At 43.6% G+C, this 59335-nt stretch overlaps 2 protein-coding genes and 3 long non-coding RNA genes across 5 annotated transcripts; all 5 read right to left on the bottom strand.

Moving 5' to 3' along the window:
* Positions 1 to 12311: 12311 nt before the first annotated feature.
* On the bottom strand, positions 12312 to 20902 carry LOC113013722 (uncharacterized). The gene has a single exon (XM_026154863.2). It carries the CDS (start codon positions 19460 to 19462, stop codon positions 13508 to 13510), a length of 5955 nt encoding a protein of 1984 aa, XP_026010648.2. The 5' UTR covers positions 19463 to 20902; the 3' UTR covers positions 12312 to 13507.
* A 9518-nt stretch (positions 20903 to 30420) lies between these two features.
* LOC113013949 (uncharacterized) lies at positions 30421 to 32673 on the bottom strand. The gene is made up of 3 exons (XM_080295372.1): positions 32197 to 32673; positions 31541 to 31630; positions 30421 to 30781 (listed from the first exon to the last, which is right to left on the bottom strand). Exons 1-3 carry the CDS (start codon positions 32321 to 32323, stop codon positions 30522 to 30524), a joined length of 477 nt encoding a protein of 158 aa, XP_080151498.1. The 5' UTR covers positions 32324 to 32673; the 3' UTR covers positions 30421 to 30521.
* Positions 32674 to 36060: 3387 nt separating this feature from the next.
* LOC145423081 (uncharacterized) lies at positions 36061 to 36482 on the bottom strand. Its single transcript, XR_013904194.1, has 2 exons — positions 36272 to 36482; positions 36061 to 36192 (listed from the first exon to the last, which is right to left on the bottom strand). It is a non-coding gene; the product is annotated as an uncharacterized LOC145423081 (long non-coding RNA).
* Positions 36483 to 40870: 4388 nt separating this feature from the next.
* On the bottom strand, positions 40871 to 41252 carry LOC145423275 (uncharacterized). The gene is made up of 2 exons (XR_013904359.1): positions 41084 to 41252; positions 40871 to 41004 (listed from the first exon to the last, which is right to left on the bottom strand). It is a non-coding gene; the product is annotated as an uncharacterized LOC145423275 (long non-coding RNA).
* A 10196-nt stretch (positions 41253 to 51448) lies between these two features.
* Positions 51449 to 53195, bottom strand: LOC145422950 (uncharacterized). The gene is made up of 2 exons (XR_013904105.1): positions 52317 to 53195; positions 51449 to 52231 (listed from the first exon to the last, which is right to left on the bottom strand). It is a non-coding gene; the product is annotated as an uncharacterized LOC145422950 (long non-coding RNA).
* Positions 53196 to 59335: the final 6140 nt, after the last annotated feature.

Raw genomic sequence — 59335 nt, 5'->3', positions numbered from 1 at the left:
ATTAGAAAAAAAAAAAAACCCAGGAAGCTGCACAACCTGAGATTCTAGCATCAACATTGCTGGAGGACAAACAGTAAAATAGTTCCATAAGCTGTTGTTGGAGACGAATCTCTTCTCAGTGCATGAAGCATGTTATTGCAGTCAAGTGGCTCGAACAAAACGAGTCTGGTACATTTAATTTTCAGTGTAAATTTTGGAAGTAAAGGAGTGAAACTGCCCAAGGAGTCTAGGCAACTTTCCAACCTTATACCAAAGGACCCAGAGCAATGAGATTATATCCTCTGGATAATTATAGCCACACATTAACCCAGTGGGCTAGTACATACATTACCAGTCAGAAATTTGGACTCACCTGCTTACTCAAGTAGCAGAACAATGCTGCAAGCATGTAACATGTAAACAAAAAATACTCCCATGACCTGGATGACTGAGAACCTCCACAGACATAAAAACAAAGATACATGCGAAATATAAAAATATATAAAATATAAATTCTTTATTCAGATTGAATATCTTTAAGTAGAACATGAGCAAAAAAAAAGAAGCAAGGAAAATAAAACATATATTATATTTAATATGTATTTTCTGTTGCCTACATTAGAGAAGGCGACTTGTCATAGCTCCACGGCTCAGTGGCTGAGAGTGCCCAACTAATACTAACTTATTTGATATGTAGTTGCACACCACGAACATGTTTTGAGAAACTCTTAAGGAACTTGAGCATTGATAGCTTCTAAAAATAAAGTGAGCATTCTTTGTGTTCATGTGGACTATCCTGTGTGATTACCATTATTTTCTTCTAACAAGGTAAATTAGCCTTTTTACTCCCATAGTTGCAAAATTCACATTAAAACAGCAGAAAAGTGGACATGGCAGAATAAACAGATACAGCATAACCTATAACAATGATAATACACAACGATGGAAAAAAATGTGTACTTGTGTAGCTTCTCTCTGTATCGTATTGTTTTGCCGATCTTCTCAAAGGTCATTTGGGTGTTTTTTCAGCATTTGTTTGTGTATTTTTCTCCTTATTACCTGTTTGATTTGGTTCAATAACATGGCAGCGACAATCCTGGGCTCTAATAGGTGAGATTATAGCACTAAAAATAACAGCCTTGGAAACAGATCAGGATCAGTCATGAAAACATATCGACCTCTCTTTGTGAGCATGTGCGTATGAGCTGGCAGGTCTTAGCATTCCTTTGAGGTCCTCTTCTAGCCGTGTGCTCTCACCAGTTCCCAGTGGTGGGGAGGAAAGACCTGCGAAAACTCTCCGTCCCATATCGTCCCCCGGTCCGGATGGGCCTGGGCCCCCTTTCCCTGGTGGGTCGCGGAGTATGGGGGTGCCTACTGGGGTCAGCGGGGGAGCTGGCCCCAGGGAGGGGTCACCTGCCCCTCCCTTCCTTCCCTCCCCATCTCCAGCTGCCTCCCACTTCCCGCTCCACCACAACCACCCACACATGCAGGGCCTTGGAGTAGGGGTGTGTCACCAGGGTGCAGAGGAGGCAGAACCTTTTTAAAAAAAACAAGCGCGTCCATGCTCACAGGTGTACACACGGGTGATCACACACACAAACTACACCTTTTTTGGCTCCTACCTCAAAGCACATTGTGTTCTGTCGATCTTACGTGCTGCACAATAATGTTTAATATTTTGTATTTACTGTCATATTCCCATATATCATTGTGATGTTGTTTCTTCTATTACTCTTGTTTTCTTCTGCTTGTGTTCTTTTTTCTTTCTCAACAGGTGATCCAGGTGATCGATATATGCATCTTTTTCCCCTCTGCTTATTCTGTTGGTTTTTGTTTTTTGCCCTTCTCCCTCGTCCCTCTTCTTAGCTGTTTTTTCTTTCCCTCTTTCTTTCTCCCCTTCTTTCCCCCAGTCAAGTCTGTCCCGTATTCAGCAAGTGAAAATAAAATAAACAATAAAAGGTGAATCAAATGGACCATTACGGCAAGGCTGGGATGGTCAATTTGGTAAAGTAAATCCGTTGGGCATCTTTCTTCGCCTTTAAACAACAATTCTGATGGCAAAAGAGCCAAACGGGACAGGCAAAAGAAAAAAAAAAAGATACACAACAAAGCACTATTTTTGGTAGAGCATGCTAGCGGGCCGTCGTTATTACAGTGTTGTTTGGAAAATACTGCACACTTATAATCAATCCTTTGATTTTTCTGAAAATCGACAGTGCCCCTTATAATCCCGTGTGCCTTATGTATGAATTCTGGTTGTGTTTACTGACCTCGAAATGATTTTATGTGGTACATGGCGCTCGAAAATCTGTCAAATGTTTTAGTACGACTTTGCTAAGCTACAAACCCGCACCGCTTGATGGATTGTCGGAGCATTACGGCTATCGTAGGCAGGAGCATCGCGGAGTGATACGTACTGTGCTTCAACATAATATTACCGTATTGTGTGTGCATAACCTCTTTGTAAGTTTTGTGGATATTATACATGGATATGTCGAGGATATGTCGGCCAATTTCCACTGGAAATGCCTGAGCTAGGACCAGCCGCTCCAGGGTCTTCATCAGGTGGGATGTCAGAGCCACCGGCCTGTAGCAGTTGAGGTCCTTGGGGCGTGAAGTCTTTGGCACTGGTACAACACAGGAGGTTTTCCAGAGCTGTGGGACTCTTCCCAGCCTGCTGTTGTTGGTGGTGGGGAGGAGTGAGCAGGATGAGTAGAGGAGGTGTGAAGTGTCTGAGGTGTCAGAGGTGAGACAGCAGTAGTGGGGGTGGGTGAGTCTGCAGCCGATGTTGAAGACTGCCTCATGGCTGAATCAAATCTGTTAAAGAAATGATTCAGTTCATTTGCCCACCTCACATCCCTCCCAGGCAGAGAGTTCTGACCTTTGTGGCCAGAGATGGTTCTGAGGCTTTGTGTTTGTCTTAGTTAGTTTTGCTTTTTACCTCCCGTGTCTGTGTGGGGCGTACTTTGTGTGACTGGCTTTCTTTGCTAGATTATTACAATAGTTGACTTATGCAAGACTAAACCACTCCAAAGGGAAAGATTCCAGTCATGCAACATAAAAGTAGATAATGGAAATGCAATTGAACTTTTAGATAAAAAAATATAGAAGGTTATGTAATGTTGTAACTGGACAATCCTTGAAACTGATTGAGATCTGTGTGTGGCCTTCTGTCTGCCTCTCTGATTCTGATGACTTGTCACAGAAAAATATGTTCATTCTAAAGTCTGAAGACTTTATCAGTTTCCATGGTAATGCCTAAGAAAGTGTTATTTCTGTCCTTGAAAACTCCGAACCATCTAAGCGAATTGCAAATGTGAAGTGAAAATAGAGCTTAATGGTGAACAGATGTGCTGATTAATCAGTGTATCTGTGCATGAACCAGTTTGTCTTACATCTTGGCGGACTGCGGGCTTTTTGGCCTTAGGCTTATGCTACATTAAATCTTAGTGATATAATATCATTATTATAGTATTTTGCTAAAATTGCTGGAGGTCCTCTAACTCACCTTTTTCCAAATTAAAGGCGGTTGAAAGGTTTCAGTCCAAAGTGGAGAAGACTTAATCGCAGGTCAAAAAAAGCTTTTAAAAGCACAACAAACAAAACTTTAAACACTGAGTTAATACAAGAAAGCAATTGGCAATAAACTAAACTAAGAGGTAGAGGACAAAAACAGTCATGAAAAAGCACAGACTAGAGGTATCATAGGTCTGGATTACAGTTTATTTAGCTCACATGGTATAAAAAAACAGTTAAATGATAAAACAACCCCTCTCGAAAAAATAAATAATCTAAGAACAGACAAGCCTTTATCAGTGCATGCATATCCCCAAAGGTTATTTCCAAAGCTCCAATTTACAACAGTCACCTCAAGGCACTTTATACTTAAAAGTATATTAAAGACAGACCGCTAAAATTCACACAATTTCTTAAGATATGGTGCTTCAAGCTGATAGAAAGGCAACAATAACTGAAATAACTGTATATTATAACTAAACTATGCAGAAGAGCGTCTCTGAATGGACAACATGTCGAACCAGCAGAAGGTCACACTGGAAGCCAGTCCTGACCATGTGTGGACTGGCTACCCCCCAACAATAGCTGTCTCCCAGGTGCCCTCCCTGGCAAGACTCATATGTTGGTAATAATTTTAATAAAAATGAGCACAAAAGAGAGAAAGACACCCTACAATAACTCGAAAAATTAACTTGTTACTTATTCCTGCATATACAGTTTTTGTCATTGGTATTGTGTCACTTTATATGTCCCCTTGATTAGCCATCATCACCCCTCCCCTACGCTGGACCCCTGTACTGTTCTGTTTTGGTGTACCAACCCAATATTTTTGGTGGCCCCCATATGATAAAATTCTGGAGGCGCCCCTGCTCCGAAAATTGAGGCTACAATTTACACAAACTAACCGAAATTGGAAAAAAAAAGGGAGACTGGAAAAACATTGTCTGGTTTGATGAGTCTCAGTTTCTGAGAATTTGGCTTAATTCAGTCAGAATTTGGTGTAAACGACATGAAAGCATGACTATAGGTGTTATCTAAAAGGAAAGCCTAATCATGAAAGTAGAGAAGAGTCTGGGGTGAAATTTGTTGGCATACTGGAGTCTTCGCGTGTAGAATTTGCATCTCTCTCGGCTTACTCCCACAGTCAAAGGACAATTGCTCACAGGGGGTCATCACATTATTTGTGGTTTTCTCTCTATTGTTTTAGCATGTCATACTGAGGTGACTGCTGTTGTCATTTGGCCCTATATAAATAAAACTGAATTGAACTAAATTATCAAGGTTTGCTTTGGTTTAGGGTGGGTCTTTAGGATATGAATGCAGGAGAGTGAAATTAGCTCTAAAAACTATGTTTGTGAGAATTTAAACAAGAATAAGTAGAACAGACCAGCTCTCAAATGCTTAGGTGCACATGTGTCTCAGGTTTCTGGGATGTGTGTGAGTGTTTTGAGATATAACAGCTGTGTAAATCACCTCTGAGCATAACACACTCTTTTTTTGTGAAGTGGGGGATGTTAAATAGTCAGTACATGATATTTTACCTTTGCGTGTGTCAATGTGCGCGCGTGTGTGTGTGTGTGTGCGCAGGCACATTTGAAATGGCATGTTGTTTGCTGTTTTTGTCACTCGGCTGTACTGAGAAGTGGATTTTCTCACATTTTTCATTCACCACCTTTGCAACTTCAATCGAAAAACAGGTGCACACACACATGAAGTGAAAACTTTGCAGATGAATTTAGTCTAATGTTTGCTTTGACAACAGAAATCATATTTGCACATGTCGCATTGTGATTAAGCAATGGAAAAATTAACTGTGAACTTTGGGAGTAGGAGATAAAACAGACTGATCAAAGGTTTAGAGAAAGAGAAAGTTGAGAGAAGCTAAAACTGGAATCCCTTTTATCTGGTGACATCTTTTTCACATACAGCAAGGAAAAGCCAAACCTATGTCTAATATGTAAGAAACTGAAGTAAGTAACTAGTAAACATATTCATAAAAATCCAGTCCCAATATGCATGCAGTAGTAATGCAGTAGTGGCAGATTCATTATCTAATAATAATAATAATTCCTGGTATTTCTTCTGCTTTGAGATTGTTTTTCTTTGATTGCTGGCTCTCATCAGTTTTACAGCTGTAGTTTTGTAGCTAGACAGCTAATTAAACTAACATTAGCTCCAAAAGCTGTTTTAAAATGCACTTTGCTTTCATTTTCCAGCTGGCTCTATAGAAGACGTAGCGTTAGAAGCATCACCCATATCCTCCTTTTTAAGCAATAAGTCGTCATTGTGAATGGCCCAAACATTGCGCCTACACCAGGGGTGTCGAATTCCAGGCCTTAAGGGCCTGGAAGAAGGGGCCCTGATGTGTGGAGTTTGCAGGTTCTCCTTTTGCCTGGATGGGCTATCTCCCTGAAAGGCGAACTTGGTCTCTGGCTTAGCGCTGAGATAGACTGGCCACCAGGGTGACGAGATTGTACCCCATCTTTCACGCTATGAAAGGAGAAATGGCTAAGAAAATGGATGGATGTATGCTGTGTGAAAAAATAAGCATACTCATAAGACAATGATTTTACTGTGATTTTGTCTATACTGTATATTGTACTATATGTTGTAAAAATGTTGCTGCAAGGATAATATAAACATTTCTTTTATACAACCTTCTCTATGCTAGATATAAAATCTAGGATCTAAAAAGGACATCCGATAGATTTCAAGTGTTCTTTTCGACCACACTGAGAAAAGACTAACATTTGAAGGGGTACTCCATGTAGAAATGTATGCTGGTGTTATGTTCCCCCCGAAGGGGTCTAGGCATATGAGTGAGGGGACCAGTAACAAATGAGTCCGGAATCAGAATGAAAAGGAAAACAGACAGAGTTGTTCTGTATTAATAGAACTTTATTACGAAATGGTACAGGTGGATTACAAACGACATTAACATTAACTTAAAGGGCCGGCAACGCCGTCTTACCAACAACGCCAAAGAAACAAAGAAAACGCTCGCAGCCACGAAAGGCAGGAAGACTACCAAACAAACACAATAAAAAAAGGAGGCACTTCCCACACTTCCTACCCTACTCCCCACCACGGGGAGACACTCTCAGGGCCCACAAGCCCGTCTGCTCACTGGTCAGAAAGAGGCTGTCTGTCCAACATCTAGCACCGAAACGCGTAGAGCCACCGAGGAAAAAAAGCCACCCTGCTCACAGCTCATCCCCAGTTTAAATAGCCTCAGAGGATGATTGCTGACTGGAGTCAGGTGGCAAACGAGGCTAATCAGCAGCAGCTGTGTCCTGGGGAGAGAGGAGAGTGAGAGAGACAGAGAGGGGTAGGAGTGGCAAGAGGGGTGGAGGCGGGGAGAGTGGGCAAACACCCCACCCACACACTCCCACAGCCTCACAGAACGTAACAGCTGGGTTATAAACTTTCTTACCCTTTGTTCTGAATGCACAGCCTCCATGTGGGTGCATCTGATGCCAGAGAAAGCAATGGGAGAGCAATGAAAGCAAGGCAGTGCTGCCCATAGAGTTTGTGACTATAATTCAAATGTCACTGGGTGTTGAATTGGTGATGGTGGTGATGCTATAACCAGATTTGTACAAAAACAAAACAAATAAATAATACATGACATACATACCCTGTCATGCATTTATGACAGGGTATAAAAAAATAATACTAGAGCTACATCGCAACATGGTCATTAAGCCAAATAATGCTTTCCCAAGGTAACATACCTTGTGTTACTTTATCATCTTATACAAAAATAACTTCATCTGTGTGCCAAAAACTACAATTCAAGTTTGCTCTACTTTCCCAGCTTCTCACTTTCTCGTGTCCTTTCCCATTCTTGTTTGCAGCTTTTTCAGCTGTACAGTGACACGTTTAGTCTTTTGTTTTGAAGTGCAATCAAACACAACGCGCTGCAATGCCCGTAGATGTGTGAAGTCTGTGTGATGACAAAAGGCAATGATGTCAAGATGTGAATCACCTTCAACTGACATATGCATAAAGAAAAATATGGACACACAGGCTAGACACAGATATCAAGAGAAAGAACACCTACTCTCACGAGGGGAGTAAATTGGGTTTTTCCCCCCCTCCAGTTTCTATTCAACAGCTGGGGAACATCAGAGACAGGGACATTATTTTTTTTATTGAACGGTGGATCAGTCAGGAATGCAGCTCTGGGCCGTTACAATTATCAATGTGCTGACAGCTGCAACTACTGTCCTTTTATCAGATTTCAGAATCTGTCCTCTCTTTGTTTGAAGCATTTTAAATCTTAAAACTTAATAATCTTAAAACTTGAAATCATTAGATTCCCTTCATTTGTTTCCCCCACCTCATCCTATCTCCATATTTAACATGGTTTTTGTCAGTTTGTGACCCCTACTCTTTTTGCCACCTTGAATGTTGATTTATCTTTGGAGGAAGAACTCCCTTTGAATAGGAAAAGACCTCTAGCTGAACTGGGCACAGGGAAGGACAAGCCTCTACTGCAATCAGTTGAGGGGTGAAAGAAAAGAGACAGAAGTGAAGCACAGCATTAAACAGGAGAAAACACAAAGTACAGAAGTAAGTAGGCAAGTTAATGACATGCAATAAGGGAATAAAGCCACACAGTGAAAAAAAGATTGAAGCGCTCAGTGGATCGTAGAAACTCCCGAGCAGCTTGTGCCTGTAACAGCATAATTAAGGGATTAATCCATGATCCAACCCTTACTACAACCCTAATCTTAAAAGTAGAAAGGATATCTGTCTCTTGAATCCAAACAGAGCAGGATCCACATGAGAGATCTGATAGCTGAATGCTCCCCCTCTCATTCTACTTTCAGAATCTCTAGTTCATCCATCCATCCATTTTCTTCCGCTTATCTAATTCAGGTTTGGGGGGTGAGGGGCTGGAGCCTATCCCAGCTGCCATGGGGCGAAATGCTGGTTACACCCTGGACAAATCTCCAATCTGTTGCAATGGCTAACACAAAAAGCCAGACAACCATTTGCATGCACTATGGGCAATTTAGAATGGGATTAGGCTGTAGCTCAGGAGGTAGAGCAGGGCATCTACTGATCAGAAGGTTGGTGCTATCACTTTCTATTAGTTCTGGTGGATTATGCAATGTGATACTCAGAAGCAGTGCTGCTGTGCACCATCTATGCAAAGAGTGTGGCACAGGTGCTGTTTCAGGTCATCTCCTGAGTCGGCATCCTGAAAGAGATACTGACTGATCAGAGTACATTGTTCATGTCTGGCATACTAAAGGAACTGTATGAGTTAATGGGCATTAAATCTTTTCGGACGTCTACCACCCTCAGACTCATGGGCTGGTGGAGCAGCTGAGTCAGACGTTAAAGTCCATGATTCTCATAGAGCACCATTTTGTGTTGACTGCCACAAGGTGAATGAGGTGTGACAGTTTGATGCTTATCGCTTGGCACTGCTCGCTTTTTTACGACACTGGGTTTAACCAAGGGCTACTCCCAGATTCCCTTGACTGCAGAGTCCAAGGAAAAAATTGCCTGCTCCACTCCATATGGTATGCACCAATTTGTCACACTTTGGTCTGGCTTGTTTGGAGCTCCGGCCACATTTCAACGCCTCATGGACCCAGTGCTGCGTCCTCATGCTGCATATGCTGCCGCCTAACTGGATGATGTTATCATCTACAGTGAGACCTGGGTGAAGCATGTGCAGCGGGTGGCCGTGGTCCTGGAGTCCCTGTGGAAGGCGAAGCTCACAGCCAACCCGAAGAAGTGTGCAGCTGGAGGCGGGCAAGTGCATACAAAGGTAGAGAAAATGGCCGCCATTGCATCCTGCCCATGTCACAAGGCCAAAAAGGAAGTGAGGCGGTTCCTGGGGCTGGCTGGCTACTACCAGTGATTTCGCGGACCTGACCAGACCCTTAACTGACTTGACCCAAAAGGATCTGGTCCAGTGGATGGAGGGGTGCCAGGTGTCGTTTGTGCAGGTGAAAAAAAAAACTTGCTCCCCACAGAGACTAACTTTTCCCACCCTGCAGACAAATGCCTCAAACAGAGGTCTGGGGCCCATTTTATCCAAGCAGGTAACAGGGACCACCTGATCCTTAGTAGTTAATATTACATCCAATTGCCTCGTGGCCTTATGACATCCTCTACACTATGCACTTGAACATATAACAGTGATGACCACCTCTTTCGTTGAATTTTGAGTGTTTTAATCAGCTTTGTTACATCTGTGGTGTTCCAGGTCAAAAGTGGTCACCATAGAAAGTTAAAACAGACTGGTCAATTGTGACCAGAACACTGAAGTAAGGGGGTGGGGGTGAACACAATAGGCGGGTTAAGAGTAATGAATAAGTACACAATAAGTTCTTATCTTAAAAGGTGCACTAGAATGTAAAGTGGATTGCAGAGGAGGTTAAAATTATTCATTAGTTTTTCCTGTGTCTGAGCTAGGATGAATACCAGGGGTGGTGGGAAGAAAAAGTCTCTCCTGTTTTCTTATTAAAATTGTGTAACACTGTCCTGGTAGTTATTTTGGCTGTTATTTTATAGTTATTTGGGCACAAGGTGTCCCAGGGTGTCACAGGTGTGAAAAATTGTGTGGTACATAAATTAAATGGTAAATGGACTGATTCTTATACTACACTTTTCTACTCTCCTGGAGCACTAAATGAGCTTTAACCCACTTAATAGAACCCCTGTTTAAATTTACAGGTAAAGGTAAATTAGGCTGGATTCAAAAGAAGGCTGGAGTGCTGACGGAACACACACTCTGATGACTTGAATCAGCAAGTGGAAGTGTTTGGCTCTAAAATTACAGTATCAGAGAAAGAAATGGCAGAATGAGTGAATGACGTCCTGACAGAAATTTGAGGATTAATATTTGTATAATATTTGTTCTTGCTGTTATCATTATTTCTTTGTGCCGATGAGATTCCGTAAAACAGAACGTAGAAATGATACAGATTCCAAAAAGCATTACTTTTTACTGCTATAGTTAACAAAATGAAAATGTGGTGGTCTGACACAGCAAAAAAAAAAAACACTGTAAAGAATGCTAATGGTGTGAAATGGTCTTAACCCTTTCCCAAAACAACGTATTATTCAATAAAAAAATCAGTCAGTACACAGGGATGCACCAAAAGTAACTGCTTTGTATCCAGGGTATTGCATTGTTGTCAGCTAACTGGCAGGAAAAAAAGGAACAGGTGCAACTGTAAGAAAAGATATAACACCTGGAACAGCAAAATATGAAAATGCACAGATACATAAATCTGCAATTTCCCTGTGTTGTTTGTGTGTGTGTGTGTGTGTGTGTGTGTGTGTGTGTGTGTGTGTGTGTGTGTGTGTGTGAGAGAGAGAGAGAGAGAGAGCGAGAGAGAGCGAGAGAGAGGGAGAGAGAGAGAGAGAGAGTGTGTGTGTGTGTGTCTGTGTATGTAACTTTGTCATGAAATTCACCACACTGAAGCCACAATGCCACCCAGGTCAGATTCACTTGTTCTTAATGCAGACATTCACACCGGCCACGTAATTTAGCTGGACAGCATTATTTTTTTGAACCATGCTTGATTTTTCAGATTTCTCAGATGAGAATAAACAGATGCGACCAATCAGATCACTGCATTTGCCAACACATGAGCTCATAGCTCAAAAGTTGCACTGGTATGGAATATACAATGATATGGAAATAGTAAATTAATACCTCGGATACACTGCTAGACACTGCACCGGGTCAATCAGCTCTCTGAAATTATTTCTCTATCTCCTCAAACAAGGTCCCAACTCTGCCAACAAGATTTCAAACTGCCCCACTGACATCCTGAAACATGTGCGAAAGTAGTTGAGATACAGCTTCAACTCCTGGATCAAACAAAGGAATTCTCCCTGCAGCTGCCTTCTTGTGAGAGTGGATAAACCCACAATCTCCTTTTCTTCCTGTTTAGAAACATCAGGACCACCTCAGAATTGCTTGATGTTGATTGAATCTGTCATGGTTTGGCATGGCAGACCGTGGGGATGTGGGGAAGGAGGACCCAGGCGCGGTGCTCTGTGTATCCGGTTGTTCAGTCTGATGTCACTAGCCGTGTCTGGACCTAAACTCCGCTGCAGGTCCATATATCAAACGATCACTATGGCATTACTGAGAGTTGAAAAACTGTCTAAAGTCTTTCATCTTTAATAAATCGATCAGCGTTCTGCTCTACCAGGTGTAACAATTGAGTTTAGCATCCAGGCATCCATGAAAACGGAATTTATGACATTTAACGGAGTTAGAAGTTAGCTGGGAGTTAGCTCGCTAGCTTCTATCTAAATACAATATAGCATGTCCTGACTGTGGGGTTTTGGAAACAAATTAAAACGTACAGCTCTGTTATCACTTCCAGCATAAATGAAGACAGAAAACTAAAAAGCAGTGACATTTGTAGGGTTACTGAAGTTGGGCTAGCTGGTATATAATGATGTGCTACGTGACCGCTAGCGACACAGCTATGTTAGCATAATATAAACAAGCTAACTTCTTTTCCACTCGATAAAAGTTAACGTGAGTGTTCTTGGTGGTCAGGAACAAATGTAATCGCATGGCAGGATGCTGTAAAAGGACCAAACTTCAGCCAGGAGAACAACTGAGATAATCCATCTGTAGCCCTCATTTACTCAATACCATTAAATAAATGGGCTTTGGGTTCTTTTTCTAGTGTACTCTCGTACGATGTTTTAAATTAACTTCTCTTTTGTTTCTGGGATCAATGAAGCTTATTCCTTAACAGTAGCACTACACGCGAAAATTAACACTAGTGTCTATAGTGCAGTAAATCATGTCATACACCATGTAAAGTAGAGCATTGCAACCCTCCTTTAATTTACCAAACAATGAAAACAAGAAAATAATAAAATGGCAGATTTCAGTATTCAGGCAAACCAAAAACACACACAGCAATTTACCCACTGTACACAGAATCTCCACACATACAGTGTAAACCACCAGTGATAAAACAATTATAGTCCCAAACTAAACCTAAAGCCGGCAGAGATAAACCCTACGTTGCAGGCCTGTATTGCTCCAGTATAAATCCAAAACGATCTCCCAACCGGAAGTTCTTCACTCAACGAGCAAAAAATAAATAAATAAACTCAGTACCTTGTGAAACGTGCAATTCCCACCAGCTTAATCCAGGTAACAAGTTGTCTTCAGCTCCGTCAGAAACACTCCGCTCTGAATGCAGTAGCACAAAGATGAGGAAGGTCCGTGATCTCCACGTGCTCCACAAGCTACCTGTTTTAGCTTCCCACGTTGCCAGAGGTACTCTGAGTGACGCGGGCACTCAGAGTGACTATCTGGGGTGTGTCCGTCGTTATCCAGTTCGGTAACGATCCTCTGCAGCTTGTTACGTTCCACAACTATAGCGAAACGGCAGCCTACAGTAGTCCTTATTAGCGAACGGCTGGGTTAGCCTCACTTTAACTTAATGCGTGCACAGCCGCAAGAAACAAAGCACACAGTCCAGCAGACTCACGCTGAAACTTTACGTGTTATGTCACTAGCTTACCGACACTGTGACTTATCTGTCCGAAAAGTCAAAACACACTTACTCTTAGTACATAAAAAACAAGCTAACTTCTCCGGATGCTCCGTGTAACTCACGCACCACCGCCCTCTCTTCTCGCGCTCTCGTCTCTTTTTCCCTTTTCCTTCTCCACCCTGTGTTACCTTCACCGACCTTATCCCCGTAGGAAATTACAGTTCTCACAAACAATTCACAAGAAAAGAAAGATAACTTATTTTAAACAATGCAAACATGTTTTTAATAATTTTACATGAACTTTTACCTTTTTAATAAACAAGAAAATTTAAATAAATGAACTCTTTGATATTTATATTCTCAGACTTCACTTATCTTTTACTATTTATGCATCTTTTAAACCCGGGTTACACCCTCCCCCCACTAAATGTCTGGTGTCCTCAACAGACTACCAAGGAACTACAAGAACTTGGGAAGTAGGATGACCTTTTTACATACTCTGGCTCTTAGTCTTTGCCTATAGTGATAACAACCCCTCTATGTATAATAGTGATAGGCTGATCTTTAGCTTTTCCTGGCTCATCATAGGTTAAACGAACTACTGGTTTAATCTGTCTCTTAGGCCTTAGTTTAGGAGTGTCACCCAACAAATTACGGTGTGTATTTGGTTTCTGAGTTTTGGCAGACCGGGCTGTTATGGGATCCAGATCAGGTTCTGGGGCAGAATCTTGATCATCTTCTTCATTTTGGTCAGACTCCTCCTGAATATCCACCATGTGGTCGGGCTCAGTCTCACTGTCCCGATTAACGTCTTCATCCTCCAGTGGCAGTTCCTCCTTTTCACTGCGCTGATCAGAATCCGTTTCATCACTGACGTCATCCTGGTCTCCTGCACAATCCTCTTGTGGCACTGCTTGAGATCTAAGAGCCTGTCTTAATGCTTCTCTCACTCTTTCTTGAGTGTAGTAGTATCTCTGAGGCTCATAGTATTCACTTTCTGAGGACGAATCAGAATCCTGTGACAGCTGAGGGTCAGACGCAACTGTGGCCTGCTTTGGTTTCTTGCCCTTTGGTTTTTGTCTGTCACAACAGTTATTGCCTTCTTCAGGGATTGGCAATTTCACATGTTGGCCAATAGGAAGGATATGGTCTCTGTGGATTGTTTTCAGACGACCACTCCCATTCTCTTTCTTTAGTTGGTAGACAGGAAGGTTGGGCATTTTTCCAACAACTTGGTAAGGTATTGGACTCCATCTTGTTTGCAACTTGTGCTTCCCTTTGAGACCCCAGTTCTTTAGTAGGACTCTGTCTCCTATCTCTAGAGACTGGAAACAAACTCTCTTGTCATAGCCCTTTTTGTTCTTCTGATGGACTTTGTCTGCCGTCTCGGATGCTAGCTTGTAGGCTTGACGGAGATCTTCTTTAAGCTTTGACACATAGCGTGAATGACTTTCCTCAGCTTTGTCAATTGTGGTCCCAAAGCACAAGTCCACTGGCAGTCTGGCTTCACGGCCAAACATTAGGAAGTATGGCGAAAAACCAGTTGCATCACATTTTGTACTGTTGTAAGCATGGACCAAATAAGGGACATGCTGGCTCCACTGACGTTTCTTTTCTGTGCTTAGAGTACCCAACATAGAAAGCAGCGTTCGATTGAACCGCTCTGGCTGAGGGTCTCCTTGCGGATGATACGGAGTAGTGCGCGACTTCCGTATCCCCATGTTCTTCAACAAGTCTTTGATCAGACGACTCTCAAAGTCTCGCCCCTGGTCTGAATGGATACGAGCCGGAAGACCATAGTGGACGAAAAACTTATCCACTAGGATTTTGGCCACTGTTTGAGACGTCTGATTCTTGGTCGGGAATGCCTGGGCGTAGCGCGTGAAGTGATCTGTGACCACTAAAACATTTCTCATGCCCTTGGAATCCGTCTCCATTGAGAGAAAGTCAATGCACACCAGATCCATAGGTCCACTGCTGGAGATCTGGTGAAGCGGTGCGGCTCTCTGGGCAGGAGTCTTGCGTGTTATGCATTCACCACAACTTTTGATATGGTCCTCAGTGTCTTGCAACATTCTGGGCCAGTAGAACCTTCGACGGAGTAAATCCAGAGTTCTCTCTATGCCGAGGTGTCCTGAGTCATTGTGTACTGATCTCAACACAACATCATGATACACCTTGGGCAGGACTAGCTGATGGACCTCCTCCCCTGAGTGACGTTTGGTGATGCGATAGAGCAGACCGTCACTCAGCAGGGTCAGCTTATCTTTCTCTCTTTTTAGGAGCGACAGCTCCGGTGTGTTGCCTGTCCATAAATTCTGTTGAACAGCTTTGACCGCTGGACCAATGACTGGATCCTCTTTCTGTGCCTTAGCGAGATCAGCTTTTGAGACGTGTTCCAGTGACTGTAACTCCATTGTAAGAGGAAATGCATAGATGTCAGGGATGCATTCCGGGGAAGCCCCGGTTTGGTCGACACATCTGGTGGGACACCCTGGGCTTTCTGAAACTTGTACTCTTTTGCAGATGGATTTAACAGCTGCCTCTGGTATAGTCTCCCATTCAGCATCAGTGTCAAAGTTTCTGGAGAGGATGTCTGCATCTATGTTATGCTTGCCTGGTCTGTAATGGACATCAAAGTCATACGTGGACAAAGCAGCTAACCATCTGTGTCCCACGGCATTGAGCTTTGCCGTAGACAGAACATAAGTCAAGGGGTTATTATCTGTTCGCACTGTAAAGCGCGCCCCATACAGATAGTCATGAAAGCGATCAACCACAGCCCACTTTAATGACAGGAACTCCAGCTGATGTATGGGGTACCTCTTCTCAGCCTGACTTAACTTCCTGCTGGCAAATGCAACTGGCCTTAGGTCCCCTTCTTGTAGCTGGTATAGGACAGCCCCCAATCCTTTGAAGCTTGCATCCACGTGGAGCTCATAGGGCTTGGTAGGATCAGCGAAGGCTAATACCGGTGCATGGGTTAGGCAGTGGATGATCTGCTGAAAGGCTTTGCTGCAGGCGTCATCCCACCGATCTCCAAAGGGTTCTGACTCTTTCAAGTAGGACTTGTTGATGTCTGGACTCTTTTTCTTGCTCTTTTGTGTCGGAGCATAACCTTTGGTCAGTTCAGTGAGAGGTCTCACAATGGCAGCATAGTTAGCAATGAATCGCCTATAGTATCCGCAGAAACCTAAGAACGATCTCAGAGTCTTTAGGTCGTGGGGCTGAGGCCAGGTGGTAACAGCCTCAATCTTCTGCTGATCAGGAGAGACACCTTGGGCAGACACAATATGCCCGAGGTACTTCACCTGTGGCTGACAAAACTGGCATTTGTCCAGGGAGATCTTTAGTCCTGCTTCTCCAAGACGATCTAGGACTTTAATGAGCCGCTCTTCGTGTTCCTCCAGCGACTTTCCGAAAACAATCAGGTCGTCCAAGTAAACCAGGACTTGGAGGAGGTTCATGTCTCCGACTGTTTTTTCCATTAGACGCTGGAAAGTCGCAGGTGCTCCTGTTATTCCCTGCGGCATTCTCTCAAATTGGAAAAAGCCTAGGGGACAGATGAACGCCGTCTTCTCTTTATCTTCCTCTGCCATTGGAATCTGGTAGTATCCACTACGCAGATCCAGCACTGTGAACCATTTGCTCCCAGACAAAGAATCCAGTGCTTCGTCAATGCAGGGGGTCGTGTACTGGTCTGGCACGGTCCGACTGTTAAGGAGCCTGTAGTCTATGCACATCCGTATGGTGCCATTTTTCTTTCTAACTATTACAATTGGTGAGGCATAGGGGCTACGGGATTCTTTAATGATGCCGGCACAGAGTAACTCTTGCAGATGTTTTCTTACATCCTCTATGTCTGCAGGTGCCAGTCGACGTGATCTTTGCCGAAAAGGTCTTGTGTCAGCCAGGCGGATGGTGTGCTCCACCTCTTTTGCAAGGCCAACGTCCCATTCATGGACTGAGAGGACGTGGGAGCGTTCCGCTAGTTTCTGTCTAAGCCGGCCCTTCCACTCTTCAGGCACAGGAGAGTCACCAAAGTCGATCTGGCTGCTGTCAAATGCTGTCGTCTCTGGTTCTTTGTTTGGCATGGAGATGACGCTTTCGGTGCGATAAAGGTGACCCATGACGGTTCCAACCGGGATAATGGTTTCCCTGGCGGACTGGTTCTGCACCAGGATCCTGAAGCTGTTAACTTGTACCGCATTGGCGGGCACAACCATGGGTTGAAGCAGGACATCACCCGGCAGAGGAGCTAAGGGAGAAGAGTCAAACATCAAGATCTCTTTGCCAACTGTCTGCTGAAAATGAACTTTGCAGGTTATTTGCAAGTCTTTTCCAGGGGGTAAGGACAAGGGATTTGAACCCTGCCAAGTCACACAGCCAACCTGGTCATCTTGAGAGCCTAGGGTGATGGAGTCTGTGAAAGTGGGTAGCGACTCCCTGTGAATTTGGATGCCCAGGCTTTTGGTTATGTCACGCCCCTCTTTTCTGCATTCCTGCACCAAATTGCGGACATGGCTGGTGTTAGTGCCAACAATGACAGGAATCTGCTCTTCTTTTGGGCTTGGACAGATCAGGGCAAGGACAGGTACTGCGTGTTTGGTGCCAGTCACTTCAGCCGGGTACTCAACATCTACCACAACATAGCCGAGGTAGGGGTAACTGACATTGGACTCACTTAAACCCCAAATGTTGAGACCAGTGACTGGATGCACTGGGGTGGAAGGCAGATGGGCTTTGTACCAGGACTCGAATATTATGGTGACCTGTGATCCACTGTCAAATAAGGCATTACAGGGCTGTCCATTCACTTTAAGTGGCACAATACTTGGGGGCCCAATCAGTCCCTCCGGAATTCCAGCTGGGGTGGGAGAAGTCAGAAGACCCTGCTTGACATGACAGTCAGTGTCAGGGGCATTACTTGTTGAAGTACTTGAACTTTCTTTCAGTGTCTTGACAGTTTGGATGAGCTTTCGAATAACTTTGCTCTGCTTTTCAGGATTTTGACACTTTGCGACAAAATGTCCCTTTTCCCCACAACGGTAACAGAACTGCTCATCCAAAGGCGTTCTGTTCTGGTAAGGGGTCCTTGTCTTTGAGTTAGCCTCTACTGCTGCCATGGTAGCCAGTTTTAAAGATGAGTCCGGAACAGTATCTCTTTGGGCTACTTTCTGCTGCAGTCTTTTCACTTGTTTTTTCAAAGCAGCCAGTTCCTTGGTGTCACTGGGCTCACTTGACTGCACTGAGGACGGGCCTTTCTCTTTGACATCAGGGGACTTAGTCATGCAGGTGGCTAACTTGGCCTTAAGCTCTTTAACTTCAGCTTTGAGACTTTGTATTTCTGTATTGTCAGTCCCTAAAGGTTTTGTCTGCACATGCTGGACTGAGGTATTGAGTTTCCTCCTTGATGCCTCATACTCTTCCTCTGTGCGAATCTCACTTAAGAGTTGGAGGAAAGTTGGGGGTTTGGACTTTCTCTCTCTCAGGCGCAGATTAATTAGCATGAGATCGGAAACAACAGCCCCTCTCAGGAGTTGTTCTAGGCGAGCTTTGTCTTTGCTAGAAGCTGGAAATCCTCCTCTCTGAACAACTTTACTGAGGGCCCTCTCCAGACGCCTCAGAAAATCAGACAGTTTTTCACTTGATTGTTGCTGCATTAAGCGGAAAGCAAAATAGAGATCATCCCCAGACTCAGCACTGCCAAAGGCGCTTTCCAAAGCCTCCAGGTATTCAACAGGGCCCACCTCAGGGTCTGACTCACGGACCGATTTGGCAATCTCCAACGCCGGCCCCTTTAAACTTTCCATCAGCCTGCGCCTTTTCTCCTTGTCTGTACAGTCACTTTCCTCTACCATGAGCCATGCCTGCTCAAGCCAATGGTCAAAGGGGTCTTCACTAGGGGGAACTGGTAAGTTCCCTGAAAACAGCCTCAAACGCCGATAACCACCTTCAGCTTGTGGTTTACGTGCCTTCTCCAAAAAATCACCAACCGCTTGCAAGACAGACTCAGTGGAGTTTATGGAAGGATCAGAGCTGCGCTGCGGAGGAGCAAAGCTGCGAAATAAGCTTTGTATGTCTTCCATAGTCCTACCCTCAGTGTCTAAGAGACTCTTCAACTTCACAGCAAAATCGTCACGAGCTGCACATTCATTAAGAGTCACTATCGGCCATCTCTCACCACTGTGCTGGTCCAGCACTTCCTTGGGTGCATTATCTTTAGGTATACTTTGTTTGCACTCGCAGAGAACCATTAGGCAGCTCAAGGGGGTGTGGAACAAGCGCCCTCTAACCCGGACTCGTCCTAGACACTTAATAGTCTCCAAGGTTTCTTCTATCTGGGCTATTTCCACTTCTTCTGGAACCAGAACCAAGAGTGCTTTAGCTTCCTCCAAACCTTCACCCCGACACCACCTCTTCAGCTCTGCAGCGAGCCCGGTGTGGTCTGCCATACTCATAATAGCCAAAAATACTAAGAAGTGTAAACTAGCTACTGTAGGTTAACTTTTAATTTTTTTATTTTTTAATTTTTTTTTTATTTTTTTAAGCGTGTGGCTCCTTTAATACTTCTATGAGACCCAAAAACATCCCAGCGGTGCCTCCATTTTATGTAGCCCTCATTTACTCAATACCATTAAATAAATGGGCTTTGGGTTCTTTTTCTAGTGTACTCTCGTACGATGTTTTAAATTAACTTCTCTTTTGTTTCTGGGATCAATGAAGCTTATTCCTTAACAGTAGCACTACACGCGAAAATTAACACTAGTGTCTATAGTGCAGTAAATCATGTCATACACCATGTAAAGTAGAGCATTGCAACCCTCCTTTAATTTACCAAACAATGAAAACAAGAAAATAATAAAATGGCAGATTTCAGTATTCAGGCAAACCAAAAACACACACAGCAATTTACCCACTGTACACAGAATCTCCACACATACAGTGTAAACCACCAGTGATAAAACAATTATAGTCCCAAACTAAACCTAAAGCCGGCAGAGATAAACCCTACGTTGCAGGCCTGTATTGCTCCAGTATAAATCCAAAACGATCTCCCAACCGGAAGTTCTTCACTCAACGAGCAAAAAATAAATAAATAAACTCAGTACCTTGTGAAACGTGCAATTCCCACCAGCTTAATCCAGGTAACAAGTTGTCTTCAGCTCCGTCAGAAACACTCCGCTCTGAATGCAGTAGCACAAAGATGAGGAAGGTCCGTGATCTCCACGTGCTCCACAAGCTACCTGTTTTAGCTTCCCACGTTGCCAGAGGTACTCTGAGTGACGCGGGCACTCAGAGTGACTATCTGGGGTGTGTCCGTCGTTATCCAGTTCGGTAACGATCCTCTGCAGCTTGTTACGTTCCACAACTATAGCGAAACGGCAGCCTACAGTAGTCCTTATTAGCGAACGGCTGGGTTAGCCTCACTTTAACTTAATGCGTGCACAGCCGCAAGAAACAAAGCACACAGTCCAGCAGACTCACGCTGAAACTTTACGTGTTATGTCACTAGCTTACCGACACTGTGACTTATCTGTCCGAAAAGTCAAAACACACTTACTCTTAGTACATAAAAAACAAGCTAACTTCTCCGGATGCTCCGTGTAACTCACGCACCACCGCCCTCTCTTCTCGCGCTCTCGTCTCTTTTTCCCTTTTCCTTCTCCACCCTGTGTTACCTTCACCGACCTTATCCCCGTAGGAAATTACAGTTCTCACAAACAATTCACAAGAAAAGAAAGATAACTTATTTTAAACAATGCAAACATGTTTTTAATAATTTTACATGAACTTTTACCTTTTTAATAAACAAGAAAATTTAAATAAATGAACTCTTTGATATTTATATTCTCAGACTTCACTTATCTTTTACTATTTATGCATCTTTTAAACCCGGGTTACACATCCATAATACGAGGTTAGTCATTCATATACTGCTGCATGGGCTGGGCTGTAGTTACATCCTAAGGTTTTAAAAACTGAGCTTAAATAAATGATTAGCGGTAGTAAAAGCCGAGAGAGGGCAACAGTGATCACTGACTGTTTTAGGAGCTTTTTGAGATCAAATAGAAGAAAATACATAACATTAAACATGTTAACAACACAAAAGCCATATTAAACGCAGACTACTTTAGGCCCGGAAGTAGGATTCGTCGCGTCATCACTGAACAACCGGATAAACAGTGCGTTTATTTACAGTGTCTGGAAATAACAACAATAAATCCCCGTGGTTTCCCCTGACTCCCGTGTGACAGCAACACCAAATATACATACAATAATAATATAATTCATAACTGCTCAGGGATCCTGGGTCAATCCGACCCAGCTGACAGAATCTTGTTTTGTGAGGGAAAATTTTCCATAAAACGTGACACATTCTGTGTTATGTTACATGAGAGATTCAGATCTGGAAAATGTGGGATTTTGTGTCGTTTTTTCACACATGCTTGGTGTATAATGGCTTCTACACTGGGAGCATCTGTTGGCTTATGTGAGTGTATGGGGTGTAAAAGATGAGTATGACTGTGTGAAATCTAGAATGCTTTTGAAATTGAGGGGGCAGTTCTGGCATGAAGACCCAACTGATTGTCAACAGTGCTCATCCACAGCTTCCCTGCAAAACCATCAACGTCTAATATGAAGATAAAATTGAGGGAGATACAGCAGTGAAAAGGTGAGTAGGAGGGGTAGCTACTTCTAAATGAGCAAATGTTGCAATGACTTGCTATAAATGACACTGACCACAACTGTCAAAGGTGTCAAATTTACAGCTGTCAGATGTAGCTCAACACAGTTACATTTCACAGATGGAGGTATAAACATGTTGTACTTACTGAGTTAAATGTAGAAGAGGCAGGCAAATAAAGCTTAACAAACACAAATAAACAAAAAACTTTTTTGGTAATACTATTCTGCATTGTAATTGTCAACAATAAGCCTGTGTTACAGAGGAAATACCATCAGTGTAATTGTGCGATTTACCTAATCAGTATACACTACCTATAGCTATATAAATATTCACCTTTGTGGTTTATTGAGGGATCCTGTGGGTCCTGTGAGTTGCAAATTGGAGTTTCCATGACTGATGTGTTTGCAGATTTGATAGGCTTAGATCTGATGCCTCAACAAAGTACTTCTAAAATGTAATGCAGACACTGGTCCATTGATTTTATATATATATATATTTTTCTTTTCTTTCTTTTAGGAGCCAAAGCCAGAGTTAGTTTATTGTATCAGTCCAAAAGGGAATGAATCTGGATGCAGCAACGAGGTGCTTCGGCTGGCCATGCTGGAACAGTGGAGTGGCACTACAAGGGTGTGCAGTAGCCAGATATCCCATCTGCTCACACTGGACTTGATCCCTGTATGGTTGACAGACTGCTGCACAGCACTGATGAGGTTTTTGTATGTGTTGATATTTTAATGACTAGACTCAAAAGATCAGAGGAAGGAGGATGACTTTGAACACGATTCACTCTTGTATTTCAGTTATTTCAGATCAAATTTGTTGTCCTTGCTGTCTTCATTTGATTAAAGGAACTGTGCAGTATCTTTACATTGGTCTACTTTTGCTAATTTTAGTGAAAGAATCCTTAATGTATAATATATATTGAACACTGTCACATCTGTAATATTAGAATACGGCTATTTTTTATATTTATTAGGGATGCAACGATGGGGTGTGAAATCAATGAATAGTGGGAACACATATTCATTGTGTTCCCACTAGTGCTGTCAGCGTTAATCCCGTTAAAATGACGTTAACGCCATAACGCGGCAAATCTCCCTTAACGAGTTACCACGGATCGCCCGTGCGTGGGGCTGGATGGCGTCAAGACGTTAACGAGCTAACTGCGCTAATGCACTAAAATGGTAAATAAATGGTAAATGGCCTGTATTTATATAGCGCTTTACTAGTCCCTAACGGTGTGTTCACACCGAACGCAATGGGCGCGTGAAAAAAGCCCCAAACGCCCCTAACTTGACGCGTGCACATTCGCACCTCTACGCGTGTTCAAGAAAAATCCATCGCGCCCCAAAATATCATATTTTAACGCGCGTGAACCGGAAATGTGGGAGGGATGTGGGAGGAAGTTTTGCAAGACCGGTATCTTTGCAAGATGGCAGGTGTCGAGCTAGCGCTTGAGGAGAGAGTCTCCCTTCTCTATTTACTGTGGAGAGCAGAGCAGCGGCGTAAAAGACGTCCTCGCCGTACCTGGGTCCATCAGGTCCTCGAGACGCGTGAGCAGTTTGGTGAGTTTCACCATTTGCTACAGGAGCTGCGCCTGGATGACGGCAGATTCCAGCGATATCATCGTCTGTCACTCGGCCAGTTTGAGGACCTGCTTTCCCGCGTCGGTCCCAGAATTGCCCGCCTAGACACCAATTACAGGCGCTCAATCCCACCAGCAGAGCGCCTGTCCATCTGCCTGAGGTTAGTAAAAGTGTTTAATACGGTAGTCCTTTATTGATACCTGTGCTAATATATGCTAAACCATCCATTTATACACTGCTAACATGGATGTGCTATGCTAACAGTGAATGCTGTCGGCGTTTACTGATAGCATAGCACATCCATGTTAGCAGTGTATACTAACATGGATGTGCTATGCTAACAGTGAATGCTCTCGGTGTTTACCGATAGCAAACTGGTACGAGACGACTTCATAATATTTGTAGTGATACTCAGACGGTCTCATCAAGTCCCGATTTAATTGGATTTATGCTGTTATCAGTGTTTGAATGATAGCATTGCTGTGGTGTCATAGGTATGCTCTCGGTGTTTGCTGATATCAAACTTGTACTAGGACCAATGTGGGTTAATCTTTGTAGTGATACTCACTCCTTTTTTCATTTAGACCTGGTTTAATTCTGGGATAGTTGAATATTTGTTTATGATCACGGCAGATTGTTCTAGATTATATCAAATATATCATGTAATTATCCTTATAATTACAAAATGTTTTATGTAAGATTTATGTTTTGTAATTTTGTAATTTCTATAATGTATTTTGTAACTGCAGTACACATAATAGGCAAGGCAAGGCAAGGCAAGTTTATTTGTATAGCACAATTCAACAACAAGGTGATTCAAAGTGCTTTACAGAGACATTAGAAACAAGAACAAATAAAAAGCATGATTTAAAATTGATTAAAACAAGCAAATAAACTAACTAACTAACTAATTAACTAACAAACAAACAAACAAACAAACAAAACAGTATATAAAATCAAAACAGATAAAATCAGAACGGTAGATAAAATCAGTAGTTAAATGTAAGTTTTGAAATTTAAGCTTAAAAGTGTGGATTTGGTGCTTTATTCAAATGCAGCTGAGAACAGGTGAGTCTTCAACCTGGATTTAAATAAACTGAGTGTTTCAGCTGATCTGAGGCTTTCTGGGAGTTTGTTCCAGATATAAGGAGCATAAAAGCTGAATGCAGCTTCTCCGTGTCTTTGGCGCCAAAGACTATTACCTCAGTTTTGTTTTTGTTTAGCTGGAGAAAATTGTGGCACAACCAGTCATTGATTTCCTCAATGCATTTACCAAGAGCCTGTACAGGGCCTCGGTCTCCTGGTGACATTGTGATATATATTTGTGTGTCATCTGCATAGCTGTGATAGTTTATTTTGTTGTTTATAATCTGTGCCAGTGGGAGCATGTAGATGTTAAACAGAAGGGGTCCCAAGATGGAACCTTGGGGAACTCCACATGTGATACTTGTCTGTTCAGATGTGAAGTTACCTATTGATACAAAGTATTTCCTGTTTTCTAAGTATGTTTTGAACCAGTTTAGTACAGTTCCTGAAAGACCTGTCCAGTTCTCCAGTCGTTTGAGTAATATGTTGTGGTCAACTGTATCAAATGCTGCACTGAGATCCAGTAAAACTAGGACTGACATTTTTCCACTGTCTGTATTCAGACATATGTCATTAAACACTTTGGTCAGAGCGGTTTCAGTGCTGTGGTTCTGTCTAAAACCTGACTGGAAGGCATCGTAGCAATTATTCTGTTTTAAGAAGTAACTGAGCTGTTGAGAAACTGCTTTTTCAATGATCTTACTTAAAAATGGGAGATTTGAGATCGGCCTGTAGTTGTTCATTTGTGTCTTGTCAAGATTGTCCTTTTTCAGTATAGGTTTGATTACAGCAGTTTTTAGTGATTCTGGAAACACACCTGATAATAAAGAAAAGTTGACGATCTGTAACAGGTCTGACTCTAAAGTCTTTGAGACCTTTTTGAAAAAACTTGTTGGCAGGACATCTAAACAGCAGGAGGAGGAGTTCAGTTTACCTAAGATGTCCTCCAGGTCTTTGCTGTTAATAGGGTGAAACTGTTTCATGGTGTTTAAACATTTTTTTGGTGGACACAGTACATATCCTGGATCTGCTGTTGATGTACCAATTGCTTGTCTAATTTTTTGGATTTTTTCTGTGAAGAATTTGGCAAAGTCATTGCAGGCCATGGTCGAATGAAGTTCAGCTGCCACTGACACAGGAGGGTTTGTTAGCCTGTCAACTGTAGAAAATAAGACCCGAGCATTATGGCTGTTTTTAGTGATGATGTCAGAGAAGTAGGACCTCCTTGCATTCCTCAGTTGTAAATTATAATTGTGAAGTTTCTCTTTATAAATGTCATAATGAACCTGGAGGTTTGTTTTTCTCCATCTGCGCTCAGCTTTCCTACACTCTCTTTTTTCATTTTTCACCACTGTGGAGTTTCTCCATGGAGACTTTTTCCTTCCAGAGATAACCTTCACCTTAATGGGAGCAATAGTGTCCATTACATTTAACATGTTAGCATTGAAGCTATTGACGAGCTCATTGACTGACCCTCTGGACAGGTCAGGTGTTAATGGGAAGACCTGGTTAAAAATTGCACTACTGTGTTCAGTTATACACCGTTTTGTGATCACTGTTGTTGATATATTTGTGTGGGCTGAGATTTTACTTTCAAAGAAAACACAGTAATGATCAGACAGGCCCACATCAGACACAGTAACCGTTGAAATGCTCAGGCCTTTGGAGATCAGTAGGTCAAGAGTGTGTCCTCTATTATGTGTGGCCTCTGTTACATGCTGAGTCAGCCCAAAGTTGCCCAGAGTGTTACTCAGGTCTTTAGTCCCTTTGTCCTGAGGGTTGTCCACATGAATGTTAAAATCCCCAACAATAATTACACAGTCAAAATCAACACAGATCACAGACAGCAGTTCACTGAGGTCATTAAAAAAGTCTGTGCAGTATTTGGGAGGCCTGTAAACATTAAGAAACACAACTTTGGATGGGGCCTTCAGCTGTAAAGCCACATATTCAAAAGACTGAAAACTTCCAGGAGATAGCTGCTTACATTGAAATGATTCATTAAATAAGACAGCAACCCCCCCTCCTCTCCTGCTCACCCTGGCCTCACTGATAAAACTGTAGTTAGGAGGGGTCGTCTCGATGAGAACAGCTCCACTGTTACTTTGGTCCAACCAAGTTTCAGTTAAAAACATAAAATCAAGGCTGTGCTCAGTGATTAAATCATTAATTAAAAATGTTTTCCCAGCTAAAGATCTAAAGTTTAATAAAGCCAACTTAAGTGTTTTAGAGGTATTACTTGTCCCCTCGTGTTTGGGAGCAGTCTGTGGCACACAAGGTATGTTTACTATGTTTAAAGATCTTTTAGAGTGCAGCTCTCTGTGTTTTGACTAGGCCACATGTCTCCTGTCACCTAAAAGTACAGAAATTTTAAAACCTTCTAGTAAACAGGGTCCCAGCTTCTCCTGGGAAAAGTCACCACTGCCATAATCCTCACAGCCCGGACCCTTCACACATCACACATCAGACTGCGGAGACAGGGCATGAAGAGGAACTAAGGGGGGCGAGGCTGGGCAATGTGACTTCGATTGCTCTGTTGAGGGTGGGGCTCGATGGCGAACCTTTGGCCGCTCTGGTGGGGGGTTTATGGGGGACAAAAAGGGATTGGGACGGGGGGTAGATCTGAGCCCAGCATTGACCCGCTCCATCATCTCCTCAGTGAATTTCAGGTGTGGGGAGGAGGGAGAAAGGGAGGGGGAGGAGGGTGATGGCCTGTCAGGGGTTTGGGGGACTGGGGAAGGTCGTGGTCCCTTGTCCTGGTCGTTGGTGTTGTTGAGAGAGTTGGAGGCAAATAGGGACCCCTCTTCTTGCCTTAGATGTCTCGCCTTTCTGAGGCTCTTCCTCAGATGCCTTAGATGTCTCTCTTTTCTGAGGCTCTTCCCGGGTGGGGGCAAATGGAGCTCCTCCTCAAGGTTTCTGCTGGGCTTTGTCTGTTCTTGGAGTACTGTTTGTGCCTCTTTATGAGATAACTCCTCGTTTATCTCAGCCTTGGCACCAAGCACAGATGGATGACGTATGGAATAAAACAAGTTGGAGGTGAACAGTTTCACCCCTGACTTGTTAAAATTAAATCCATTTGCTTTGAACAGATGCCTGCGTTCCCAAAAAATATTAAAGTTGTCGATAAAATGCACTGAGTGGTCAGCACATGCTGATATAAGCCATTTATTCAGTGTAAACAACCTGCTGAATCTCTCGTCTCCTCCTCTGACCGGCGGTACAGGTCCACTGATGAATACAGCTGCATTCAGAGAGTTTACAGTATTTAATAATCCAGTAAAGTCCCGTTTCAGAACCTCCGACTGTTGTTTGGACACATCGTTTGACCCTGTATGCAGAACAATGTTTGTCACAGTTGGATATTCATCATCAATTTGAAGAATTCTCTCCTTCAGGTTGTTGACCATATCCTTAGGAAAGCAGAGGACTTTAGTGTTCTTACCGCACATCCTTTGTACATCCTTTACGGCAGAGTCACCCACAATCAGAGTTTCAGGCCTAGCCTTTAGCTTTCCCTGTGGTCTTTTGCTATTCAACAGATTTTCAGACCTTACTTCGCTGCTTTTAGATGGATGGTTGTCCGATATAGATCCAGGGTCCTTTGATAGTGGAGCAAATCTGTTCTGCAGTTTCACATTCAGTTGTTTTGGAGGTTTGTTGTTATTCTTCCTATTCACGGTTGTCCAGTCCTGTTTCCTCCCGTATACAGGGGTAGAAGAGCTTCTCTGTCTCATAGGAAGTGAAAGCCAGTCGGTTTCAGAGATTTCAGCTCGCTGTGCCCTGCCTGTGGTACGTCCTCCCCCTTCCAGGAGACATGATTTATGTCTTGGTTTTGCACCAAGACAGTCCAAGGGGGGATTATCACTTGAGGATTTATAATAATGCACAGAGTCTACTTTCTTGGTCATGTTATCTGTGCTCCTTAGCTGTGTACTAGCTTGCTCATCGCCATTGTTTTGAATCAAAGGCAAGGTTGTTTCATTACCACACAGTCCATTTACCTCCACGTTTACTTCTAAGCGATGAATTTTTGTCTCCAGTACTGCAATCTTCTGCAGGAGGCTGTGGTAGTCATCTGTGGAGAGGGAAGGCATCTTGTTGCTAGTTAGCCTAGCGGTTAGCCCCTTTCCAGGCTATTGAGGCTGCTCGGTGCCCAGACGCTGTAATCAGGCTTCAGCTGTGTCTAGGCCACAGACACACGGAGCGCTGAGGATAAGGTAACTATAAAAATGTTGCTGTTTCTGTTAAGAACACTTTAGTCCTAATGATCTATGAGTGTCCAGAAGCTATCGCAGGTAAGCTCATAAGGAAAAAAGGGAAAAAATCAGCATAAAAATCAATAAAATCAATAAAAGAAGCAAAGCATTAAAGAGCAAAGAGATGAAGCGTCCACACTCACAAAAGGGGAGGAGAAAGATACTCATTTTAAACACTGTTGTCCAGGTTCCTTGCCACCGGGGACTCCTTCAGGACCATCGCGTTCAGTTTTCGAGTCGGTGTGTCCACGGTGAGCCAGATCATCCCCCAGGTAGCGACGGCCATCTGGGACTGTCTAGTGGACGATTTCATGGCTGTGCCTTCAACTGAAGACTGGCGGTCCATCGCAGAGGGATTCCAGGAGCGCTGGAACTTCCCTCTCTGCTGTGGAGCTCTGGATGGGAAGCACGTCCAGACGAAGGCACCCCCCAACTCAGGATCCATGTTCCACAACTACAAGGGAACTTTTTCCATTGTTCTCCTTGCGGTTGTGGATGCAGAGCATCGCTTCCGCGTCATTGATGTTGGGGGGTACGGGAGGACCAGCGACGGTGGTATTCTGGCCAACTCCACCTTTGGTCAGGCTCTTCGGGCTGGGACTCTCCATCTGCCTCCTGACCAGCCTCTACCTGGTGGAGAACACCATGGAGCCCAGCCCCATGTCTTTGTGGCTGATGAAGCGTTCCCGCTGCGGCGTGAGCTCATGAGACCTTTCCCTGGACGCCTCCTCCCTTTAGAGAAGAGTGTCTTTAACTATCGCCTTTCCAGGGCCCGGATGATAGTGGAGGGTGCCTTCGGTATCCTCTCCTCACAGTGGAGGTTGTATCGGCGCGCCATAGAACTCCGTCCTGAAATTGCGGAGAAGTGTGTGAAGGCAACGTGTGTTCTCCACAACTTTCTGCGCTGTGTGGACGAGAGAGGGGCACCTGCTGTGAGAGGTGTGGCGCCTGCTGTGGTGGAGCCGTTGCAAGACCTGGGTCGTATGGCAGCAAACAACTCCTCCAGAGAGGCTGTCCTGGTGAGGGAGAAGTTCATGGCTCACTTCTCGGCAGAGGGAGCCGTGTCTTGGCAACCAAAGGAGTAGCCTGTTTGAAGTCTGAACGACTTCCCCACAACGGCTCTTTTAAGAGCCACCCACAAACCTCTAAAGAGTGTTCCTGTGTTTTTAACATTTTCTTAATAAATGGAGCTCTACTCCAAAATAAACTAACCTCTTTTTACTCTGCAACTTGTCTTCACTATGTTCCTATATACAGTGTGGTGCAAAAGTTTGGGCAACCTTATTAATAGTCATTATTTTCCTGTATGAATCGCTGTTACAGTAAAAAATGTCACTTACATATATCATATAGGAGACACACACATTGATATACACTACATATTTATGTTATTTCTCTTTTTTGTGTTGCCAATTTATGCACCTGCTTGCTTTAGTTTAAACAGTTATTGCACACTTTCTGTAAATCCAGTGAACTGCATTTCACTTCTCAAATATCACTATGTGTCTCCTATATGATGTATTTAACTGACAATTTTTATTGAGACAACCAACAATTTGTACAGGAAAATAATTACTTTTCACAATGTTGCCCAAACTTATGCATCCCACTGTATTATGTTTTGTTATTAGTGTAATATGAAATAAATTCTACTTTTGTCAAGTCGGGTGCCAATATTTGCTGTGTAGTAGAACAAAGACATTTGTCATTATAAATGTTTATTTGATAAAATATATAAATTCAGTAACAAAAGGACATAACATAAATATATGAAATCTAACTATTTACAGACAGACAGGAATAAAAAGGACCCAGCTTGGAGTGGAAGAGCCTCAGGGAGAAGGAGGAGAAACATAAGAACATTGTTTCTGCCCTGGAGACCTGCTGCCTCATCAGAAAACTACTGATCATTAGGGTCCAATGTTTCCAAATTTAGCACAGCTGTGCTATTTTCAAAAACTGATTTAGAAATTTGGAATTTCACGAATTCTCGTGTCTGAGGCGGCATGCTCTCCAGAGCAGGAACAAGGCTGAGGAGAAAATATTCTGTTGCAGACGGGCGTGGCCCCTTTAGGCACTCCAGGATAGCCAGCTCCACCGCCGATGGACCGTCCTGGGACCCTTCCCTCGCCCGCCTTCGAGCTGTCCTCCTCTGTGGGCCTGTAAAACACAGCACAAAACACCACAAAGAAATGAGAAGGCTGCTACTAGATTTTCATTTTCAAAATTGAAGAAAACACAGACCAACACAGAGAGACTGAGGAGGAGCTTCTTCCCGCAGGCGATACGGTCTCTCAATCACACCACCACACAGTACTGACCCACACATATGGCTCTTACACACACACTGGACTTTCTGGACTTTGGTTTTGCACAACACTGGTCACTATATTCTTCATTTCTGGTTAATACTTGTACAGCTGCTGTTACTGTGTATATATTTATTTATATTTAGATTTCTTCATACATTCTTATATAGTTCTATATTGTGTATTGTGTATTTTGTTGTACAGTTATTTTATTTTCAACTTTAATTTATATATTTATCTTTATCTTATTCTTCCCAGTTAAATTTACCCTTCATTCTAATTTGTGTTGTACAGTTATTTCATTTTTAACCTTAATTTATATTTTATTCCTTCCTAGTTAAATTTACCCTTTTTAATTTTTCATATTTATTTCCTATCTTATTCATAGCCTTTTCCTTTTTTGTTTTCTTTAGGTCACGAGCAGTTGTCCAAGCATTTCACTACATATCGAACTGTGTATGACTGTGTACGTGACAAATAAAATTTGAATTTGAATTTGAATTTTGAATTTGAAAACCAGGATATGAACAGATTGGTTGTAGATATTTAGTAAAGGTGATCACAAGGGGATTCAAGCAAGTAAAAAGCTATCAGTGCTTGATGTTCATACCTGTGGGTGCAGCAGCAGGAGTGGAGGGACCAGGGACTGGGGAGTCAGGAGAAGCAACAGGGGAGGACTCTGCTGCATGATTACTTGACTCTATCAAGACAATATTAAATGTTAACAGGTCGAAGACAATAGTCATAGAGAATATTATATTATTATATACTTATTATTATATACAGTGGTCTCTCGTTTATTGCAGCACATGAACAGTAGTCACAGTTCTCACAAGTTGATTCTCAAAGTGCAAACCAAGTCAATTTTAAAACGTAAAAGTATGCCGCGCTTTTTCTCCGTCTGCGGCGCCACTTTTGTGCGCCTTTTTCGCTCCCGGTGCAGGTGCCTATTTCCGAATGAGGGTCATAGTTATGAGTGTTTTTGTGCTGTTTTTTTCTATTTGAAGTGATGGTTATCAAAACCAAACATGATAAGTTTGGCAAGCGCAGGAGACATGACATGGAGGAGATTTGTCATTTCGGCTGCAGAATACAATGCGCATTGTTGAAAGCTGTACGGTGCAATAAAAAAAAAATCAGCGAAAAGGCGAGGCAGTGACGGATGAACAGTGGGACTACTGTATACTGTTTATTAATAAACAAAATATATTCCTGTATGACAACACGCATTAATTAACTGCCTACATTAATTCATTGTAAACATACCTTCTGACTGACACTCCCCTGCTGCCTCTTCGGGCTGTCCCTGGTCCTCGGGGGAGAAGTTCTCCATGGTCCGCACCATATTTCCGCTAGTCTCCCGCGGGGTGAGGAAGGGGTCCAGAAACCCCATGACCGCGAAGAACTTCCATCTCCTCCCCGATCCTGCTGCCGACCCACTCCTCTTCTCCTTCTCTGCCCTCTTCTCCTTATTATAGGTGTCCCTGAGGCTCTTCCACTTTCTCCTGCAGATGTCCTCTGAATAAACGCATTATCTGGTTAGCGGAAAGGTATTAGTGTGTGAATGTGTGTGTGAATGGGTGGATGACTGGATATGTAAAGTGCTTTGGGGTCCTTAGGGACTAGTAAAGCGCTATATACACTGAACAAAAATATAAACGCAACACTTTTGTTTTTGCTCCCATTCCCCATGGGATGGACGTAGAGACCTAATATTCATTCCAGATACACAATATAACCATCCCTCCCAAACAGTGGTCACAAATCAGTCCAAATGTGTGGTAGTGGGCACATCTGCTATATTGAGATAATCCATCCCACCTCACAGGTGTGCCACATCAGGATGCTGATCTGACATCATGCATCATGCACTAGCTTGGACGTCTTTCTGATAGATTTGTTCATCTTTCTAGTAGACAATGGCAGATGGTGTAAACATTAATTAATTCAGATAAATTATCCCCAGTATGTGTGAGTGTATATAAATAAAACTGAATTGGATTATTAAGGAACATAAAAACAATCACCGAAAACCTAAGATATGGTAAGGGGACTGGTGTAACTGTCGGGCCCAGACAGGTGACTGAAGCTGAGGGCACTGCTGGGGAAGGATAATGGAAACAAATGAGAGAGGGATAACCAGAACCACGCCGTAGCTGACCTGCTTGGGCTGCTCACAGCTTTGTCTTTCTCCTTCTAAATGAGTCTTTGGCCTACCTGGAAAACTCTTGTAGCCAGTCTGTCCCTGAGTTTAATGATTTATTGCTGTACAGCATATAACAGAAAGGACCATGATATAATTACAGCAGCGAAAAAAGGGAAGTGCAAAGTGCAAAAATGAATTTATCATAAATATCTAGTGAGTGTAATATTATCACTGCTAACATATCATCAGTTCCATCTGTCTTCACATCATGGTCAAATTCTCGGTTTACCCACCTGAAGTGAAGATTTCAAGTGTTTATCTGGATAGATAACATCGCCAGACAAGCAAAGAGAGATTGCTGTTTCACAAACAAAATAAGCTCATGACTATCTCAGGCAAACAACATTGTAGGAAATAAAGATTGCCTGTGTGTGTGTATGCTGGTTCTCGAGATTGTTTATGAACACACATGACATTTTTGTGTTTTGCTGCATTGCTTGGAGTGGCATTTCTCACTGCAGAGTCAAAGCCCAGACTTTTCTCATTATTAGTTTCTATTTTATACAATACTTTTCCAAATATTGCTGTTTTTCTCTCAAACGCCAAACATATCACCACGTTTTGACAGCCCAAAAAATTGTTTAGAGGCCTTAATGCATGTACCGTTAGCACTTAGTGAGATCCGGTTGTTAAGGGATGAAGTATTAACCCTGCTTCCGGGTCCAAACTACTCTGCGTTTATTAAGGCTGTTGTGTTTTTAACATGTTTTAATGCTTTGTATCTTGTTCTATTTAATCTGAACAAGCCCCTAAAGAAGGTCAGTGATCACTGTCGGCCTCTGTCAGTTTTTATTACCACTAATCATCGGAAGCACATTTTAAAGCACACGTTTTAAAACGATGCAACTACAGTATGTCTGTGAAGGTTCTCAGTCATCCAGGTCATCGTGGTCTAAGGAGCTTGGAAAGAGAAGCATCTGGACTTAAATTTCCTTGAAGACTTTTCATCCAAGAAACTTCTTCAGTTCTAAGAGCAATCGGTGGAGAGTCCCAGATTTTAAACCCTATGTGTCCCCAAGAGGGTCATGGACCCCCTATTGATTCTCTACCTAATCACACGAGCCAAGGTGTGAAAATGGGTGTGGGTCACAATCAGCCAAGGTTTCAGGTGAACCCATTGTGAAACCTAGCACAACGCTATCACGTGATTCCCTGAGGTCAAATGGCCCAGGATGTGAGTGGGCTTTAAGGCGTCTGGGAAGGGATCTCAAAACTGGATTATAGGCTACGTTCACACTGCAGGTCTTAATGCTCAATTCCGATTTTTTGATGAAATTCAATTTTTTTGTCTGCTTGTTCACACTACAAATAAAACGCGACAACAAACGCGCTCTAGTGTGAACGCTCAAAGCGGCCCGCATGCGCAAAAGAAGACGTCACACACAACGCGCTCTGTTTAGACCCAGAGCAAACAATATTGTTTGACTGATGGCCCTTAATATAAAGACTTCGGACTTTACGTTTCCCAATTTTTGCTTTAAGTTATTTTGTTATTTACATAATAATGTAAATAATCTAATAATTATCCTTATTGTTGTTTTAGAGAGGAGCAGTGCTTCAAAGAATAGTTGCAGATTTCTGTCAAAATCTGCAGATTATACAGTACAAATAAAATGTTCACGTTGTCTTCCCAACAGTTTCACTAACATCTACACTGGATGGCCAGGAAGCATTCGCGATGTCTTATCGGGCGCTTCTCTGGCGCTGATAATTGGGGTCTGTCTTGTGGCAGTGACGTAAAAAACGGATTTAATGCGACTTGACCGTTCAAACAGCAGTCGCTTTCTAAAACATCGGATATGTATCGGATTCAGTACCACATACGAAAGTGACCCAGATCGGATTTGAAAATATCGGATTCATGCCGTTCACACTGTCATACCATGATTGGATATGGGTCGCATAGGGTCAAAAAAATCGGATGTGATGAGCTTTTGCCTGCAGTGTGAACGTAGCCATAGATGGCAGGCAGTTTAATACTTGGTGCCAGTGACCCGGATTCTTTTGAGAGGACTAATTCGGACCTTAGGGTACAATCTGATATGAGGCAGACAACAGACCGGTCTAAAAAATTTAAAGGTAGGCACAAGCCTGTTCAAAGCAAATTTGTGCATATTGGATGAATTCTAAATTATTTGTCCGCCGAGTTGATGATCGTAACCGTTAAATTGGCTCAGTGGTGGTGAAATTAAACTAAATTATAAAATCTGTTAAGTAGATTTTAGGTGACATGTCCATGATAATTTTGGGTAATTTGTGATAAATAAAAAGCAAGATTTTGGGAAACATTTGATTGATAAAATTTGCTGGGGTGCATTTTAAGTTGATGTGATACGTGTTTAAGTTGATGTGTTATGTTTGTTGAGTGTGACGTCAGCTAAGAAAAGAGATATTAGGTTAGGATATTTGGTTAAGGGATTTATACCTGTATTGAGTAGCGGAGTTGGACTCGGGCACCAGGTAATTTAACTGTGGAATCCCCACAGTTGTGCTTTTAAATGTATTCAATATTTTAGGATGAAAGTTGGACTTTCAGGGGTGCAAAATGTTCTGAGTGTTATGACTCCATCTTGCGGCGGACGCGCAGCAATTTCCTCCGGCGAGAGGCTTAATTCGGGTGATACCCGCGACAGTCATAATCAGTGGTCAATTTCTTGCACCATTTGACTGACAGAGTTGGACTCGGGTGGTCCTGTTTGAACGTGATTGACAGGTAAACCTTAAGAAAAGATTCAGGCGCAGACGGGATTCCGAAGCGCCTAGGAGTGGGGTTTCCGGTCAACCCACGGGGACCACTTATAAATTAATTAGGGCCTAGAAATTTGACCGCTATCGGTGAGGGCGTTTCCGAAGCGGGTTGATTGACCAGCAAGGTTAGACCTCTGTCACGGAGGAGCAGGGAGGACTCGGCGCAGACTGAAATCTCAGAAAAACAGGTTTATTTACACACTCCAGGTGCACTATATACAGGTGAAGGAGAAGGGGGCCAGGGTTCCCAGGGGTGCAGAGCGGGGTCGGGAAAAGCGTCCAGAGTCTCCAAACCAAACACGAGAAATCTGCATACAGAGAACAAGGGTTAGCACGGAACTTTCACGGACAGAGCTCAAAACTGGCTGAGGCTAAAGTAGCACTGACGAGCGTTATTCAATAGTCCAGCGGCGAGGTGCTCTCAGTCACTGCCTTAAGTAGCAGGAGCAAACAAGGTGAGGAGCCACAGGTGATTGCCTACAGGTGGTGGAGGCCGGGAGCTCACAATGAGCTCCGCCCAGGCAGCGAGCAGAGAGAGAGGAGAGAGAGAAAAGACAAAACATAACATGTAGCCACACAGGGCCAGCCGAGCAGGCACGGGGACCATGACAGTACCCCCCCCCTCAACGGGAGCCTCCCGGCGACCCACCAGGCTTACCCGGATACCGACGATGGAAGTCCCGGATCAACTCCTTGGCCAGGACAGCCGACCGGGGCACCCAGGATCGTTCCTCCGGCCCGTAGCCCTCCCAATCCACCAGGTACTGGAAACCCCGTCCCCGGCGCTGAGAGTCCATAATACGAGTGACGGCGTACACCTCCTGACCATCCACAAGCTGGGCGGGCGGAGGGGCCCTAAGAGGGGGGCACAGCGGGCTGGAGAGCACGGGCTTGACCTGAGAGACGTGGAAGACGTTGTGTATGCGCATATTGCGCGGCAGCTTCAGGCGAACAGACACCGGGTTGACAACAGAGTCAATTTCAAAAGGCCCAAGGAAGGTGGGCGCCAGTTTCTTAGACTCAGCGCAAATAGGCACAAAGCGAGTGGACAGCCATACCTTCTGACCCGCGGCGTATGCAGGGGCAGGGGTCCGACGGCGATCAGCGAGGGCCTTGTTTCGCTCCTTAGTTCGGAGCAGGGCCGCTCTGGTAGTACGCCAGGTCCGACGGCACCTTCGGAGGTGGTGTTGCAGAGAGGGGACCGCATGCTCGCCTTCAAGAGCAGGAAACAGCGGCGGTTGGTACCCCAGAGAAGCCTCGAACGGCGACATTCCCGTGGCGGACGACGTGAGGCTGTTATGAGTGTACTCAATCCACGGTAACTGGTCGCTCCAGGTGCCTTGATTGTGGGAGACAACACAGCGAAGGGCAGCTTCCAGCTCCTGGTTGGCACGCTCCGTCTGTCCGTTGGTCTGAGGGTGAAAACCAGATGAAAGACTAACCTTTGCGCCCAGGGTCGTGCAGAACTCTTTCCAAACCCGCGAGGTGAACTGAGGGCCTCTGTCGGACACGATGTCGTCAGGGATGCCGTGCAGCCTAAACACATGTGCCGTGAGCAGTTGAGCAGTCTCCAGTGCGGTCGGGAGCTTTGTGAGGGCAACAAAATGTGCAGCCTTAGAAAAACGGTCCACAATGGTTAGTATTACTGTGTTAACTGAAGAGGACGGCAGCCCCGTGACGAAGTCCAGGGCGATGTGGGACCAGGTCCGGCCAGGAGTGGGGAGAGGCTGGAGCAACCCGGACGGCGGTTGGTTGGGACGCTTGTTTTGAGCGCACGTGGGACAGGTGGTCACATAGTCTCTAGTGTCTTTTATCAGGGAGGGCCACCAGAAGTAACGTTGCAAGAAGGAGATCGTGCGATGAAGTCCAGGGTGGCAGGAAAAGCGGGCGGTGTGACCCCACTGGAGAACACGTGACCTGACGGACGTGGGAACATAAAGCCGCCCTGGTGGGCCCGTCCCTAGGTCGGGTTCGGTGACTTGCGCCTCGAGGATTTGGGATTCAATCGCCCAAGTGACTGCTCCGAACACGCAGGAGGAGGGGAGGATGGGCTCAGGGTCAGGGTCTTTCTCCGTAACGGTGAACAGCCGGGAAAGGGCGTCAGGTTTTACGTTTCGTGACCCGGGCCTGTAGGTGAGAGAAAAGTCAAACCGTGAGAAAAACAGAGCCCACCTGGCCTGCCGGGAGTTGAGACGCTTCGCTGACCGGATGTACTCCAGGTTTTTGTGGTCTGTCCATACAATAAAGGGATGCTCAGCGCCCTCTAGCCAGTGCCTCCATTCCTCTAGTGAGAGTTTCACAGCCAGCAGCTCTCGGTCCCCGATGTCGTAATTCCGCTCCGCTGGTGTGAGGCGGCGAGAGAAGAAGGCACACGGGTGGAGTTTACCTTTAAAGCGCTGAGACAGGACTGCCCCAACCCCCGTCTCCGACGCATCCACCTCCACCACGAACTGTTGGTTGAGGTCAGGCTGTTGAAGGATAGGAGTGGTGGCAAACCTTTCCTTTAGGCAGGCGAACGCCTCCTGGGCTGGCGGGTCCCACTGAAACGACACCTTCGGGGAAGTAAGTCTTGTGAGAGGCAATGCGATCTTACTATAATCTTTAATGAAGCGCCTGTAGAAATTGGCAAAGCCCAAAAAACGCTGGAGCTGCAGGCGATTTGGGGGCTTGGGCCAGTCTAGGACTGTTTGGACCTTCAGATTACCTTGAGCGATGATGTACCCCAAGAACGCCACTGAGTCTACGTGGAAGTCACATTTCTCCGCCTTCACAAAGAGTCTGTTCTCCAACAGGCGCTGGAGAATCTGTCTCACATGGACTTCGTGCCCCTTCACAGTCTTTGAAAAAACAAGAATGTCATCAAGGTAGACAAAAGCACAGCGGTTAATAAAATCCCTGAGGACATCATTGACTAGCGCTTGGAAAACAGCAGGGGCGTTCGTCAGACCGAAGGGCATTACCAAATACTCAAAATGACCAAGATGTGTATTGAATGCCGTCTTCCACTCGTCTCCCTTTCGAATCCTCACTAGGTGGTAAGCGTTTCTCAGATCAAGTTTGGTGAACACTGTAGCCCCTTGAAGTAGTTCAAAGGCAGAGGAGAGAAGGGGCAGCGGGTATTTGTTTTTGATCGTGATTCTGTTGAGGCCACGATAGTCTATACATGGCCGGAGGGTTTTGTCTTTCTTGCTGACAAAAAAAACCCCCGCACCCACAGGAGAAGAAGAGGACCGCATAATGCCCGCGGCCAGCGAGTCGGTGATGTATTTCTCCATTGTCTCTCTCTCAGGTTGGGTGAGACTATACAAGCGGCCAGAGGGAAGCGGCGCCCCCGGGAGGAGGTCAATGGCACAGTCGTAGGGCCTGTGGGGGGGGGAGCATTTTTGCTTTGTCCTTGCTGAATACTGCTGCCAGGTCGTGATAGACAAAGGGAACAGCGGACAAATCGCACTCCTCTGTGGGCTCAACTGTGGTTAGCCGAGTGACCGGGGGGGTGGCAGTTTTAAGACAGTTCATGTGGCATTCCACACTCCACCCCGTAACACGCTCTTTCTTCCAGTCTATCTGGGGGTTATGTTGCACCAACCAGGGGTAACCTAACACAAGTGGTGCAAACGGTGTCTTGAACACGAAGAAGCTAATCCTTTCAGTATGGTTACCGGAGAGTGTGAGAGACAAGGGTTCAGTAATATGAGTGATGTCTGGCAAACGTTGGCCTGATAAGGCAGACACACGGAGCGGATTAGGCAAAGCTGTGGTAGCAACGTTCAGCTTTGTGGCTAGTGAGATATCAATGAAGCTCTGCTCAGCACCAGAGTCTATTAATGCAGAAAGAGGGTGAATCGCTGTCTGTATCATGAGCTTTGCGGGCAATGTTAAACGTGGATGGGAGTGTTTACCAGACAGGTCGCCCACCAGTACCCTCTCCATTACTGGTGGGCGCGCTCTTTTGCCAGAGCCGGGCAGGTGGAGATAAAGTGACCCTTACGGCCGCAATACAGGCACTCACCAGCGGAGAACCGACGCTGACGTTCCGCGGGTGAAAGGCGGGAGCGTCCTATCTGCATCGGCTGCTCTCCTTCCTCGCCCCCGCTGTACTCACGGGCTCCTCGTGACTCGGGGGAAGGGTCTCTTGTTGCCCGCGGCTCCCGCGGTGCGTGCCTCCGCACGCTCCGGCGCGCACGCAGCCGATCATCCACCTGAATACACAGCGACATAACAGCCTCCAGAGATTGAGGGAGTTCACGCATCATTAATTCGTCCTTTAGGTCGTCGTTGATGTTGTTTAGTAACGTGGTCCTTAATGCCTCCTGCCCCCACTTTGTTTGCGCTGCCAGGGTCCAAAAATCAACAGAATAATCAGCCATGCTGCGCTTTCCTTGTTTAAGGTTGAGTAAGCGGTGACCGGCGGCTTCTGTGCTGGAGCCCTTATCAAACACAGCCTTAAACTTGGAAAGGAAGTCAGCATACGTAATTACAGGGTTTGCTTGAAGTTGAGCCTGCGCCCAGGTCAAAGCACGGTCACGTAACAGCTGAACGAAATAGGCGATCTTGACCTCATCGCTAGAAAAGACATGTGGCAATTGGCGAAAATGCATAGCGCACTGCATCAAAAACCCCACGCACTTCCCCAGCTCCCCCGTGAATGCCTCAGGTGTGGGCAACAGCTTATCCAAAGACACAGAGGAGAGAGGTGGTGCAGCAGCGCTTGCAGCAAAGCCTGATGTTACCTGAGGAGATGAGGCAGAGGCTGGGCGCTCCGGGGGGCTCGCCTCGGGGGGGCTCGCCTCTAGTGGTGTTCGTTGGGCGACGGCCAGAGCCAAGGCGGCCACCTCTCCACTGAGCCGGACTAACATCTGCTCGTGCCGGTGTAGTAGCTCCTCCAAGGTAATCGGGGCCGGGGCCGAGGAAGCAGAGTCCGCTGAGTCCATGGTGGCTGGACTATTCTGTCACGGAGGAGCAGGGAGGACTCGGCGCAGACTGAAATCTCAGAAAAACAGGTTTATTTACACACTCCAGGTGCACTATATACAGGTGAAGGAGAAGGGGGCCAGGGTTCCCAGGGGTGCAGAGCGGGGTCGGGAAAAGCGTCCAGAGTCTCCAAACCAAACACGAGAAATCTGCATACAGAGAACAAGGGTTAGCACGGAACTTTCACGGACAGAGCTCAAAACTGGCTGAGGCTAAAGTAGCACTGACGAGCGTTATTCAATAGTCCAGCGGCGAGGTGCTCTCAGTCACTGCCTTAAGTAGCGGGAGCAAACAAGGTGAGGAGCCACAGGTGATTGCCTACAGGTGGTGGAGGCCGGGAGCTCACAATGAGCTCCGCCCAGGCAGCGAGCAGAGAGAGAGGAGAGAGAGAAAAGACAAAACATAACATGTAGCCACACAGGGCCAGCCGAGCAGGCACGGGGACCATGACAACCTCGGCTTAAAGGCTTTTAAATTAGTCGAAAAGTTAGGTGTACCTGTTAGATTTTGTATTGTTGATTGTCATTTATGCTTAGAAATATCTACTCATATATGCTTAGAGTGTTATAATCAATGTCATGTTGGTAGAGGTTTGATCCTTAATAGTCTGCAAAGGCTTTGTGTGCATTCCAGAGTGTTCTGGCATTCACACCTACATCCTGGGAGCATGGGAAAGGGCATACCTTCTCTTATTGTTTTATGGTAGGATAAACGTAGCTATGTCAGTTTTAGGCTAAGTGCCTTTTGTTTAGATCAGGGGTGTCCAAACTTTTTGCAAAGAGGGACAAATATTATAAAGTGAAGATGCCTGGGGGCCAATGGTTCCTTTTGACTTTTTTTTTCCATAACAAAGTTACATGAAAATATAATGAAGAACAATTTTAATAGTCACAATTACCTTTATTTTTAAAATATAAATGTACCTAAATAAAAGACACTCAGACAAGCATTTACAACTCTAAAGACACAATTCCGCCTTTCATTTATAGCTGGAGAGTCAGACAACATTGAACAAACTGTATAGAATACCCTAAATTTCCATGAGTTTGCAATATCTTTGCCTAATGGACATTTATACAGGAGTTATAAGTAATGAAAAGTGTTCTGTTATCAATAAAGTTTTTTTTTAAGTGAATTTCACCCTTTGACTTTCATGAAGACAAAGTTCTTCACATCTACTGGAAGATTGCACAACTGGAAGTTCACACAGAATTTGGGCATCCCTGGACTAATGAGAGGGGTGATACTGAGATCTAGATTTTAGTAAAGCAATTAGGTCTGGTTTGAGGGCAGTGGTTGAGATGCGTAAAATATCACGCAAGTGGGAGTCACTCATCCTTGATCTCAATCGGTTCTTGTTTAAGTTCATGACAGAGAATGTTTGCTCACACAAATATGTGGAACCAAATAAGCTCAGCATTTTCTTAGCAAGAGATCGCACTTCAGGAAACCTGTCTTTGTCTAGCTGCCGATAAAAGTCAACAAGAGAACACTGCCGGTGTTTTCCGCGGCACTCATCGTCACACTGCAGCTCAATGAGCTCCAGCTGAAGCTGGAGGAGCATCATCAGGGTCCACGGAGAAGGGAGATGAGAAAAGCAGCATGTCTTTTTCAATAGCTGCAAAGTCCTGAAAGCGTTTATTAAATTCTCCAGAAGGAGACGAGATAGCTGTTGTGTACCTCTTCATTTGGACATTAATGTCCACTGGGAAACTGTCAATAACCTCTTTCAAGCTGGGAAGTGTGCTGTACAGGGCTCTGTTAGGGACAAGTGTCTTTGGAAAAGTTGCAGTTTGGTTCCAAAGGCCTTGATGTGAGCGTATAGTTGGCTCACCACTGCGTCTTTTCCTTGACCATACCATACCATACCATACCATACCATACCACCTTTATTTATAAAGCACTTTAACATAAAACCAGAGTTCACAAAGTGCTGTACATGCTAAAAGCATAAGTAAAAAAAATTAAAATGAGATAAGATAAAATAAATAACTAAAAAACTAAAATAAATTAAAACATGTCAAAACAAATTAAGTCAACCCCTCTAATCAATGCCAAAGGCTTCAGCGAATAAATATGTTTTAAGAAGACTTTTAAATTCAGAGAGAGAAGAGGCCTGCCTAACATGCAAGGGTAGATCATTCCACAACTTTGGAGCAACTACAGCAAAAGCACGATCAACATTCAGCGCATTCAGATGCTTCGTAATGTCAACCAAAAAAGCCAAATTTGCCAGCCATACAGGATCAGACAGTTCTTCCATTGGTTGTCCCTTCTCATCTAAAAATTGTCTGATTTCCTCTCTGAGAGAGAAAAATCGCTGTAGTGCAGACCCCCGACTTAGCCACCTCACATCATTGTAATAAATTACATCACCATATTCAGCCTGGATGTCGTGCAGAAACTGCTGAAATTGTCGGTGGTACGGAGCTTTAGAGCGAATACAGTTGATTGTCTTTGCTACTGGTTTCATAACATCATCAAATTTGAGATGTTTGGCACAAAGAGCCTGAATGATACAGTGAAGTTTAACAGCGTTAGCTGCTTTATTGCAGATCAGTGTGGACAATCCGCTTCGCTCACCAGCCATGGCAGGTGCACCATCAGTAATGATCCCAGAAACTTTACTCCATGGTAGCTTCATATCATCAACAGCTTCACAAACAGAAATGAATAAATCCATTCCTCTGGTTTGACCCTTAAGGCTTTTGAGATCAGCAGCTCCTCTGTCATGTTCATCTTGTCGTCGACTCCTCGTAAATAAATCAGCAGGCTAATGAGAAATAATAAAAATCCACTCCTCTGTCCCGCAGCTGTCTGTGAATGTCTGACGATATATCCTCAACTCTTCATGCCACAGTGTTGCGTGCCAAGCAAGCATTCAGAAATTCTTGCTTCTTCTCGGGGCAAATGTTCTCCACCATTTTCATGACACAGTCTTTGACAAACGTACCTTCAGTGAAAGGTTTGCCATGTTTAGCTATTAACATAGCCACTTCGTAGCTGGCTTTCATGATATTTTCATGTGTCTCAAAACTTTTGTGGCCCTGAAGTTCTAATCCTCACAACATATTGATAGATTAATAAACAAAATTTTTCTGTGATTAAGATTTTTGGGGTTGCTGTTTTAGTGATGGGTTGATTCTGTCCGTTTCAATAGAGGGAGTTTTACTAATCATGGACATGTTTATAACTGGGCCCTTTAAAATTGTAACAGTGCACTTAGAGAAAACCTGTCAGGTGATTATGTTTTGTGTTTTGATGAGCTACTAATCAGCTCTCTTTTTCTCATTTTTGTTCTAAGCAGGCCTGCAAGATTGAATTAACAGCGCTGTAAAATTTTTGGGAGAGCAAATATAAGGTGGGCTTTTCCAGATTACAACGGGCTGAGGAAAAGCCATCTGTGGGAACCTGGGAGTTCCTGTCTGAAAGGATTGCCGCGTGTCAATCCAGACCAAAAATGACAAACAATTGATTTTTCTTTTGAGTGAATGCGTGTGAGTGAATGTGTGTGACTGGATTGAAAGTAAAGGTTTGACTGACTTGACACGGAGACAACGACTGGACCAAGGTTAGGATGAATAAATGTTGACAAACAATTCACACCCATATGGAAAAGAAATAGTAAAAACTTATATGTGATTACTCATGAAAGTGGCCACTTTCATGAGTAAATCATATAAGGCTTACATGATTTACTCATGAAAGTGGCCACTTTCTCATTACTTTCATACATTGTTTTAGTAAGTATCCAAAACATACAAGTTTCATTATATAATTTTCAAGGGATCTTATATCTGTTTTCACTCTTATAATCATACAAGTTTCACACAAGACGGATACAAACTTTATAAGATTTATATATATCTTTTCCATATGGGCAATGCCGGAATGAGAGGGGGATGCTTTGCTTTGCTTTGCTTTTGGCAGAGGCAGGAGGAGAACGGAGAGGGAGACTGGAGGTTCATATGAGTGTGGAGCTGCAGACTTTTTTGGGTCGCTGATGTCTGGTTTAAGAAAATTCTGTTTTATTGACTTGGTTTAGATTACGGTAGTACATTATATAGTGGGCAAAATGCCAAATGCTAAAGGGGAGAAAATGTTGGACGTTACTCATGTTACTATTAACAAAAGCAGGCCACTGTAGAAGTCAATTAAATTCCATAGAGAAAATAGTTACAACCAAAGTAATATTTATGAGTCACATAGGGGATTGCTAGACTTTTCATATAAAAATACAGTTATAGAATAGCAAACACTTTTCCAAGTGACCAAGGTTTTTCCCTTTAAAATACTAAATTATTAAAAGAGCATGAGTGATAAGGATATGTGAGACTAGATGGTACTGGAGGGAGACAGGAGCAAAGTAAGGAAAGCATAGATATTTTGGTTGAGTTTGATAAAGTAAAATTAAAATGTACCATTACATTAAGAGGAGCAACATGAAATCAAAAATATTGAAATTTTGTATGAAGAACATGACTGATAACGGTTCTGTCTTAAGTTTTGTTATAACGCAGATTGCATTATAAGTGAGAAAATTGAGTTTTAAAAAATGAAGTTAATGTTAACACATAGGTTTTGTTTCTAGGCAGCTCTGAATGGAGCCAGGAGTTCAAAAGATTTAACATGATGATTAAACTGATTTTATTCCTGAACACATGTTTGGAGGTCCGGAGGAAGTGTACCTGAGAGGAGAATTGCTGAGGGTTTTTAGAGAAATAATATGACTAACCTTTTTCTTTTAATTTTCCAAGAGGGGGTGAAGCATTTTCAGTTTTAGTAGCTGGTCTTTACTCGTGATGGGATATCCGGCTCTTTTTAGAGAACTGGCTCTTTCGGCTCCCAACCGGCTCTTCAGGTTGTTTTGTTGCTTTAATTAATTAATTATCAACAACAATATAAAATTATGCACAAAAGGAATGTAAAAAAAAACTTCGTTTTCATTATGTATGTTTATATATAAATACAGTGGGGCAATAAAGTATTTAGTCAGCCACCGATTGTGCAAGTTCCCCCACCTAAAATGATGACAGAGGTCAGTAATTTGCACCAGAGGTACACTTCAACTGTGAGAGACAGAATGTGAAAAAAAAAATCCATGAATCCACATGGTAGGATTTGTAAAGAATTTATTCGTAAATCAGGGTGGAAAATAAGTATTTGGTCAATAACAAAAATACAACTCAATACTTTGTAACATAACCTTTGTTGGCAATAACAGAGGTGGTATTTTGGCCCATTCCTCCATGCAGATCTTCTCGAGAGCAGTGATGTTTTGGGGCTGTCGCCGAGCAACACGGACTTTCAACTCCCGCCACAGATTTTCTATGGGGTTGAGGTCTGGAGACTGGCTAGGCCACTCCAGGACTTTCAAATGCTTCTTACAGAGCCACTCCTTTGTTGCCCGGGCGGTGTGTTTTGGATCATTGTCATGTTGGAAGACCCAGCCTCGTTTCATCTTCAAAGTTCTCACTGATGGAAGGAGGTTTTGGCTCAAAATCTCATGATACATGGCCCCATTCATTCTGTCCTTAACACGGATCAGTCGTCCTGTCCCCTTGGCAGAAAAACAGCCCCATAGCATGATGTTTCCACCCCCATGCTTCACAGTAGGTATGGTGCTCTTGGGATGCAACTCAGTATTCTTCTTCCTCTAAACACGACGAGTTGAGTTTATACCAAAAAGTTCTACTTTGGTTTCATCTGACCACATGACAATCCTCTGCTGTATCATCCATGTGCTCTCTGGCAAACTTCAGACGGGCCTGGACATGCACTGGCATGCAGCGGAACACGTCTGGCACTGCGGGATTTGATTCCCTGCCGTTGTAGTGTGTTACTGATGGTGACCTTTGTTACTTTGGTCCCAGCTCTCTGCAGGTCATTCACCAGGTCCCCCCGTGTGGTTCTGGGATCTTTGCTCACCATTCTCATGATCATTTTGACCCCACGGGATGAGATCTTGCGTGGAGCCCCAGATCGAGGGAGATTATCAGTGGTCTTGTATTCAATTCAATTCAATTCAATTCAATTTTATTTATATAGCGCCAAATCACAACAAAAGTCGCCTCAAGGCGCTTCATAGATACAGAGAAAAACCCAACAATCATATGACCCCCTATGAGCAAGCACTTTGGCGACAGTGGGAAGGAAAAACTCCCTTTTAACAGGAAGAAACCTCCGGCAGAACCAGGCTCAGGGAGGGGCGGCCATCTGCTGCGACCGGTTGGGGTGAGAGAAGGAAGACAGGATAAAGACATGCTGTGGAAGAGAGACAGAGGTTAATAACAGATATGATTCAATGCAGAGAGGTCTATTAATACATAGTGAGTGAGAAAGGTGACTGGAAAGGAAAAACTCAATGCATCATGGGAATCCCCCGGCAGCCTACATCTATTGCAGCATTTGGGGGGGTAGCAGGAGGAGAGAAGCTGCAGAGAAGCGTGTAAGACTGCAACTCTGCTTCCTGGTCCCAACTCTGGATAGTCATATTTTGGGGGGTTTAATAAATTTGTCCATATTTCTAGAAATGAGAGCTGCTCCATCCAAAGTGGGATGGATGCCGTCTCTCCTAACAAGACCAGGTTTCCTCCAGAAGGTTTGCCAATTATCTATGAAGCCCACATCGTTTCTGGGACACCACTCAGACAGCCAGCAATTTAAGGAGAACATGCGGCTAAACATGTCACTCCTGGTCTGATTGGGGAGGGGACCAGAGACCAGAGAAAACTATTGTATGTCTTCCATTTTCTGATGATTGCTCCCACAGTTGATTTTTTCACACCAAGCTGCTTGCCTATTGTAGATTCACTCTTCCCAGTCTGGTGCAGGTCTACAATACTTTTCCTGGTGTCCTTCGAAAGCTCTTTGGTCTTGGCCATGACGGAGTTTGGAGTCTGACTGTTTGAGGCTGTGGACAGGTGTCTTTTATACAGATGAGTTCAAACAGGTGCCATTCATACAGGTAACGAGTGGGGGACAGAAAAGCTTCTTACAGAAGACGTTACAGGTCTGTAAGAGCCAGAGATTTTCCTTGTTTGAGGTGACCAAATACTTATTTTCCACCCTGATTTACGAATAAATTCTTTACAAATCCTATCATGTGAATTCATGGATTTCTTTTTCACATTCTGTCTCTCACAGTTGAAGTGTACCTCTGGTGCAAATTACTGACCTCTGTCATCATTTTAAGTGGGGGAACTTGCACAATCGGTGGCTGACTAAATACTTTTTTGCCCCACTGTATTTATGGGGGCCCCTAGAGACGAAACACGTACAACACATGTGTCAAAGTCAAGGCCCTAACCCAAATTGTGGCCCCCGGGATGATATTTGATTAGTATTAGAATCGGCCCGCAGGTCACAACTGCCTGCTGGGGTTTTGCACGCACCAATACTCCATTCCCCACAATGCAACAGAAGCCCGCGAACTCACTGCAGCGCTGGAAGCGGGGATCGGCTTCATTATTCATTCATTATTCATCAGCATTCAGAGCAGATGTCAACTTTCAGCAACTCCCCTCCCCAATAATGGCTAAACGGAAGGTGGACGGTGAGCACAGGGAATTTCAAGCCAGGTGGGAGGCAGAGTACATGTTCACGGAGGTAAAAGGCAAACCTGTTTGTCTTCTGTGTGGAGAAAGTGTGGCTGTAATGAAAGAATAGGCACTATGAAACCTCTAAGAAACACAAAGACAAGAATATGGACACGGAACAAAGGCTACAGAAGGTGGAAGAATTAAAATGAGGTCTTAAGTCCCAGCAGGCTCTGTTCACAAAAGCAAAATCACAAGGAGAGGCTGCTGTCAAGGCAAGTTTTCTTGTGGCAGAAGTTGCAAAATCAGCCCGACCATTTAGAGAGGGAGAGTTTATCAAAAACTGTATGCTTAAAGTTTGTGACGCAGTGTGCCCAGACAAAAGGCAGCTATTTTCAAACGTGTGCCTGAGCAGAAACACCATTGCTGAACGTGTAGACCAGCTGTCCACCAATTAAAAATAAACAGCTTGTGGAAAAGGAAAAGATTTCATTCCCTTCGTGGAGTGTACTCCAGCCTGACTATAACAGAAGAGTTTTTGGCGTTACGTCCGATGCATGGCACGACTACAGGACAAGATCTGTATGAAGAGGTATCCAGATGTGTAAATGAGATCAGAATCAGAATACTTTATTGATCCCTGGGGGAAATAATTTTTTTTGTTGCAGTGCTCCATTATAAACCAACATAAACCAACATTAAGACAAGACAAGACAGACAATATGCTAATTAAGAATAGTACAATATGTATATATATATATATATATATATATATATATATATATATATATATATATATATATATATATATATAAGTCACTCATTAATAAATAGCTGGAAAAGAAACGTGTAGTTGTAGCAGTAACCAGTGTGTTAAGTGGATGCGTTGTACAGGGAGATGGCCACGGGCAGGAAAGATTTCCTGTGTCGTTCAGCGGTGCTTTTCGGTAATCTCAGTCTCTCACTGAACGTGCTCCTGTGACTGACCAGCATATCATGGAGTGGGTGGGCAGTGGCGTGTCCAGCGGGGTGGCCTGGGGGGGCACAGGCCACCCCCCCCCCCCCCCAACCAGACTGGCCACCCCAGGTGCCACCCCAAAGGCAAAACAATAAAATTCAATCAAATATCAAATGTACGATTATGTTTTCACGGTGAAGCTCAGATATCCGAGTGTAAGTGAATGCAGCATCGGCTTCTGCGCTATGCGCTTCACGTTAGCAAAGGTAGGAGAGCCAAGCACGAAAGACGGCACTGCAGGAAACAGTTTTTCGGTGAAAAAAAATGAGGACAGAATAAATGTCCCGGTAAGTAATATTAAGTTTGTTGAGTTTAGTAAACTTCGGTGAAATTAGAATACCAAGGAAAAAATAACACTTAAAGAATTATTGCAGCCGTGGAATATTTCAGACAGTATGCTACTGAGGGCAGCTAACATAAGAGTTATGAGTTATACGATATAATCCAAGTCGTAACATTGCTGTATGGAGCTGCAGATTTGGTTGCAGGTTAACATAGCTGGAGTGGCCATCGGGCATACCGGCCCGGGCATATGCCCGGTGACTTATTTTTTATTTTTTTTTGTAATGGCATGAACAATGAGAGGTGGTGGATTGGCCAGATGCAGGTCGATGTGTAAAAATAACTCCGTTGTTTGGTGGTGGCTATGACGGAGCTTCCACAGAGGCCAGCAGGTGGATGAGGGAAGGGGAGGCAGGAGGAGAGCCCCGAGGCAGCCACCAGTCCGAGTGTCAGGTGAACTGAACTTCAGGTAAGAAGTTATGACCGGGGCCCTGTTTCAGGAAGCCGGTTTGGAAAACTCAGAGTGAAAAACGACACTCACGGTTGAGTAACCCCGAACTGTCCAACTCGGAATATTCGGTTTCAGAAAGGCTGATAACAATTAGTTCAGTCAACGCGGAGTTGCTTTAACCCCAAGTGAAGCGCGCGGACGAGGATACATAAAGCCCTGATTAGTGGAGCACAGATTAAGCGAGTCACCATGGAGACGGAGGGAAAGAAGGCGCGGTCAATGTATTTCACAGCGCTTGAGGCCGAAATTCTGATGGCAGCATATGCCGATAACATGCAAATTCCGCGGAAAAAAGTAACACAGCCACAGCTGCAAAAGCATGCATGGCAAAACATAGCCGACAGAGTCAATGCGTGAGTGTTAATTTAAACATTGATCTAGGGATTTCCACCCATTTAACACGTTATTTTATCATATGTTATTTTATTTGTTATTTTATACATTTTATTTTGTGACGTGGTGTGAGCGCAGGTGCAACCCAACAGGCCCCAAACGTGCCTGGCAGCAAGTAAAAATGAAATATAAAAATATAGTCCAAACAGGTAAGGTGTAATTGTATTATGAGCCATAGTGCTTGGTCTGTTTGTCCCATGTAAATCAATTGCAGTTAGAGGCTACATTAATTTTCTTTCTGTAAGCACTTATTGAAATTATCTGAGCACATTACAAGTACATATTTGCTTACCCTGTATGCTCAAATGTGGCCCGTTATAGCCAACAGAAAAAAAGCGGAGGCCCGAAAAACAGGTGGGGGTCCTCCACCACCACCACTCACAGAGGCTGAGCAGTTGGCCCTCAGCCAAAACAGTGGGCGCCCTGTGGCCGAAGGCATCTCTGCGGGGACATCCTCTGAGGCAATAACCCCGCAAGACACAAGTGCCTACATAAGGGGTAAATTCAAAATAATACATGATGTGCATACATCCTTTCTTCACAGTCACCTTTGCAGTGCTACTCATTCATTTGATAAACTCTTTACCATAATGGATTATTTTGTAGTGAAGTTATTTTCCTACTGATTTTGCCTTCCCTCAGTCTTGGTTGTCTTTGAGAGCATAATGACAATGAAGTGTAAGGTGCTTGGTATGTTTGTTAATTGCCATTTGGTCCCTTGTAAGTTATAAGTGACCTGTATAAACCTCATATTCTATCAGTTGATGGTGGTGGTGTACTGCATCTGGTGCAGCCTCCTGTTGAGCCAGACCAACATGCAGTTGTGAGTAATACTCCACAGATTATATGAGTTTACAGTAGAACAGCAATGTTGTTTATTTCTTTACTACAGGAAAATAATGAAGAAACATTGACAGCTGTTACAGAGGAGGAAGCAACAGAGACACTTTATGAGGTTTACATCTTTTAATACTTTGTGTACAGGAAATACAGGTGACCAATAAAGCCAGTTGAACAAAAAATCTCTTTATTCTTCTTTCAACATGTTGAGGTGATGGGTCAAAGGAAATGATTGTGACATATGGTGTCTCTGACTGCGCTTCCATCTTGTATGTCCGTGGGAGGGTCAGGATGTTCATGGTTTGGATCACTGCTGATGTTTGGTTCAGAAGGACAGTGTTCTCCTCTAATTGTGGCAATGTTGTGAAGAATCACACATGCCACAATAATGTCACATGCCCTTTCTGGGGTGACCCTGAGTCTTTGCAGGCACTGGAACCGGGCCTTAAGCATTCCGATAGTCATTTCAATTCTGGCTCTTGTTCTGCAATTAGCCAGATTATATCGCTGCTGTGGGCCCGGTTCAGGGTCAGGGTAAGGGGTAAGCAAATAGGGTAAACATGGATACCCCCTATCACCAAGCAAGTAGCCAGTGAACTCTCCTAAGACAGAAGGATACACTTCAGTTCAAATGTCCCTGAAGCAATTGGTCTTTATATATTTTAAAGTATTTTCAACTCACCATGTCCAAATTTTGTGCTCAGTGTACATTCACGGAATATTTGTGAGTCATGGACAGAGCCTGGCCACTTGGCTTCCACATTTGTGATAATGTTGGCAGCATCACATATGATCTTCACAGTGCAGAGAACACAAATTAGCATCCATTACTATAATGAAATAATTTGTTAGTTTGAAATGCTACAGGGAACTATGTACCTGTACATTAATGCTGTGGAAAGACTTCCTGTTCACATAGTCTCCTTCATTTACTGGAGGAGCAATGATTGGAATGTGAGTGCCATCTGTACAGCCAATCACGCCTGGGAACCGTGAGAATAAATGTAAAATTTAAGTAGTAGTTCAAGTATCACCACATCATGAATTAAGTTTCGTTCATCCTGATACCTGCAATTTTGTGGCATCCCTCTTTGATGAATCTTGTGGGTCTGTGACCGGGGAACACCACAGACGAGTACAGGAGACGTTTCAGTGCAACTGTAACATTCCTGACTGCCCGACAGACGGTAGCCTTGGAAACGTGCTCAGCGTCACCAATATTATACAGAAAGCTCCCGTTTGCAAAAAACCGAAGTGCAATACAAATAATATGCAATGAACTGAGAGCATGTCCGCGATGTGTCACATGCGTAATATATGGCCTGAGGATGTTATCCAAATAACTTATAGATTGTGCTGAGAAACGGTAACGTTCGCACAGAAAATCATCAGGAAATGATAAAATGTCCAAACGCGCTCTGATCACTCTCTCCCGGCGGAGAGCTCTGCGGAGAATTTGGGCTTCACGATCTACTGGCTCTTCAAGGAAGTGGCACGCCATGTCTGACACTTCCTACTGTCAGGTTTCCGACAAAGGGGCGGAGACAGTCAGGGTTAGTTGTAGTAAACCTGCTAGGGGGCAGGTTAGCTTCACGGCGTGTGTCGTCATAGTGACTCACTCAGGCTGCAGCTGAACTCGCTTTGTGAAACCGAAAACCCAGAGTTTTCGTTAACTCAGGGTATACTTACTCAGTTTTTCCACTAAACCGGCTTCCTGAAACAGGGCCCTGCAGTCTATCTGGGTCAGATATCAACCAAGTTTAGGTGGAGTTTATTTTCGTTGTGCTGACTTTTTACCCTCAGTTGCAATAACTCATACTGCGTTCTAGCTAGCTTGACGGAGTTGTTATACAGCTGGGTGGGTGCTATGATGTTACTGATAGTGAACTTTATTATATTCATAAGATTAGTTAGTAGAGTTGCCAACGACTCCTTAAAGCTTTAAAGCTTCCTTTAGCTAGAATGGAAAAAGACACAAAGCTGGATTTATTCTGTCTTTACGCTGCACAGCTGCCTCTTCTTCTCTCATTCTCTCCCCCTGCCTCTCCTGTTGCTACTTCAATCATGAAACTGATCAATGATCAGCTGATTGGCTTTTCTCTCTTGTTTATTTATCGCCCACTTTGTGCCAGAAAGAGGAAACCAGCGGATGTCGCGCTAAACAACAGCAGCACGTTTAAGCTGATCTGCTGTTGTTAGAATGTATTTAATATTAATTTCTAGTATCAGCTGATGTTGGCTGGAGCAACAGCTGTAAACCTGCTAGTCATGATGTCGGTTTGGATATGTGGTGAGAGGGAAACATGAAGATGAAACCAGGAGATGTCCTTACTGAATCATCAGAGCTGAACAGGTGATGGAGAAACAGGTTTACCTTTTAGGTGACATGAATGAGTTGAAGTTATGAACTGTTTCTGAGAGACAAATAACACCAGGATCCTTTCTTAGGTAGCTGACAGCTGGTAACTGTGCAGGGGCGGATCTAGGAAAGTTTTGCCAGGTAGGGCATTAACAGGGAAAGGTGGGGCACAAAGAAATACTTTTCTTTCTTATTCTCATTTAAAATGTCTAGCTTTTATTAAATAATTATCGAAATCTTACAACCAAAGTTTTTATCAGACGTAAAATGTATAGAAATCATACATATATCAACAAGACAGTGTACATATGGAAAAGATATATATAAATCTTATAAAGTTTGTTTCTGTCTTGTGTGAAACTTGTATGAAAAGCATACAAGAGTAAAAACAGATATAAGATCCCTCGAAAGATTATATAATGAATCTTGTATGTTTTGGATACTAAAACAATATATGAAAGTAATAAGAAAGTGGCCACTTTCATGAGTAAATCATGTAAGTTTTTACTTTTTCTTTTCCATATGGGACTGTCACAACAGTGTTTGTTTTCATTCAAAGTCTTTATGGCTTTAATACCTGGTGGGCCGGTCTCTAGTCAAAATGCCCGATTTTCTGTCCCAGTCCAGCCCTGCAGGTTAATACTGGCAGTCTCACCATGCCAGCTGACTGTATTTCATCATCAGCCAGTGTTGCTCTTTATACATCAATATAACCAAAGTTTACCATAAGGCAGCATAGAAAGTATTTACTTGCTTTCAGGTTTTATTCAAATGTTAGTCTTTTCAGTTGTTTCCCCACTTTTTTCCTGTTTCAAAATCAAACACCAGTTTGTGAGAAGATTATCTTCTTTTTTTAACAGACAGATAAAGTTTTACATTGGAACTGGCTAATTTGTCAATGGTTTGTTACAAATGTTCGTATTTTAATATTCAAAAATGTTTTTGCCCAAAACATATGTGCACTATATGTCAGTAAAAATACTATGCAAATATTGCTGTCCTTGACTGCTGAGTAAACACTGACAAAGCACTGATTGTATCTCTTGTACTTTATCAACGGAGTATCTAAAAACTTTGCACCGTAGTGGTTAAAATCTCATTCTAATAAGAGTTAAAAGCGCATTCGGTTATTAGGTTTATAGGGTTATTGAATTATGGTTAACGGTTGGTATAATTTTTTTAAACATTATCTGCCAATTACATCTGCCACCCTTCTCCAAATCTGTGCCCCTACCTGGCCCCCCCAAGAAAAATTTTCTAGACACGCCACTGTGGGTGGGAGGTGTTATCCAACATTGTCTTTATCTTGGACAGCATCCGCCTCTCCGACACCACCTTGAGGGAGTCCAGCTCCAATGCGGTGAGTTGTATTTTTGTTATTGACCAAATACTTATTTTCCGAGAGCATTTCAGTAGTGTGTGTGAGAGCATTTCAGTAGTGTGTGAGAGCGTTTCAATAGTGTGTGTGAGAGAGCGTTTCAATAGTGTGTGTGAGAGGTAAAATTTCAGTAGTGTGTGTGAGAGCGTTTCAGTAGTGTGTGTGAGAGCTAAAATTTCAGTAGTGTGTGTGAGAGCGTTTCAGTAGTGTGTGTGAGAGGTAAAATTTCAGTAGTGTGTGTGTGAGAGCGTTTCAGTAGTGTGTGTGAGAGCGTTTCAGTAGTGTGTGTGAGAGCATTTCAGTAGTGTGTGTGAGAGGTAAAATTTCAGTAGTGTGTGTGAGAGCGTTTCAATAGTGTGTGTGAGAGCGTTTCAGTAGTGTGTGTGAGAGCGTTTCAGTAGTGTGTGTGAGAGCGTTTCAGTAGTGTGTGTGAGAGCGTTTCAGTAGTGTGTGTGAGAGCGTTTCAGTAGTGTGTGTGAGAGGTAAAATTTCAGTAGTGTGTGTGAGAGGTAAAATTTCAGTAGTGTGTGTGAGAGGTAAAATTTCAGTAGTGTGTGTGAGAGGTAAAATTTCAGTAGTGTGTGTGAGAGGTAAAATTTCAGTAGTGTGTGTGAGAGGTAAAATTTCAGTAGTGTGTGTGAAAGCGTTTCAGTAGTGTGTGTGAGAGCATTTCAGTAGTGTGTGTGAGAGGTAAAATTTCAGTAGTGTGTGTGAGAGCGTTTCAGTAGTGTGTGTGAGAGGTAAAATTTCAATAGTGTCAGGCGCCACCTCTCTGGGGACATCTTAGGCCCTTCAAGGTTTGGAGGCCTATCTCCCCCTACCACCACTTCCCTGCCAGTGGCGGACTCCCTCAGACATCGGTGCGTTGGTGGTTCTTTGTGTCCGGGGATGGGCGTCCAGGTACACACCGGCTCACTCCTTGGTGGCCGCTTATCGGAGCCTGGGGCTCGCTCGGGCCACTTCGGAGGTGGGGTGCCCCCGGCCTCTCGGCCTGGGGCTCGGTCACTCAGGCACGGCTGGCTGCCGGCGGAGCTCACGGGCGCGTCACTGCAACTCCCCCTGGCTTCTGCTCCGCGGCTGCTGAGTGAGCCCTCATCTGGGACTCTCTTCAGCTCTTTCTGGGACAGTGGCGCGGCTGCCCCTCTGTTGGTCTTCCTTGGTCTCTTGTGTTCTGGGGGCCTCTGGATGTCTGGAGTTTTGATCTCCTCCATACCTGCTTCATGCCCTGGAGGACGGGGCTGTGGCCCCCCCACACCCTCTAGCAGATCATTACATGAAGGAACCTTTAAAAAAAACAAAAAAAAAACAAAACAACAAGCGCGTCCATGCTCACAGGTGTACACACGGGTGATCACACCCACAAACTACACCCTTTTTGGCTCCTACCTCAAAGCACACTGTGTTCTGTTGATCTTATGTGCTGCACAATAATGTTTAATATTTAGTATTTACTGTCATATTCCCATATATCATTGTGATGTTGTTTATTCTATTACTCTTGTTCTCTTCTGCTTGTTTTCTTTTTTCTTTCTCAGCAGGTGACCCAGGTGATCGATATATGCATTTTTTTTCTTCTTTTTTTTTTGCTCATTCTGTTGGTTTTTGTCTTTTGCCCTTCTCCCCCGCCCCTCTTCTCAGCTGTTTCTCTTTTCCTCTTTCTTTCTCCCCTTCTTTCCCCCAGTCAAGTCTGTCCCGTATTCAGTAAGTGAAAATAAAATGAACAATAAAAGGTGAATCAAATGGACCATTACGGCAAGGCTGGGATGGTCAATTTGGTAAAGTAAATCCGTTGGGCATCTTTCTTTGCCTCTAGACAACAATTCTGATGGCAAAAGAGCCAAACGGGACAGGCAAAAAAAAAAAAAAAAAAATTCAATAGTGTGTGTGAGAGCGTTTCAGTAGTGTGTGTGAGAGTGTTTCAGTAGTGTGTGTGAGAGGTAAAATTTCAGTAGTGTGTGTGAGAGCGTTTCAGTAGTGTGTGTGAGAGCGTTTCAGTGGTGTGTGTGAGAGGTAAAATTTCAGTAGTGTGTGTGTGAGAGCGTTTCAGTAGTGTGTGTGAGAGCGTTTCAGTAGTGTGTGTGAGAGGTAAAATTTCAGTAGTGTGTGTGAGAGCATTTCAGTAATAATGTCCCTTACGGCACCTCATACTATACGGCCTGATGCTCTGATGCGACCTGAGTGCTCATTGCGTTCATAACATGAAGCTTATCATACAAAATCTGTCTCTCGCTCTCCCTCTCTCTGTCTTTCACTCACTCACACAGACACACACACACACCACCACCGTCAACCTTGCTAAATTACTAATGAAAAACATTGACCAGGCAGCTGTGATTGAGCAGCAATGTCCATCCAACTCTTTTCATGGTTGTTGTAGTTGTGATAATTTTGTGAGGCCACATTGAAAAGCCTTGGATACAGAAGCATAGAATTGCCACCCAGGCAAAAGAAAAATAGAAAAGTGAAAAGTATATTTTTCTAACAATATACCTTTCACGTTTGAACAACATAATATCCTGTTATTACAATATACAAAATTATCACGTTGGTACAATATAAATATTATATAGGCTACATCGCAGCTCCAGTCACGCTTCCATCACCGTCTTTCTCGTCTTTTCCCACAGTAACAGCCAAACAGAAGGATCTATTGGCTAGCACTGCTTAGCCTTGCACGCATTCTTATTTTAAACTTAATCTGGAATTCATTGCAAACTGTTTGTGCGGGATATGAATGACAAGATTTTGTTTTTCTACAAGAGTTAGTAAAAAACATCTCCAGTGTGATCAAATCTTCTTGCCAAACATCCACAGCTTGGCAGTGTATACAGCACTATAATGACCAGACCTAATTCTTTTGAAAACCATACATCTTTCTACAGGTCTCAACTAGAGCAGGGCGATATGGCCAAAAATATTTATCACGATATATATTTGAAAATTTGCGATAATGATATAACCGACGATATAATTGATGCGAGACAAAATACAACTCCACAACATTACTAGCGCAAAAAGACAACCTTCCATTTATTTTCACTTAAACAAGAAGCTGGTTTTTATGTACATTAAAGCTTTATAAAAATGTAACAGTGCAAATGCAAATTCCTTGCTGAAAGTTTAACCAAAAGGCATTTCCAGTAGAAATGGGCTGACATATCCTGAGCATAACCATGTATAATATCCACTGAAGTTAAAAATAGGTGCTTTGCAACATTAAACTGCAGTGTGCAGTATGCATTTTTCGGACCGTAAGGTGCACGGGATTATAAGGCACATTAAGCGAAACAAAGCAGTCAGATAAATCAAACTTTATTAAACTCATTCTTCTTGCTTCCTCCACTTCTGTACCATTGTTTCATTAATGTTGAATTCTCTGGCAGCTGCTCTATTCCCATGTTGTTGCAGTATATTAATGACTAACCTCGTATTGTGGATGGATTATCTCAGTTGTTCTCCTGACTGAAGTTTGGTCCGTTTACAGCATCCTGCCATGCGATTGCATTTGTCTCTAACCATGAAGAACCTTCACGTTAACTTTTATAAGTGGAAAAGTGTTAGTGTTTGTCCTCCAGCTTCACTGTTTATGTTATGCTAACATAGCTGTGTCGCTAGCGATCACGTAGCACATCATTATATACTAGCTAGCCCAACTTCAGTAACCCTACAAACGTCACTGCTGTTTAGTTTCCTGTCTTCATTTATGTTGGAAGTGATAGCAGAGCTGTACGTTTGATTTTTTTCAGAAATCTCTGTCAGAACATGCAATATCATAGGTAACTATCTTAGGTAACTAGCGAAACTAGCGAGCTAACTTCCGCTAGCTTCCTGCTAACTTCTAACTCCGTTAAATGTAATAACTTTTGTTTTCATGGATGCCTGGAAGTTAAACTTTATAGTTACACCTGGTAAAGCAGCAATGCTGATCGTTTTATTAAAGATGAAAGAATTTAGACAGTTTTTAACTCTAAGTGACGCTGCAGTGTTGTTTGACCTGAAGTATACGGAGTTTAGGACCCAGATTACTCCCAGATTTAAGAGCATCTTAGTCCGACAAATATGACAATAACAACGGCCGCTTGCATGTTCTGCAAAAAAAATGTGCTTTGTTGTGTATCTGACGGACAAACACCAAACCAGTTCCACATCACGGAAGTTGCA

The sequence above is a fragment of the Astatotilapia calliptera genome, chromosome 20 (genome assembly GCF_964374335.1).
Source record: "Astatotilapia calliptera chromosome 20, fAstCal68.1, whole genome shotgun sequence".
NCBI classification, from domain to species: Eukaryota; Metazoa; Chordata; class Actinopteri; order Cichliformes; family Cichlidae; genus Astatotilapia; species Astatotilapia calliptera.
The sequence above is the reverse complement of the archived record's forward strand: the minus strand, read 5'-3'. Positions and strand labels throughout refer to the sequence as shown.

Bases quoted from the DNA above. Each gene is read 5' to 3' on its own strand.
- LOC113013722 (XM_026154863.2), bottom strand. From the start codon at position 19,462: ATGAGTATGGCAGACCACACCGGGCTCGCTGCAGAGCTGAAGAGGTGG.
- LOC113013949 (XM_080295372.1), bottom strand. From the start codon at position 32,323: ATGGGGTTTCTGGACCCCTTCCTCACCCCGCGGGAGACTAGCGGAAAT. The intron at 31,631-32,196 runs GTATGTTTACAA...TTGTCTTGATAG, and splicing joins AGGGGAGTGTCAGTCAGAAG to AGTCAAGTAATCATGCAGCA. The intron at 30,782-31,540 runs GTATGAACATCA...TGTGTTTTACAG, and splicing joins TCCTGCTGCTGCACCCACAG to GCCCACAGAGGAGGACAGCT.